At 37.8% G+C, this 60,948-nt stretch overlaps 2 protein-coding genes across 2 annotated transcripts in view; one reads left to right on the plus strand and one right to left on the minus strand.

Annotated features, from left to right (window-relative positions):
* Positions 1-17,705, plus strand: part of LOC137253069 (uncharacterized) — a 20,267-nt gene extending 2,562 nt beyond the window's left edge. Inside the window, exon 2 of the mRNA XM_067789387.1 lies at positions 17,266-17,705. Coding sequence (XP_067645488.1) covers positions 17,266-17,593 — 328 coding nt within the window. The 3' untranslated portion in view covers positions 17,594-17,705. The remainder of the gene's footprint in view (positions 1-17,265) is intronic.
* A 7,033-nt stretch (positions 17,706-24,738) lies between these two features.
* On the minus strand, positions 24,739-49,662 carry Trhn (tryptophan hydroxylase). Its single transcript, XM_067792381.1, has 9 exons — positions 49,291-49,662; positions 48,992-49,201; positions 35,628-35,772; positions 35,188-35,353; positions 35,058-35,108; positions 29,995-30,276; positions 29,808-29,934; positions 27,465-27,697; positions 24,739-27,353 (listed from the first exon to the last, which is right to left on the minus strand). Exons 1-9 carry the CDS (start codon positions 49,405-49,407, stop codon positions 27,050-27,052), a joined length of 1,635 nt encoding a protein of 544 aa, XP_067648482.1. The 5' UTR covers positions 49,408-49,662; the 3' UTR covers positions 24,739-27,049.
* Between the last annotated feature and the right edge of the window lie 11,286 nt (positions 49,663-60,948).

Consider the following 60,948-nt stretch of genomic DNA (forward strand, 5'->3'; position numbering starts at 1 on the left):
GGTTCCTGAGCACCCATCTCAGATCGCTATTTAAAATGAACGATATCGGACTATAACCACGCCCACTTTTTCGATATCGAAAATTTCGAAAAACCGAAAAAGTGAGATAATTCATTACAAAAGACCGATAAAGCGACGAAACTTGGTAGATAAGTTGAACTTATGACGTAAAATAGAAAATTAGTAAAATTTTGGACAATGGGCGTGGCACCGCCCACTTTTAAAAGAAGGTAATTTAAAACTTTTGCAAGCTGTAATTTGGCAGTCGTTGAAGATATCATGATGAAATTTGGCAGGAACGTTACTTTTATTACTATATGTACGCTTAATAAAAATTAGCAAAATCAGAGAAGGACCACGCCCACTTTTAAAAAAAAATTTTTTTTAATGTAAAATTTTAACAAAAAATTTAATATCCTTACAGTATATAAGTAAATTATGTCAAGATTCAACTCCAGTAATGATATGGTGCAACAAAATACAAAAATAAAAGAAAATTTAAAAATGGGCGTGGCTCCGCCCATTTTCATTTAGTTTGTCTAGAATACTTTTAATGCCATAAGTCGAACAAAAATTAACCAATCCTTTTGAAATTTGGTAGGAGCATAGATTTTATGGCGTTAACTGTTTTCTGTAAAAATGGGCGAAATCGGTTGATTTCACGCCCAGTTTTTATACACAGTCGTCGGTCTGTCCTTCCGCATGGCCGTTAACACGATAGCTTGAGCAAAAATCGATATATCTTTACTAAACTCAGTTCACGTACTTATCTGAACTCACTTTATCTTGGTATGAAAAATGAACGAAATCCGACTATGACCACGCCCACTTTTTCGATATCGAAAATTACGAAAAATGAAAAAAATGCCATAATTCTATACCAAATACGAAAAAAGGGATGAAATATGGTAAGGTAATTGGATTGTTTTATTGACGCGAAATATAACTTTAGAAAAAACTTTATAAAATGGTTGTGACACCTACCATATTAAGTAGAAGAAAATGAAAAAGTTCTGCAAGGCGAAATAAAAAACCCTTAAAATCTTGGCAGGTATTACATATATAAATAAACTAGCGGTATCCAACAGATGATGTTCTGGGTCACCCTGGTCCACAAATTGGTCGATATCTGGAAAACGCCTTCACATATACAACTACCACCACTCCCTTTTAAAACTCTCATTAATACCTTTAATTTGATACCCATATCGTACAAACTCATTCTAGAGTCACCCCTGGTCCAACTTTATGGCGATATTTCGAAAACGCGAACACCTATAGAACGAAGGCCCACTCCCTTTTAAAAATACTCATTTTCATTTGATACCCATATCGTACAAACAAAGTCTAGAGTCACCCCTGGTCCAGAAAGGCCCACTCCCTCTTAAAATACTCATTAACACCTTTCGTTTGATGCCCATATTGTGCAAACAAATTCTAGGGTCACCCCTGGTCCACCTTTATGGCGATATCTCGAAACGGCGTCCACCTATGGAACTAAGGATTACTCCCTTTTAAAATGCTCATTAACACCTTTCATTTGATACCCATATCGTACAAACGCATTCTAGAGTCAACCCTGATCCACCTTTATGGCTATATCCCTAAATGGCGTCCACCTATAGAACTATGGCCCACTCCCTCATAAAATACTCTTTAATGCCTTTCATTTGATACACATGTCATACAAACACATTCCAGGGTTTCCCTCGGTTCATTTTCCTACATGGTTATTTTCCCTTATGTTGTCACCATAGCTCTCAACTGAGTATGTAACGTTCGGTTACACCCGAACTTAACCTTCCTTACTTGTTCAATTTAGCATTTACAAATATATGTGCCTACCCATCAATGGATGAAGCGCACGACGTGTATAAAAACTTTCACTGCAATGACATCTAAATCATGCTTGGTAAACAAGGAAGGAGTAATTTTTCTTTACCCACTTACTGACTTCTTCGTTGGGCTTACTGACGTAAATTGGCAACACCAAGGGAATTTAAATCATTTTCGTCCTTCGAGCGAAATAGGGTCTGCACTCTTCCTCTGCTCCCATAGACGGGTTTCGATAAAATACCTTCTTGGTCGGAGCATCACCTTTGGTTCGCTGGACTTTATTTATGCCTGCGTAAAGCTTGTACAACTTATCATTGAAGCTTCTTCGATACACGCTGTCGCCAACGCGTAGAGATCTGTAAATCCTTCGAAGAACATTTCTCAGTGTTTATGCTAACGCATCATATATGTATTAGGACGAGTACGATAGGTGACTTGTAGAGCACGGTCTTCGTGTGCCGAGAAATGACTTTACTTTTCAATTGCCCCCCTAGTCCAAAGTAACAGTTATGGGCAGTAGCGAATCAGGGCTGACTTTGTTATTTGTGTTAATGTAAGTTCCCAAATAAAAGAAGTCTTTTACTATTTCAAAATTGTGGCTGCCAATAGTGGCATGGTTGCCAACATACAAGTGCGCCGACTCCAGTTTGGAGTAAACATAACTTACGGCACGGGTGTTTAGGCCGACATTGGACATTGGGTGTACGCCAGTAACTTAACACGCTTGTTCCAGAGCGGTTGAGTTACGCAGCTCGTATAATTTTCTCTAGTATCGGATTAAAGTTATTGCTTGATTTGAGGTCACCTGTCTGGAATCTCGTTTAGTTTCCAGTGGGTTGAAAAGGTTACTCAACGTCATTTTACCCAAATTCAGATATAGCTGCATATAGGAATGCGGCTTTGAAATCGAAGCGGAGATGAAGTGTTGCAGTTATTTTTTTTTTTGAGTTTTTCCTAGTTTTAGCGCATAGTGAAAATCTGGTCGATGGAAGATTTACTAGGTCTGCAGCTGCACTGATAAGGTCCAACCAGCCGATTTACGGTGGGCTTCAATATTTCACATAATACATCTGACAGGTTCTTGTATGCCATAAGAGAAAGATGATTCCGCCATACTTGGCGCAGATCCTGCAATCTCCCTTCTTGTGGACTATGCAAAGAAAATGTACATAGATTCCAATCGTGGAGCATACACTCATCAGACAATATTTTGCATAGAAGTTGTTGCATGCAGCTCGCCAACTCTTAGCACACGTATTTGCAGGGTCCACATATAACATTTTCCAACGGTAGAGAGAGAACTATGGCCGTCTACAATACCACATACAGCAAGTAACATGTTTCATAAAACGGCGACAGCTACAATTTTCCATTTTGTCTGACAAATTATATGAAAGAAACTCATATCATATCCGACAATTTCTCTGTTTGTAATGTGACAAGATAGACAATGGTCGCTTGGTCTCTCTGGCAAATTATCAGGACAATGACAATACTTAAATGCTATATCCGAAGCAATGGAAATGCAACTTTAGAGAAATAGAGATGTCCGGAAGGAGTGAATATAAAGACCTACAGATGCTGGATAAAAGATATAGTACCCGAAGATTCTGCCATAAAATATTGCGAATGACTGCAGGTACACGAAAATATTAACGGCGATCTGATAACCCACTATACGTGCTCTTAACTTGTGGTGGTAACATTTCCCCATATTGCTAGGTAGCGACTGATATGACAAAACCAATACGCCACTCCCTGTAAAAGGATACACATGCCGCCTCTCGACCATGAATTATTGAAAATATTACTATCCCGACCAAAAAAAAAAAAAAATAAACCGCCGGACTACCGGCTGAGCTGTTAAAACATGGAAGTGAAAGTTTGTTGAAGAGCATGAATCAACTCCTATGCAAATAAAAGTTTTGACGAACGCCTGAGTGCAGAATGAAATTTATGTGTGCTCTTCCTAGTTCATATGAAAGGCGATCTCGTAAACTGCGCCAACTATTGTGGTTTCAGACCAGGTAAATCAGCTATCGACTCGATTTTTATAGCATTCCGAATCCTCGAGAAGATTCACGATACGAGAATCAACACCTATCGCATTTTTTGCAACGAATAATTTTTATCGACACCCGTGCTGGGTTGTACAGGAAGGGAGATATTTTCACTCAGTTTTGTCACAGAGGCAAAGGAAGACTTGAACCCCATTGATGTTCTCAACTTCCCTAGGGTGTTAAGCACCAGTTAATTGTGGTGTAGAAATTAAGTCCATATCCAGGGGGACAAAAATTATTCTCTCAAAGTGCCTCTAAAATGCCGTCGGTCAAGTATATTCCGACGTGCACACAACGAAGAAAATAATAACAAGTAAGGAAGGTTAAGTTCGGGTGTAACCCAACATTACATACTCAGTTGAGAGCTATGGTGACAACATAAGGGAAAATAACCATGTAGGAAAATGAACCGAGGGAAACCATGGAATGTGTTTGTATGACATGTGTATCAAATGAAAGGCATTACAGAGTATTTTATGAGGGAGTGGGCCATAGTTCTATAGGTGGACGCCATTTAGGGATATCGCCATAAAGGTTGATCAGGGTTGAGTATTGAATTTGTTTGTACGATATGGCTATCAAATGAAGGGTGTTAATGAGTATTTTAAAAGGGAGTAATCCTTAGTTCCATAGGTGGACGCCGTTTCGAGATATCGTCATAAAGGTGGACCAGGAGTGACCCTAGAATTTGTTTGTACGATATGGGTATCAAATTACAGGTATTAATGAGGGTTTTAAAAGGGAGTGGTAGTAGTTGTATAGGTGGTCGCTTTTTCGAGATATCGTCATAAAGGTGGAACAGGGGTGACTCTAGAATGTGTTTGTACGATATGGGTATCAAATGAAAGGTGTTAATGAGTATTTTAAAACGGCGTGGGCTTAGTTCTATAGGTGGACGCCTTTTCCAGATATCGTCATAAAGGTGGACCAGGGGTGACCCTAGAATTTGTTTGTACGATATGGGTATCAAATTAAAGGTGTTAATGAGTATTTTAAAACGGCGTGGGCTTAGTTCTATAGGTGGACGCCTTTTCCAGATATCGTCATAAAGGTGGACCAGGGGTGACTCTAGAATGTGTTTGTACGATATGGGTATCAAACGAAAGGTGTTAATGAGTATTTTAAAAGGGAGTGGGCCTTAGTTCTATAGGTGGGCGCCGTTTCGAAATATCGCCATAAAGGTGGACTAGGGGTGACTCTGGAATGTGTTTGTACGATATGGGTATCAAATTAAAGGTATTAATTAAGGTTTTAAAAGGGAGTGGTGGTAGTTGTATAGGTGGTCGCTTTTTCGAGATATCGTCATAAAGGTGGACCAGGGGTGACTCTAGAATGTGTTTGTACGATATGGGTATCAAATTAAAGGTGTTAATGAGTATTTTAAAACGGCGTGGGCTTAGTTCTATAGGTGGACGCCTTTTCCAGATATCGTCATAAAGGTGGACCAGGGGTGACCCTAGAATTTGTTTGTACGATATGGGTATCAAACGAAAGGTGTTAATGAGTATTTTAAAAGGGAGTGGGCCTTAGTTTTATAGGTGGGCGCCGTTTCGAAATATCGCCATAAAGGTGGACCAGGGGTGACTCTAGAATGTGTTTGTACGATATGGGTATCAAATTAAAGGTATTAATGAAGGTTTTAAAAGGGAGTGGTGGTAGTTGTATAGGTTGTGGCCTTTTCGAGATATCGCCATAAAGGTGGACCAGGGGTGACTCTAGAATACGTTTGTACAATATTGATACCCATGAAAGGTGTTAATGAGTATTTTAAAAGGGAGTGGGCCTTAGTTCTATAGGTGGGCGCCGTTTCGAAATATCGCCATAAAGGTGGACTAGGGGTGACTCTGGAATGTGTTTGTACGATATGGGTATCAAATTAAAGGTATTAATTAAGGTTTTAAAAGGGAGTGGTGGTAGTTGTATAGGTGGTCGCTTTTTTCGAGATATCGTCATAAAGGTGGACCAGGGGTGACTCTAGAATGTGTTTGTACGATATGGGTATCAAATTAAAGGTGTTAATGAGTATTTTAAAACGGCGTGGGCTTAGTTCTATAGGTGGACGCCTTTTCCAGATATCGTCATAAAGGTGGACCAGGGGTGACTCTAGAATGTGTTTGTACGATATGGGTATCAAACGAAAGGTGTTAATGAGTATTTTAAAAGGGAGTGGGCCTTAATTCTATAGGTGGGCGCCGTTTCGAAATATCGCCATAAAGGTGGACTAGGGGTGACTCTGGAATGTGTTTGTACGATATGGGTATCAAATTAAAGGTATTAATTAAGGTTTTAAAAGGGAGTGGTGGTAGTTGTATAGGTGGTCGCTTTTTCGAGATATCGTCATAAAGGTGGACCAGGGGTGACTCTAGAATGTGTTTGTACGATATGGGTATCAAATTAAAGGTGTTAATGAGTATTTTAAAACGGCGTGGGCTTAGTTCTATAGGTGGACGCCTTTTCCAGATATCGTCATAAAGGTGGACCAGGGGTGACCCTAGAATTTGTTTGTACGATATGGGTATCAAACGAAAGGTGTTAATGAGTATTTTAAAAGGGAGTGGGCCTTAGTTTTATAGGTGGGCGCCGTTTCGAAATATCGCCATAAAGGTGGACCAGGGGTGACTCTAGAATGTGTTTGTACGATATGGGTATCAAATTAAAGGTATTAATGAAGGTTTTAAAAGGGAGTGGTGGTAGTTGTATAGGTTGTCGCCTTTTCGAGATATCGCCATAAAGGTGGACCAGGGGTGACTCTAGAATACGTTTGCACAATATTGATACCCATGAAAGGTGTTAATGAGTATTTTAAAAGGACGTGGGCCTTAGTTCTATAGGTGGACGCCTTTTCGAGATATCGCCATAAAGGTGGACCAGGGGTGACTCTAGAATGTGTTTGTACGATATTGGTATCAAATTAAAGGTATTAATGAGAGTTTTAAAAGGGAGTGGTGATAGTTGTATACGTGAAGGCGTTTTCCAGATATCGACCAAAATGTGGACCAGGGTGACCCAGAACATCATCTGTTGGATACCGCTAATTTATTTATATTTATAATACCACGAACAATATTCCTGCCAAGATTTCAAAGGTTTTTTATTTCGCCCTGCAGAACTTTTTCATTTTCTTCTACTTAATATGGTAGGTGTCACAACCATTTTACAAAGTTTTTTCTAAAGTTATACTTCGCGTCAATAAACCAATCCAATTACCTTACCATGTTTCATCCTTTTTTCGTATTTGGTATAGAATTATGGCATTTTTTTCATTTTTCGTAATTTTCGATATCGAAAAAGTGGGCGTGGTCATAGTCGGATTTCGTTCATTTTTTATACCAAGACAAAGTGCGTTCACATAAGTACATGAACTAAGTAAGTAGAGTAAAGATATGTCGATTTTTGCTCTAGTTATCGTGTTAACGGCCATTCGGAAGGACAGACGGACGACTGTGTATAAAAACTGGGCGTGGCTTCAACTGATTTCGCCCATTTTCACAGAAAACAGTTAACGTCATAAAATATAATGCCCCTACCAAATTTCAAAAGGATTGGTAAAGTTTTATATCCTAGACGAATTTAATGAAACAGGGCGGAGCCACGCCCATTTTGCAATTTTCTTATATTTTTGTATTTTGTTGCACCATATCATTACTGAAGTTGAATGTTGACATAATTTACTTATATACTGTAAAGATATTAAATTTTTTGTTAAAATTTTACTTTAAAAAAATTTTTTTTTAAAGTGGGCGTGGTCCTTCTCCAATTTTGCTAATTTTTATTAAGCGTACATATATTACTAGCAGTAACGTTCCTGCCAAATTTCATCATGATATCTTCAACGACGGCCAAATTACAGCTTGCAAATTTTTAAATTACCTTCTTTTAAAAGTGGGCGGTGCCACGCCCATTGTCCAAAATTTTACTAATTTTCTATTCTGTGTCATAAGTTCAACTCACCTACCAATTTCATCGCTTTATCTGTCTTTGGTAATGAATTATTGCACTTTTTCGGTTTTTCTAAAATTTCGATATGGAAAAAGTGGGCGTGGTTATAGTCCGATATCGTTCATTTTAAATAGCGATCTGGGATGAGTGCTCAGGAACCTACATACCAAATTTCATCTAGATACCTCAAAATTTGCTCAAGTTATCGTGTTAACGGACGGACATGGCTCAATCAAATATTTTTTCGATCCTGATGATTTTGATATATGGAAGTCTATATCTATCTCGATTCCTTTATACCTGTACAACCAACCGTTATCCAATCAAACTTAATATACTCTGTGAGCTCTGCTCAACTGAGTATAAAAATCAATAACTTTTCAAAATGCACAGTTTACTTTTTTTAAAGACGATGATTTGAAACCAATCAGTTGTAACTTAACTTGTGCGAAAAAGTTTACTCTCATCTTTACATCCTTTAAAATTAGGCCTCGTCAGTGATTACTGATATAGGAAGTGCGGGTTGGATAAGAAAACGATCGAGCATGTTTTTGCTCGTCCACTGCGCTCGTCAGGCTAAGACAACTGCTATAAGGAATGGCACAGCTAGAAGCAACAAGTACTATAGGTCCTAGAAAGCTTCCCGTATTCGCCATAAGGATAGATTAATTTCATAACAAAGTCCTGGCTTCTGATAGGCGTTTTCAGTTTAGTTTTAAAGCAAACTTCGGGTAGCACTATGGACTCATTCAGTTTATGTGAGGTATTAAACTATAAAATCTAAAAAAACACGATCGTTCTTCAGCTGGTTATTTTATCTGGAGGCGTACATCATAATGAATGACTGATGAAATCCCTTCTTCGGATTTGCTTCGTAATATTGAGTATGATTAAGTACATAAATTATTAAAAACACGTACTCGTTAGATCCATAATTTATTATTATTTTTATAAACGGGCCTCCTCTATTCGTGTTATAAAGATGATAGATAATAAGTTATGGATGTAATGAATACGCGTTACCATTAGTTCGCATACGTCATTAATCACATTCACCAGTTCATAGCTATTGTGATTTTACTTTACTGTAGAGAAATAACTTTTTTAATAAAAAAAAAGTCGTTGAGCAAACACTCCAAGTGTTTCTGCCATGAAAAACTTCTCTTCGATAACTCGGATGCCGCCCGGAGTCGGCAAAAAATACGGAACATTGTCCTGTACAAAAAATTTAAGCAGCAGCAAAACGCAAAATTGAAAGGATGCTCCGTCCAAATCCCACCAAAGGTATATCGCGCCAAATATTTTTTTTTTAAGTTTCCGTGAAAATGAAATGGTACATTAATCTTGTCAAGAATCTCAAAACTGTCAGTCGTTAAAGGAAAAGAGAATAAGCACAAAGAAATTATCACTTTGACGAGCTGAGTTGATTTAGCCATGACCGTCTGTCTATCTGTTTGTACCCAAGTTAGTCCCTAAACTTTTGACATAAGTATCTTGAAGAAATTTGGAGAGCTGGTATATTTGGGTGTCTGGTTGATCATTTGTCCGAATAGAGTGGATCGGGCCACTATAGCATATATCCCATACAACCAATTTTTCTTAGAAAGATGGTCTCTGTCATTTATTCCTCCATTAACAGCTATAAGCTTGAAATTTCACGGAATGTTATCTAAATATACACATATTGTTATCTAAATATAATATATATTCCATACAACTTATTGATTAAATTTTATGAATTTTTGAAATTTCAACACATTATTGTTCAGCTCATTTCATGAATGGTATAAGGTCTTCTGCACAGCTGAAGACAGTCGCGTCCTTACTTGTTTTGATAACACAAAACAAACATGAAATTTTGTTAATCCAATTTATTCAGACTTGGATTCGTAGCTGTTAAACAATGCTATCACGTTTATCAGCCAATAAATACTTTTCATGCTTAATTGATTAAGTGCAATTGTACATGTATACACATCTGGGGAATATCTCCATTGGTATGTATACTCAGGAAGCTATGACGTAGCATTGGTATGTTCTATACAATTGATATTTCAAAGTCCACTGGTGAAATACTTGATTTTGAGTATGTGTATGACGAAATATAATGAAAAGAATAAGATAGTAATGAAGTATTAAATTAAGAGTGCACTTAAAGCATATGCCATTTATAATCTTAATATCTCAAACATCGATCGTCAGTACTGTGTCTCCGCCATTATTTTCTTTTATATCATATCCGATAATGTTACTTGCAAATGACAATAAGTAATCTTAATCTCAAGGATGATACCATAAACCAGAAGGTTGAAGTCAATATTACGAAACTGAAACCACTAGGCCATTCTGCTGTTATTTGTTTTCATGCTTAATTCAGTTTTTCTCATTTCTACACTAACAACACAATTGAGACATTTTGTCTCTATATTAATTTGTGTGCCATGTAGATTTGTTTTTGTAAAGTTCTTCTTCGTTGCGAATGAGAAGCTTTGTAAACTCAGGCTCAGTTGTACATATTTATGTATGTTTGTTTAATGGTGTGTTCAGTTTATACTTATATTACGAATTCATGAGCTTAGCACCGGCTTATAATAATTGAATTTAAATTATTATGTTTTTTAAGAGAAACTGAAAATTAATTAATGTCTTTCTGAAATATCAAGTAACAAGCAGAAAAACTGCGGTCTGTATTTCCTTTTGACAGAGATTGCTGGCCTGCAAATAATTAGCGGCCGAGGTTTTACAGCAACGATGCGTCAACAAATCGGAGTTTATAGATTTACCCTAAGGGAAAAAAATCGTTGTCTTAGCGGAACTTGATTTGAAACCCATCTGACTAACCTTAAAAATGTTTAGACAAACATGAAATACTCAGACAGACGTATGATCAAACCCTACACACATTGTTCTTACTTTCTCTATCTCTAACACTTTTCTTCTCTTATTTCCTCTACCCTCTGAATTTTCAAGTTAACCTTAATCGGCTCATTAATTTTCCCTATCCATTCATTCTTCCGTAAATCTTCCCGCACGTCCTCTTTCTCTTCCCGCTCTTTCTCTTATTCAAGACTAAGTCTCACTATTTCCTTAATCTTATCAGTATTCTTTATCTTCCTGTTAACCTCTATCTACTGCTTTGTCTCAAGCCATTATATGTTATTTCTAATTGCTGTTTTTATGTACGGGTCCATTTTTCGCTCTTATTTGGAATCCAAATCTATAAAATTTTGGTTGTAAAGATGGAGATTCGGGTTATTAGCGAGATTTGGGCAATTTTGTTCGTAGTGCTTTTGTTTAGCTATATTTTATTAAAATAATTTGTTAAAAATAAACGATTGTGAGCACACAAAGAAACTATTTGTACTATGGCACTATTGTGAATATTTGCACCCATTACCGGTAGTTGCTACCATGCGCTAGATGGCAGCGCAAGCTGTAAGTTTTAACTGATTGATAGAACAGCTGATTTCTGTTGATATTTGATAAGAGACTTTTATATTGGTTGCGGCTCGTTACTTTTATTCTTTTACTCTCACTCTTCACCATCCTCTTGTTGTTGCAAATTTGCTATCCATAACAAATGTTATCAATGAGTTACAGATCGACGAGTCATGGATTTTTTATCGAAAATTTACTATAGTAAAGTTATCTTTAATTTAACGAAATGTCGATATGTTACCAAAGAGCTATAGGCAAGTAATGAATTTGTTAACAAAAAGTTAAAGTATGCTATCCAAAAGTTATCATCGGTTGGTTATGAAACAGACACCGACCACACTTTACTATAAAATCGATGATAAATCCGGCGATAACAAGCCGATAAGAAACCATAAGGAAGTCGATGATTGGGCGATACAAACTGATAAAAACCCTTTAACTCGACAATAATATTTCGCTGTCGACAATAAGTAGATAATCAAACATTAACTTGTCGGTATCGCTTATTACAGACAAAGCGCCGACAAAGCTCTTCTCCAAAAGCCCGAAATTATTTGATTCTGGTAAAGTTGCCTTAGTTGCAGCTTAGCTTCAACTCTTGAGCGAGCTCTTGTTAATTAAATAAAATAATTTAAAAAAATGTCAAGTTAAACGGTTTTATTGAAAACAATACTTACATGAAGTAATAATAATACTAAAAGCTAGAAAATAATTAGGTAGGTCCTAGGTACTAGCCATCACACTCCTCATCAATCTAGGGCGTTGATCAGACAATTAAATAAAGCGTTGGGCGCGTGAGATTTAACTTAAACATTTTTTTTTCAATTATTTTATTTTCAGGTTTTTAGTCTTTACTTAATTGCCTATTATTTTTCATTCATTTAGTGACTCATTACTACAAGGACTCTTTCCTGACAATTTGCTATAATCTAAGTCCTCAATACATAATCCTTCCAAAGACTTTACTCGACGCTGAGCCATGTATGCTTGTCCCCCCTCCAACTCCAAAATATTTTGATGTCACTTCTACCGGACTGTATGTAATATTTGTTCCAAATATGAGCCAAATCGGACATCGTAGGTCGCTTTATATTCATGTATGTATTATGTGTTCAAAATATGGACCAAATCGGACCACAAATACTATTTGTTTTGAATGTCTCGATCTTTGTGCCACCTGGCGGCAATTTTTTTCATAGGCCGCATTCTATTCTTGTATGTATTATATGTTCCAAATATGAGCCAAATCGGATGACAAATACGATTTTTGTGAATATCTCGATCCTTGCGCCACCTAGCGGCGAGTTTTTTTCTTGTTATTGCATTGTCATCGGGTTCTAAACGAAATTCCAAGTTTCAAGCTTGTAGCTTATCGGGAAGTTACTTAAATTTCAATTACAAAAAAGTGCTGCCTGTCCAACCAGCCTGTCAAGTCAACCTAAATAAAACCATTTAAAAACGTTAGTTTTATAGACGTTCTCGAGTATGTTTATTTTTTTATGACTATTTCTCTTCTGAAAAAAATGTTGCACTTATTCTGCCCTCTTAAAATATTACTTTTGCAGAGCGGCACTATTTTCAGAGAAGAAAACGTCATTAGTTATATTTAATGCGATTTTTAACACGCTTATATTGGCTTCACCTGAATGTATGCTTGTTTGTAACTCTCTGGGCTAGGCGCGCAAAGGAGAGTTAGACCAGTGCGCGGACTTTTAAAAAGAGAATGTTGGTAGACGCAAAATGAAAATAGTGGTAGACGTTGGTAGATTTTTTTGTTTTTTTTCAAGAAAACAATAGCTACAGTTTATATTTGTACAAAACATTTCATAATTTATTGTAAAACAAATAGAGCACATTTCACGGAAATGACACTTTTAAAAAAACATGTAAAGAAAACAAAAAAATACATGTAAATATATATATATATATACATAGCTTATGCCTATATGGTACTTGCTTTTTCCTGTATTTCGAGCGTGAAATACTGACGAAAATTTACGTCTAATTACCACAACAATTTTCCAATGTACCAAATATACTGCCACAAAATAACCGACTTCGGCATGCTATCGTTTACTTAAAAATTTTTTTATTTTCGCTCAAAATCATTTCGTTCACAAAAAAACTAATGCAAATAGCGTGGGAAAATATTTGCGTGCTCATTTACTGCATTTATTTCATAAACAAATTTATTTCTTGTCTGAATTTGTGCACAAATTTTTCAAAATTGGTTAATTTGGTTAGGGTCATCTGTGGCAAGGCCATCAAAGTCGATATGTTAATCGATAATGCAACATTGTTGCGTGTAACAAGTATGATCTCAAATTTTCTGAATTAAAAATTTCATTGTACTAACTGACAAGAACGCGTGCTTAAATTGAAATAAAACTAAGTTTTTTTAAGCGTTTCGCTTGCTTATACCATTAAAGTAAAATAGTTTAATTTGTATAATTAATTTGTTAGTTATTTCTAACAGTCATCTCTTAATGTTATTTGGCTGTGCTCGGCAAATAAATACGTTTACCTAATGATCGCAGTATATGGTTTCCATGCGAACATATTGAAATGTTGGTAGATTTTTGGGCTTTGGTGGTAGAAGTGGTAGAAAATCAAAATGGGTCAAAAAGTTGGTAGATTTACCAATAACGTGGTAAAGTCCGTGCATTGAGTTAGACCCATCTAATGGCAATCATTGAAGCCTCGCGGCAGTGGTTAAATAACTCCCTACAAAACGAGTAGTGATTAATAGCGGAGATACGAACCTCTGTGCTTCAGTGCTGTCCACAGTGCATTGTAGATACTAAACCGGCACCATTTTTGCGTGTTTTTAGTTTTTTCTTTTTTTTTAATTATATTTATAATATTAAATTAATAAGCAAATATTTTAGTCTTGAAAGGCTCTATATTCATGCTGGAGTCAATTTTCAAAGTGTCGTTTAACTAGTAGCATACTTTAAGGGCTACAATTCGTTTTACACACGAAACTTAGAGCAAAACATTGCAAAGCTCAAAAGGATATTAGAAGGAATTACATAAAGTGTTTCTCAAGACCGAAAAATGGCTTATTAATTTTATTTTATTATATATTGGATTTTAAACAACGAATGCATTTACCGAGGCCCTCTCAACATATGCTTCACACTTAGTCCCGATCTTTGGAAATTTTTTCCATCCAGCCTAATGCACATATGTAAATACCTACTTAAACATGTATAGGCTTGCCATACGTTAGGCATTTCGCCTGATACACAGGCTTTAAAGACCTTGTCAGGCAAACAGGCCAACATCGTGTTTTGCCAGGCATTTTGCGTACATTATAATTTGGTATCTTTACTTATGGTGATTTCTTTTCTACACGAAAATGTCGCCTTCACGCCAACTCTCCAAAATGATGTGTTCTGTTGTAAAATCAGTGTAGCCTCAACAGAGGGCATCATTATCATTTCTCAACAACCTAAAAATGGCCAAAAATGTAACATTACTTGCCCTCGCTGCTATTGACGCTGCAGAGAACAGCCCTGTCAATCAGCTGATGAATCACATTGACAAATAAACAGAGTATACTAAAATGAATTTTAATTGAATAAATATAATTTGCGAAAGTTTTTGTTTATTTGGCGCGAAGAAACAGCTGATTACGTAACAGGGTTACAATTTTTGTTATTTTCAAGTCATGCAGGGTGGCACGGAATATTTTTAGTGGCTACAATATCACAGGGCGAAGTGAGATTCTTAAAAATGTTTGCACCTGAAAGTGGCGACATTTTCGTGTAGAAAAGAAATCACCATTAGTTTTCTTATATCTTTCACTAATTTTACATGTACTCAGTAATGTTGTCTAGTATAGACGAAGGAAAGTATATAACTCCTTGCTACCTTTCGTCAAGTGTCATAGCCAATGTCATCACCTGATCGTTAGTAATTTCTTAAAAAATATTAATTGCGGATTGGCTTTTAAATATTTCAATCACCTTTTATGCAGTTTATGTTTTTTTATTTTTGGTTATTTGCCTAAATGAAAGTGCTTATTTAATCTTCATTTCGGAATTTCTTAAAAAGCAAGACGCAACAAATGATGAAATGCAATGTAGAGCTAAGGAATGTCCATTTACATATCAAAGCGCAAAACATCATTTAAGTTTTTATGCATCCGATTGCTCCTCCAAATTAATAAAAAAAGTTGTATGATAAAAAGTTTAGTGCTGGTAAAACTAACTTGGAAGCATTGGCGGCCGGGGTTATTGGCCCCCATATATTTTTAGTAGTCCTAAATGAACTCAAGATGGCAAATTTTTTAACAATTCTGATAGACACTTCGGACAGAAAAGGGTTTGAATTAAATCTTATTTTAGTAACCCTATGAACGAAATATATAGATTGTTCCTACATGGAAGTCCCGCCATTTTTCAGAATGCAATTTTAGTTGTTGAAGCTGATGAAATAAGTGGTTCTGAAATTTTTTATGTTTACAATTTCGGCGTGAGTTTCCTAATTCTGAAGGGATATCTTAAAATATTATGTACCTATTGAACTTCTATGACAAAACAATTAGTTATTTAACTACTTGGCAGAGCAATTTTGAAGGATTATCTAAATTAAGGTGGATTAAAATTGATACAGATTTCAAATGCGAAGACGTTGAAATTAGTATTGGCGTAATATGCATAGTTCGTTCAGAAGTTTAACAGCGACAAAATGTTTGATGAAATTTAACTACTCAATGATATTATAAATACTGAAAAAGGAAGAGAAAAATGGAAACCACTAACCTGTGTAGACAGATGGATACGAATAGCTGAGGTAGCAGAGCTAACTCATATTAAAATAATAAATTTAATGAAAATAATGGAGTTTGCTTTGTGCATTCCAGGGACATCTTCCGCAGTGTAGCGGACATTTTACTTTGCGAAAATATCAATGGTCCGAGGAACGCGTATTTCAGTTTTGGCGGGGTTATTGAATATTCAAATAAACAGTGACGAGGACTGTTCAGTGTTCTACGATAAAATAAAAACCAACATTCAGCTACTAAAACGATTCAGCAGAAAAGTATGAGTAGGATACTAAAAATCAAAAAATTTATTTAAAAAAAATATACGGGTTGTGTCGACTTTTATTCCTTAAACATGAAAAAAATGTTTATTGTTTTTACTTTCTATGTTTTATTTTGCGATACTTTTGAAATGAAATCACTGTACCTATACCACAAGCCAGTACTGGTCTCTTCTGCTTTGTTAATTTAAATAAGTGACCTGCTTTTCTGATGTGATAAGATTACATATATGTATGTATGTACATTAGAGCGGGTCAAATTTGTTTCCCATCAGGAGTATAGCAAAAACATAATAACATTTCCAACAACTTTCATTCAGACAGTTTTTCTTTTTTCGAATTCGTTTTAGTAGAAACAAATTTCTATAAAAAAAACCTATATTTTCAAGTAATAAGCAAAAATTTTCTTCTACTAAAACGAATTTGAAAAAGAACTGTCTGAATGAAGGTTGCTGGAAATGTTCTGAACTGTAAAGAAAAAAATGTCCATAAGAAATTTATTAAAAATAATAATATAGTAGTTAAAGTTCATTTTAGGCAAATTTCTCTACTAAAATTCAATAACACTATAGATATTAATTCTGAACTTTACGTAAAATACCTTTAGAGTAAGCCCAATATGATATTTTTCCTATAATTCTATCAGAAGCTATGAAGATTTGTTGGCCAAACCCTACATTCAAATGCAAAATATCTATTTTGCAAAAGTGGGGACCCCGAAATCGGACTTAGAACTATGGTGTCTTCAGCAATTTTTCTTAGAATCATCAGTCAGGCCTTGAGTTGGAAAAATTATGGCAAGCCTACTCATGTACCATATCGCTAAGTGCACTTAACGACAAGAAATTTATACATATATATTTTTAAAATCATAACTTAAGTAATTTCCAATTACATTTTTTTAATTGCCTTTTTATGACTTTGTTTACTTTCCTTGCAGATATTTTAAACTGATGTACATTGTTGCTGGAATTTTAATGAGCAATGAAAAAGTCTGTGAATCTGTCGACAAAATGCAAATCACGCCGCGTGTCGAAGTCCGACAGATCCTACAACCGAAGCGAGTTTATAAAGGTGTGGAAAATGTATCGAGAAATTGGCTCCGTAGTTCTTATTGTTTTATAGTTAGTCGTATCAAACATCGAATATCGCCATTATTGAGCATTTTCAATGTATGGACGATTCCCAATTACTTAATTGCCTGTTCGACAAATTTTTTAAGCAAACAATTTATTGGGAGCGATTGTGATATGATATATAATAAATAAATTTAGTAAGTGATAGTTAATTAACATTTAATTAATGATATGACATACTTAAATTGAAATGATGGTATGAAGCCAAATAAAATTCAGTGCGCATGCGCAGCGATAAATAAAATGTAATTAGTTAGTTGTCCTATATAAGTCTGAGCCATACGATTTAGCATAACTGCTTTAGAATATTTTTGTTTTATATAAAAAATTGTTTATGCCCGTGGGTTTTACACCACGTTTTTGTAAAAATTATGCAAAATAAATAACAAAAAAAATTTTTAACTTCTTTTAAGGATGTGTATTTGCCATTTTTAAGTGCTGCTGAACAGCATAGGTTATACGATATTTTTTGTAGTATAATTTGTAGTGTACTGAAAAGGTCATGGGTGAAACATGAGTTGGTAAAATTGACTCCTGCTATAACTAATGACTGTGCCTGAGATTTATTTGATAGGAACAGGAAATTGCAGGCGTTTAAAATGGAAAGGCATATCTGCCGATATCAATGGAATCATTGGTACTAAACTTTGTTGTTTTCGAAATTTCCCGATAAAATTTATTGCTTCAATGGCATTCGCGGCCGCCGTGGTGTGATGGTATCGCGCTCAGCCTACCACACCAAAGATGCTCGGTTCACGTCCCGGGCAAAGCAACATCACAATTTTAGAAACAAGTTTTTTCAATAAAGAAGAATATTTTTCTAAGCGGGCTCGTTCCTCTGTAGTGTTTTGCAAGCACTCCGAATGTATATCTGCCATGAAAAGCTCTCAGTGAAAACTCCTCTGAGTCGGCATAAAATAAGTAGGTCTTGTCCAGCCAAGGAAAATTAAAAAATTGGAGGAGAAGTTCAGCCTAAAAGCTCTTCGGAGGTTATCGCGCCATACATTTAGTTTTATTTTTTAATGGCATTCAATGTTATGTTTGTTTTTACTGGTCTGTAAATAATTAATTATCATATTAATTTTTTATCTTCAACGACATTGGGAAAAATTTGTGAAGAAAAGCCCTGTCCCACTGCGTAACCGCGGAGCATCCAAATTACGAAGCATTATTATTATGGACTCTTTTTTAAGAACCAATAGATGAGGAGGAAATTGTTATGGTTTCCAGCAGTTAAGAAACTCATAGCTTGGTATGCTTCCACGAATGTGTCAATAGATTAATAAGTTGTTTTGGTCCCTGGTAGGTTTTCTTGGATTATGGCATTAATGATATTAACATCGGCACTTTGCCAAGATGCCAAAATTTGAATTTTAGATTCACTATTTGGAAATACATTAGTTAATATAGCTTCAGGTAATGTCATAAGTTCGCAAAAATTTGGAGGAAAGGAATGTAATTAGGTAGTAAATAAATAGGAATTTTGCCATTACCATGATTTCAAGAAGTTTTTAGCATAAGCTTCTGTCCATATGTGCTCTTATAATTGTAGAGAGTGTTAATTTGGCCATAGCTATGACGATATTAAGCACGCATTCACTTCATCTGCAGATGCCGCTTTCGGAATAACTGGCAGAATTCGCCGGAAATCTCCTGCAAGTAAGAGCAAAGCACCACCCATTCGATGTTCATTACCACTCCAGTACTTAAGGGTTCGATCTAAAGCATTCAGCGCCTATTTATGGGCCAAGATGCACATATCCTACACGATAAGCTTAGTTGTCTTTAGAACCTTATTTGGCCTGACCTTTTGTTTGTACAAAAGGAATAACAGCCAATAATAGAACTTTAGGTGTCAAAATAACCTAAGTTTGTACGGATGGCACAGTTCTGAAAAATCCGATTTGTGGGAAAGATGCCACGCCTCCTTTCACCAATTCCACATTTTACTGGTGCTCTTAGGACGTCATATAGATCCTTACGAATATTCATTGTTCTACCATTACTACATTCAGAGAAATGCAACTTGAAAAATTCCATTAGTATTTGAGATGCCCCGCCCCTTCTTCTTCATCCCACATATTCTAGGTGGTGTTAGGGATTGACCTTATATAACTTATTACTCAATTTCAATGTTCTAGCATGAATACTTCCAGAGTTAGGCAGTATTAAAGATTTCATTTATATGGGAGGTGCCAAGCCCCTTTTATAATTCGAAATTATTTTTAGCCTACGACCATCCATGGAAAGTTTCTAGTGGGTGTTTCAAATTTCGACGCCACCCAATCTATATATATAGATGAACACATAAGTTTTTTTTCTACTTACCCTCATTTATAAAGAATTTTAAAAGCAGTAAAAAGTTGATTAGTTACATAGTGTAATTTAATTTTAATATTGCAAAATCTTTACATAAAGACGGAAATTTTTTTAATAAATTTTGCTATACATACATAGATCCACATATTTTCAGCTTTATTATTATTTTTTAATATTCAAATAAAATATTTTTGGTTATAATAGGGGAATTCTTTTATCACAGGGTTGCAAAAGATCCCACAGCAGGAAACTGAGATAAATGTAAATCAACAGCAATCTAACAAACAACCTGCATTGAACCCGCTTACACTATTTCGAAATCGGAGCTGACAAGCGCAATACAAAGCTTTAAAGCTTCATAGCTTCCGCAATCCAATAGATAACTTCAACTACCCGAGGGTAATCCTGTTACAAATATGAATGTATCATACACACATTTAGCAAGTTGGTATGTGTTGGCCACAAGTTCCTTATGGAACTCGGGGTGGCCTAGAAGATTCAATATCATCAAAATAAATCCCGAGATGGTCGTACTTATTGTTAGATTTAGAGGTCGTTACCTTTTGGCGTAACCGCGAAATAAAAGTATTCGTAGAAGTAAATTCAAAGATGTTTATTATTATTAAAGTCTCATCGACTTGAGTGATCGTAACAACTAACTAGAAAAACTGTCTCATTACAATAGGAAAAAATTATATGATAAAGAGATAGAACAAAGACGTATAACAGCTATTCGAGTTGCCAGATTATTTCAACATTTCCTCTCAACACGAATATCTGTTTTAGCGAATTCGGAATAAAATTCAAATGTGCATATGTATTATGAAAGACCCATAAGCTTCACAAATTTAATGTGTTTATCCTTTGATAGATTTTTAGTGAGTACGTCTGCAATCATGTCACCAGATGCTATGTAAGCTAATTTGACAGTGCCCTTAGATATTTCATCACGTACATGATGAAAGCGTATGTCTATGTGTTTAGTACGCGGTCGGTATACTGGATTTTTCGCTAGCTGTTGAGTGCTTAAGTTGTCGCATTTTATTAAGATATGCTCATTTGCCGCATATTGTCCAATTTCCTCTAAAAGGCGTTTAAGGTAAATTCCTTCTTTTACTGCTGTAGACAGTGCATAGTATTCCGCTTCGGTTGTGCTTACTGCTACCGCACTCTGCTTCTTACTTTCCCAAGAAATTGCACCACCACTCATTAAAAACACGTATCCAGAGTACGATTTTCTATCTTTGATGTCACCACCCCAATCTGCGTCAGAGTAGCCTTCTATTTCTTTTATATTGCCATCGTATTTCAACTTCAGATCGATATTTTTTGCCAGGTAGCGTAATATATGTTTCGCGCCAACTTCGTGCTTACGGGTTGGGTTTGAATTGTATTGTGCCAATTTACTTACAGAATGTTGTATATCAGGGCGTGTAGATATTGCCAAATATAGTAACTCACCAATCAACTGCTGGTATGATTTCTGTTCGATCTGTGTGTCAGATTCGTCTACATCACCCACCTTATACCCTGGATCCAAAGGAGTTGATACAGGACGGCAATTGACCATATCGTATTGTTTTAATAGATTGCGTATATATTTAGACTGACATACTGTTATCGCACCAGTACTTCCACACCTGTCGATCTCCCAACCAAGGAAATATGAAATCGGTCCCTTATCAACGAGCTTAAACTCTTTTGCGAGGTCGGCTTTAAACATGTTTATGTCTTCTAAACTTTGGCTACCTACAATTAAATCGTCTACATAGACTGCAACGACACATAAATTTCCGCCAATGTAGCGTATGTATAGACACTGCTCGTTTTTGCTAGGCAAAAACCCCATTTTATTGAGGACGGCATCAAGCGTGAAGTTCCACTCACGTCCTGACTGTTAGAGCCCGTAGATTGCTTTGTGTAGCCGCAATACTCGATCTGAATATTTTTCATCTACAAAACCTTCAGGTTGTTGCATGTAACACTCTTCATTTAGAGAACTATTAAGGTAGGCTGCTGTGATATCCAACTGGTGAAGATGCATTTTATTTGCAGCTGCAAGCGCAAGCAACATTCTTATTGTTGCATATCTTATGACTGGCGAGAATGTTTCTTTATAATTAATCCCATATTTTTGGCTACATCCTTTCGCCACTAATCGGGCCTTAAAACGTTCGATGTTTCCATTTTTATCTGATTTTAAATCAAATACCCATTTACATGCGATTGGTTTTTGGTTTGGTGGTAATTCAGTTAGTGACCAAGTTTTGTTCATAATCAACGAGTCAATCTCTTGTTTCATGGCTGCTTTCCACTCTTGCTCATATTCTTTACCGTCAATATCTTTCACGCTCTCGGGTATGGTGATTTTATTAGATAAAAAATTAACGCTGTTGGGTATTTTTCGGGGTCGACCGGGCCTGCCTGTGCGAATAATTTTCGGACGTCCACGCTTTGGTTGGCATACTTCATCAGAACTTGGCTTTCTGCTTAAACTCTGTTCATCTCTTTCTGCTACATTTGTTTCTATTAAATGTGTGGATACGGTATTTTCTGCCACCTCATTATCAAGGTTTTCGTACGATTCAAGTTGTCTTAAAATTTCACCGTCCGGCGTAGATTTACCCATTAGCATATCTTCTTGAAATTTGACATCTCTTCTAATAATAATCTTCTTCGCTTCTATGTCATACAACCGATACGCTTTTGACTCTTGTGAGTAGCCCACCATAATACAATTCCTTCCTTTAGCACGGAATTTACGATTTTCCGATTTATCCAACGCAATCGCTAAACACCCGAACACTCTGAGGTGTTGTATATTAGGCTTTTTCCGACACCATATTTCGTTTGGAGTTATATCACCAATTCATTTAGATGATATGCGATTTCGGAGGTACACCGCGGTTGCTACTGCCTCCGCCCAAAATTTCTCACTGAGATTGGCTTGCACTAACATCGACCTTGCCATTTCAACCAATGTACGGTTGGCTCTCTCCGATACTCCGTTCTGTTGTGGGCTATAAGGAGTACTCAATTGGCGTGTAATACCATTTTCCTCCAGGTACTTATTAAAGGCATTGTTAATAAATTCGCCTCCATTATCACTTCTCAAAGAGCGTATCAACTTCCCTGTTTGACGCTCTACCATGTTTTTAAATGCTTTGAACTTATCAAGTACTTCTTCCTTCGATTTTATGAAGTAAACAAACATTTTTCTAGACCTATCGCCAATGAAGCTAAGAAAATATCGTGAGCCACCAATTGATTGAACGTTGAAGGGGCCACATACGTCGGTGTGTATCAAGCCCAATATATTGTCAGCTTTACTTTCAGATTGTTGTGGGAACGGTTGCGTGTGAATTTTGCTGCGCATGCATGTAACACACGAATTATTTTCCTTAAAATGTGCTTTTTCTAATCCGCGCACTAATTGTTTTGTTTTCATTTGATGCAAACATCCGAAATTTCCATGTCCAAGCCTCAAATGCCACATATTTTCTTGCAATACACACGAATACGCCGACTGCATTGTACTCTCAAACACAAACAAATCATTTTTGATATTTGCTTTCAAGGTTATACCATTGCAATGTTTATCTTTTACAACAACACCCTGGTCTGAAAATGTCACCTTCGCGCCGTTTTTAACACACTTTATAACTGAGAAAAAGTTATGTTGGAATGTGGGAGCATACAAGACATTTTTGAGCAGTAATTTGCCATTTGCCGTTGTCAATTTCACATCTCCCTTTCCTACTGCTGTGACGATTTGATTTCCAGGAATCGACACCATTTCCTCTACTTTTTCCATTGAAACAAAAAAATCTTTGTTGTTACACATATGTGATGTGGCACCACTATCCACAATCCACTCAGACCGGTTTTCGCAATTGTAGTAGTTGTTGATATTTGTGATTGCTGTGTTAGCTTGTGCATAATATGAGCTTTCCTTCGATTCTTTTTGTTCTTTTGGTTTTTTCGATTTACAGTTGTAAGCATAGTGCCCGCGTTTATGACAATGGTAGCATTTAACATTATTTTTCGCCTTACAGTTTCCATGCAAAGTGGAAGTAGAATCATTAGGGTTCTTATTTTTGTCCATTCGATGTTGAGCTCTATTATTGTTGTTGTTCTGAGCAGAAAATGCATGCTGAATGCTTTCTTTATTGTTTCGATTATTTCTTCGCTCGTATTCTTCTAGAAGTTTCACTTTTAATACGCTGTATTCCGGTAGTTCATCTCTTGTTTCCATGGTAATCACGAAGCTTTCAAAATGGTTTGGCAGACTCGATAGAAGTATGATGACCAACATCTCATTGTTTATGGCAATTCCGACCTCTGCTAATTTCTCAACAATGTCTTGAAATGAGTTTAAAAATTGTAGCATATTACCGTCATCCGACAAACGGAGATTCAACAGACTTTTATATAGGGTAACTTTTCTAGCAGGACCTTTGGGTTTATAGATGGACTCCAATTTTTCCCACGCTTCCTTGGATTGCTTGCAATTTTTAATGTGGTTCAGTTGTGTTGGTTTGACTGACAAAACCATTGTAGCGAGCGCTTTCTCATCTAACGTATACCACTCTTCAGCATTGTCATCAGTCCGTGCTAGTTTACCAGACACGACTTTCCACTGATCCGAATGAATTAGCACTCCACGCATTTGCACGCACCATGAGTCATAATTATGCTCATCGAGCTTTTCAATAGCGTATAGCCCATTTGTCATATCTGGGAGTTCACTTATAATATGCTCACGTGACACTTGTTCGGATTTTATCGACTCTGGTTGCAGTAAAGTGTCTTCAAACACGTCGTCATCCGTCGAACTTGATCCCTCAGCTATCTCTTGTTCTTCTACTTTACTTTGGCTTCGCGTCTTAGGTCCACCTGGGCCCATAACCTTTTGTTAGATTTAGAGGTCGTTACCTTTTGGCGTAACCGCGAAATAAAAGTATTCGTAGAAGTAAATTCAAAGATGTTTATTATTATTAAAGTCTCATCGACTTGAGTGATCGTAACAACTAACTAGAAAAACTGTCTCATTACAATAGGAAAAAATTATATGATAAAGAGATAGAACAAAGACGTATAACAGCTATTCGAGTTGCCAGATTATTTCAACACTTATACCTTAATGGCGGTTGCTACTGAAACGAACCCGATCTATATCCATAAAAGGACGATAATGTCACACAAAACCTTCGCACAGTGTCTTTATCCCTAAAGGAAGATGAGAAAGACTTTGAAATCGTCATTTCTTCACGAGCTGCTGTATTGTAAATGAAGGGTCCGGCTATACAAAGGAAATTTGGTGAAACATAGTTAAAACACATATTGAAATTAGTTAACAATTTAATTCCGGACGTCGACAGGTTGCTATATTGTGAAAGTTTTATAAATTTTCTAAATTTTGGATCAGTGCGTGTCCCTGAAATGTCAAATAAATAAACTCAAATACAGTGTACACTAACTCTCAGCACCCCTGCGTACCATCTCTTCAGGATTCGCTTCCATCCTCTCATGCAGTATGAGACGTTTTACTCTTGGTCCTATGTTGTGTTGCCTCCTGGGAATATGGCCTCCAGGTTGACGTCGATTATTCTAGGTATATACTTAGTATACTCAGCAATCCATTACTTTACAGATTTTCAGCAACCAATCGAGTCGCCTTCCTTTATCCATGCAACTCCTTAGTAACGCCTTGAACGCTTGCTTTGGGAAATACTATCACTGCTTCAAGACGTTGGCCATATCGATAAAAATAAATGTAAGGCGCAATAAAATCCGAAGAGATTTTAGGCCGACCTTCTCTTCCAATTTGCGTCGTAATCCTGTTAATTTTTGCTTCAAATTGGCGGGACGGGACCTGCATGTGTTATGCCTACTCCGTATCTGCAAAGGAGATGAGTTTTCACTAAAAAGTTTTTCAAAGCAGAAAAACTCTCGGAGTGCTTGCCAAATCACTCAGAATCACATCACAAAAACTTTTTCTAATTGAAAAAAGTTGTTTCTAAAATATTTATGTTGCTTTGCCCGGGGCGTGAACCCCAGAAAAAACACAGTTTCAGGAAATATTTAGGAGATAAACTTCAAAAGTGAGCTCACTTTCTTGGAGCAGATTTGAGGCTTACCGCACAACTTCCGCAACCGCTGTCCTGGTCAGCGCAGAAGCAAAAAGAGATGTTGCTACCATTAAGGCACAAGAACAATCGATCCAACGCTGCAAGGCACAAATTACGAAAGGCTGAAAACCTGAACGGGCCTATGCAAGGAAATATGGGCGACTTACAGCGGAGAAGCGTAGAAAACACACGGCATCCCCTGGCAGAGTCGTCGAGGGGAGCAGTTTCCAAGAAATGTAGCAGCAATTTGGATCCTAAAAATTTCCAATATTCTACAACAGGTCAGTCTTATTTTATTTTTTGTACATCGGCCCTCGTACTTAACCGTAACCCCGTTAAGTAATTTTCTTTTTTTGTTACGTGCAGACTTAAAAGCTGCATGTTGCCCTTTTTTCATGTTATAGCTATGTAACAGCATGTTGTTATTGTTGTAGCGATAAAGGAGCTTCCCTAAGGTTTTGTGGAGCATTATCGATGTTGAGGGTCATTTGCCGGATAAAGATACGGTACGTTCAGGTAACAAGCACCACTAAGGTGCAAGCCCGACCATCTCGGGAACGCTTTGATATGAAACAGGATGCACCTCGGGTAGGAAAAGTTGACAATTGGTTTGGAGAAGCTATAAATAGCGCTGGTATATTCTAGTCCCCTAACTCGCTGGGGGTGTGATTTGAGTTCATTTTAAGTTTACGTTTGTGTATAAAACAAATTCGGTTAACACTCTAGATACATTTTGTTATTGTAAGACCTTTATTGACCGACCACTTCAACCTAACCAAAGTTTATTAAACTATCCGAGCCCTAAAGTATATACATATATGAAAAATCTGGCACGGCCTGCAAGAGATAAATGAAGATACCAACCAGCTGTCATAGACTCGAAAATATGTAGCTCACTGCTGGTTGAATACGCAGACTAGTCCCCTGTCGATTTCCTTTTGGTACACATATAGAAATTCGAGATTATAAGAAATTTGTATCTTAGCACAGTGGTTCTTTTGCATCACGACTGACAAAAGAATTCGGCTGGTATTTGAAAATTTCCCTAACTTGTTCTAAGTATTAGTCATGTGCATAGTCCATAAAAACATTGCCATATCGTTCCAAGTTATTCATTATATTTAAACCCTTAAAACTTCTACTCTCCCAGAGAATGCTGCGAGTTATCTGAATTATCTGGACTTATCGAACTGCATGGTGTTCTATCACCACCCCCACCACGTACACTCAATGTTGTCTGCAACATATTTGCAATGCTATCCACATCCAATTGTTCATCATTTGCCGAAATTTTACGCATAGCTTGACAGACCAAACTCAAGTCGCCTTTTAACTCACTAACGAAAGCTGTGATCTTTTGTGCATTTGAGAGTACTTCCACTTCTTGAGTATAAGGATTGTAACGTACGCCGAAAGGACGTTGTATGCTGTCAGCGAAATTTCTAAAATTTTTAGAGATACAAAATTGTAATTAAATCTTTTGATATAAGTAGAAGTGAGACAGAAATATCTTGATTCAGCTGGAGGTACATATTTATCTCATCTGCTCTTACCTCATCTGCTCTTTAGCCTCTTCAAATGAGTCCGTATAGTAGTAAGCATTTTGATAAGATGTTATAATGCATTCCTCTTGACAAGTTATGTCCGGATCAAATTTTTTGATTTTATCACTAGCGGTTATAGCATGTTGTAGCTCTGCTACAGAGCTTAGAAGACCAGCACCATATACCTTGAATGAATTGTCCTGTTGCTTGCACAATCCGAATTCAACCGTGAAAAAGTATAACTGAATAGAGAGAGAATGAAGAAATGTTTAGGGTTCAATTTGAGATAAGGTTGAAAATAGATCTATTTAGAAGATTTACAATAAAAACTGGATTTATAAGTACTTAATAAAAACAGGATCCTTCCTTAAGAAAATTGGGAGGCCTTTGACCGAGTGATAACAGAAAATATCTTCATCCAGGAGCTGTGGCTGAGTAGTAACGGAGGGAAAATTGCTGAATTGATAACGGGCAAATACTAGCGGTGTGAAACCCCCAGCGGGTTAGGGGGTTAGAATATAACCGCGGTAGGTATGCCTCTCGTAAGAGGCGACTAAAATACCAGATATATTCAAGGAGTTGTGTAGCGCAACCACTTCAGGTTGTCAGCCCAATATATAGATTTTCCAAACTCAACCTCACCTATCCGTAACGAAACCTGTTACATTAACAACCGATGCTCTGGCGATCCCCAACTCCCCATGGATCTAGGGGGTGGGAGGGCGGTATGGCCTAGAAGGTCGCATGTGGTCATAACAATTCGTTCCCGAGATGGTCGGGCTTGGTACCGGAACGTACCGGATCTGCATCCGGCGAAGGACCATCAACATCGATAACACTCCCCAAGAACTTCGTTGAGTTTCCTTATCGCAACAACAACAACAACAACTAACGGTGTGACCACGAGCACCCGCGAGCATGGAGACTGTAATCTGAAGGTGATTTCAGCATATATTCCAGTAAGAATAAAACTGGGTTGACACGTGCAATTTCGGACGACGTTACCGCCCAAGCAAGGATGAAAAGAGTCGTCCTGATTACTGGGGAGCTCGCATACCAATACGATAGGTAAGTCTTTATTTACTTCTATTGTAGAGGACGGGTTATGTAATCTAATCTAACAGAGGTAACTAGACTTGCGCTAAGGGAGAAGGTATTGGGCCTAATCCTGGATAGTAAGGAGGTGATAGGTTAGAATGTTCTTAACAATCCCTCCTTTTCTGAGCATGGGAATATTCCGTTTTCGGCGTATGAAATTTGCTATGCTAAAATTTCTTTTAGAAATCTTTAAAGGGCCAACTTTGACCTACATATATTGGAGGAAGCTGTAAGAGCCATTGGCTAAGACGACTACTGTGATTTCGGACTCAAACTGCATAAGGCGCTATGGTGGAGAATTTCACTTCGGTGTCCAATAGAGCCTTTCAACAGTACTGTACTAGGAAATCTTAAAGTGGGAAAGGGCAGGTCTCAAGGTCGGCGGAATCAATTGATGACCTTAGAGCCAGGAGTAGTAAACCAGTAAGTAAGGTCAGAACTAAAAAAGTGACAGTCAAGGGGAGTTTATGGATAAGCTTCTGCGGAAACGTGGAAAGCTGGGAAAACTCTCTAAAGAAAGCTCTCGACCTTGGTAGGGCGCCACTCAAAATTATTATAGATCCATGATTTACACTAACTGACTTAAACCTAGCTACATACCAAAGTCTTGGAACATAGTCAAAGTTACACTCATTCCAAAGCCGACATAAGCAATCAAGAATCTTCAAAGACTTGATGCAATCAGTGTTCCGCCAATTCTCCCAAAAATGTTCGTGCTCTTGATATTAGCCCATACTGATACCCGGGCAACTGTCACACGCGTCTTTTTGCACGCACAAGTACAACTGGACCATACTTAGAAAGCTGTACAGGAATCAAAGTAACGTTGGTCTTCTGTGATCTGGTCGTATACAGATGAACCTAGGGACAGCTAAGCAGGCGTTGTTCAGATACTACCTTTTACGAAGTAGCGAGATCCTTGTGGCCGGAAGTGAGTAGTAGGCGGTCTTTCGCAATGATTTTATTCACCAAGACTAATCTCTCTATGGTTATTGGTGTTCTACTGCTGCTGCAGCTGTGTGTGAAGGATGATAAGATGGAATCAGCGAGGATCTGAAGATCGGTCTTATTCAAAATTACAATTCTCTAGGTAGTTGTAGCTTGCGTCACCGTTATCGTATCATATGTCATCACAAATTGTGACTCATAACGGACTTTCATACCGCCTAAGCCAGCACTCAGTCTAACTTAACCTAGTATACATATTTTGGTAGCTCCCTCATCGAAGCCAATTTTTGAGTAATGCATACGAACCGTTGCCAATTTTTCAATATCGGCATCCGCAGCTCCCAACGATGCCAAGCCGATTTCCTGTGAGAACTGAGCAAAGCTGGGATTAGCTAACAATGGCATATGTCCCAAGAGTTCATGGCAACAATCACTGAAAGAGAGAGTAGTTGAAAACAGAAAACGTATTTCTCATTATACAAAAACTACTCACGGCTCCGGCGTATAGAATGGATCAGAGGAATGTCTTATGTACTGCGTGCAGTGGAATACCCGGAATGCCAGACCGGACAAAAAGTCACGAGGTGATAAATAACCAGCCACAGGACGTAATTGAAAGCCTGTCTTACGCTTTAAGTAAGTACTAACATCCTCCAATTGCGGCACATTATCCTCACGATAGCCACAATACTTAACAAGCTCCGGCCAATTTTCCATATATTCCTTGACTGCGTACTTGACATAGAGACGATGAAGTTCACGGAAAACAGTGCCCCTGGAAAATAAAAAGTTGTAGGGTTTATGAGTGTAACATTTATGTTAACTAGGATAGTCCTTATAAATTAACTAAACGATTTTTTCCAGTCGCACCCCATTGGACGGTTCCGATTTCTGACGTTTAAGGGGTGTCGCACAGAGGTTAAAGATTTTAATATATTGAGCCTTCATAAGATAAAATCTATGTACAACACACCTTAACCGTTTCCAACGCTCCTTTTGACCCATGTGTTACATCCCTTAACCATCTCCAATTGGAACGAAAATGTATATGTATGTGATATTTCTGACCTAGGTATTGCCATCTGAAGGGGTGATATTAGAAAAAATTGTTTATTTGACTTATAGTGAGTGATCACCCTAATGTTTTCATGCATGTACATAAGTATGTATACGCAATAAAAACATACAAGATTGAAAAAAAGAAACATCTGAAAGAGAATGTCAGACTGAGGCAACTCAGTAATGTTCTCATATGTAAGGTTGTGGTCATGTGATGCTAGAGTGATGAAGGGTGATCATGTTTTAACTTCAATGCTAGCGTGACAACTTCAACACGAGCTATGACTTTTTCATCCTCCTTAAGGCAGTATGGATTTCAGCATCTACCTCTTTATCGAAGTCAAGCTTCGTTATAAAATCTCGCACACAATTTCCGGGACGAATATCGGCATTATGAATAAATGATAATACTAGAAATCCAGAAATACCCGGGACCCACCGAGATGAAGGAAGCTAAACCTGGATAAGTAACATGTAAACGAGCTCTGTTTTTAAAACTTAAGGGTGGAGGCAACAATATAACGCCATACCTCTAGCGATTTCGTTGCCTAGTAACGGGCTTTGTCTTGAAATGTTACTTGCAAGCAGGGGCTGAAACTGTTATTCCTTTTATAATATAATTCCTTGCAAAATTATTAATTTTGGACTTTAAATATATTTGGATCAAGATAAAAATTATTTTCGGATTTTTATTTTTTGGGTCCGATAGAACTAGTTAAACTCGGATTTTTAAAAATAAAAGTCCGGAAATAAAAGTTAAATCCGGACTTTCATTTTTTAAGGCCAAAATAAAAGTCCGGCTTGATAACAAAGAAACGGCTTATCCGAATCAAAAAATAAAAATACAGATTTCACTTTTATATGTGGACTTTTATGGAAAAAGTTCGAAAAATAAAAAGGATGCATGATTCGACATGATATTGCTATAGGGATACCAGGGAACTCAAACATTTTCATCTAGCACAATTTTTTGACCAGGACTTTTTCGACTCCGAAAAAAAAATTATTATTATTTTCCGTCCCTGCTTGCAAGTTCTAGAAAATCAATGTGACGACCTCGAGATTGGGTATTTGAAATGAAAGCAGAGCTACTAACCCAGTTTCGTTTAGGAAATTGCACGACAAATTATGGAGCGCAAATACTGGTCATGGCAACGACAACTTTTGTGATGATATCCATAGTCTGACTGCGCTGGAAGATTTAGGAGAACAAATTAGTGGTCTTTAAAAGGCGGAACCTCGAACCCGACACCACAGAGCTAAGAGAACTAAGTATCTAAAATTGACATTATAGCAGAACCAAACCCAGAATGTAAAAGTGCGGAGCGACTATTTAAAAAACCCCGAATGTGAGCCAAACCCCAATTGGCATTTATTGACAATGAACACAATTTTGCTTGTATGACTATAGGTTAAGCTAGTAGGCAAATAACCCTTAACGGAACAAACCCAATGCAAATAATCCAAGATTAATCGTCATTGCACCGGTTGGCATAGAGGAGGAGTGGTATTTTGGTTCAAGTTTTACTTGCTGCACTGTGTTTAATTATTTCATTTCATTTCATTTCATTTATTAGAAATTACATTAGTACAGTAAGATAATATATCTTTTATAGTACAACAAACAGTGTCATGGATATGTATTTAACAAGATTGAATAAAATTTTGGAATAAAAAGGATACAAGTATTACTAAAGTTAACCTAAGTTAACGAGAAATAACGATGACCTGTATGAGCTTTACGCATATATGAAGAAAGTGCAGCGAATAGAAGCCCAAAGGCTATGCCATGTTATACCAATGGACGAAGACGATCCGGCAAAGAAAGTTTTCTAATCCATACAACAGTTTGGAAATAGAGGGATGTGGAGACCTCCACTGAATTGGTAGAAACTGGTGGAGGAAGACTTTACCTCTTTGGTGCTCACAATTGGCGTAAATTATCGTGAAACAGGGATATCTGGCGTGACTTGTTACAAAACGGCCAAATCGCATAGGACGACTAGTATTAAGTTTTAGAGTCTTAAGCTATTATGCTCGCGAATCGGACTTTCGCATCTCTTATATACACCACAGACATCGGGAAAAAATGTCTTCAACCTTCGAGGAAGTTATAATTCTCAAATTGAAATTCAGCATTTTCCTCTTCTTTTTCTGCTTTGCTACTTCTTGATTAGTGCTTAACAATACAAAAGGGATAGGCCGGCCAACAAATAGTGCCAGAGACTTTATCGCTGCGATACCTGGCGATATATGGAATCGCCAGGAAAACTCTAAGTGCTTTAAACCTGATCTTCCCAATGGAGTGGGCATGTCCTCATTTTCAACACGATATATAAATAACAAATTTATATCAATACTAGCAGATCCGTCAGACGTTGTTCTGCCCTAAATTTGGTCTATCTGCATACATTTTAATAAGCTTTTTCCGTCTATCTCTGCCCTCCCCCCCTCTTCACTTTTGCCTAATCCTTTCATTCACTCCTCCCTCCGTCTTTTTCGCTTCATCTGTCTCTATCTTCGTCTCACTCTATCTCTTTCTCAGTCTCCTTCTCCTTACCTCTCTTCTCTCAAGTTTTTCCCATTCTTCTTCATCCCTTCTTGCCAGTCCCAGAGGGTGGTATGTATTTTGTTCAGTTGCATTCCGAGTACCAGTCACACTCCGAGTCTCAGTCCCAGTCCTAGTCCTAATCCCAGTCCCAGCCCGTCTCTGGTCTACTTCACGCAAAAAAGGATCGCAAATACTAATATAGGCAAATCTATATACCAAATTTCAGGCAAATCGAATAGGACGTATGTAAATATGTATATGGGTATTATTAATTCATGTCTTTATTTCGGCTTCGCATACATATTTATCAGTTTTGCCAGGTTGATGCGACTAAATCAAATATCACAATGAAAATTACTTTAAAGCTCTCAGCAACAGCTTTCATTTGATATCCATATTACACACACATTCTAGAGGTATCCGGGTCCACGTTTTGGCCTATATTTCGAGACCCTAGTCACACAGCGGTATAAAAATTATTCTGTACTAAAGCACACATCAACAGCTTCAATTTGATACCCATAATGTAAAAACACATGCTAGTGTTACCCTGATTCACGTTTTAGCCTATATCTCGAGACCCTAGTCATAAATAGGTATGAAAACTACCCGCGTCCACGTTTTCGTCTATATCTCGAGACTCTAGTCACCCACGGGTACGAAAAATACACCGTATCAAAGTTCTCATACACAGCATTTGATGCCCATATTGTACATACATATCCCAGGATTACCCAGGTCCACGTTTTGATCTCAAGACCCTAGCTAGAACGAGATAAAAAGTATCCTATGTCTGTCTCCTGGTTCCAACCTACCTCTCCACCAATCAGTCAAACCGGTTCATCCGTTCTTGAGTTATAAAAGTATAACTAGCTCCACTTTGTTTTATATATGTACATATAATTGTGACTGTCAAATAATAGACAAATAATTTTCAATAAAATAATATTGAGACTCTCAAGTTAGATCAAACTACACACGGAGTGCAAAACAAATTCAAAATCGGTTCAGTAGTTTAGGAGTCCATCGCGGACAAACAAAGTGGCACGTGATTTTTATATATAAAGATATTCAAGGCATTATAACTTAAAAAACATTTGCGGTGAAATCTCACTTGGGCGGACACTCACCGCCACTCAACTCTTAGCCGCCCAAGAGAGGTGTCCGCTCAATATTACGTTGCTCAAAAATATGTATGCCTGCGCTTCGTTGGAGATATTAAAGTCCCAGTAGAGGTGGAAGATGCAGGTAGGGAAATGAGTCCTAGAAAACGTCTAGTATTTGCCAGTAGGATGCCATTATTTTACAGCATACCTTCTAGTTCACAATGGTTTGCTTGTCGTATAAACTCCTGGTAACATTATGAACACATTCAGTTCATGTGAGGTCCTTACAAACCGGACAGTTCAACCTAACTTAACTTAAGGCAATTCGGAAGCCGGATACTAAGTACTCAGCTCTTTATAACAAAAATTTTGACGTTTGCGAGGAATGCACGTCTGTTCAAGAGATTTGTAACGAAAATAGACCTCAAGGTCGTCTCAGTAGAAGCAATTCGTCCAATTTTTTAGCGTACAACTGGCCACGTCCGTCCCCCTAATTCGAGAATCACATTTGAGAAAAAGTTGAGAGCTATCTTTTTCCAGCTTGAAACACAACTTTTTTTCCACGCCTACTAAAAAATGCTTTGTTGTTGAGAGAATTATGAACCTCAAGTTTAGGGACTGTTGCTTAGCAACGATTTCGTGAAGCATGTAACTTCGCGACCTAAACTTTAATGTGACTCAAATGTTTATTGGGTAGACCCAAGCCAAAGTCTGTGTGTGTTTGTATCTCCTTAAAAATCTGTGTTGGTATCTGGATGTTAGTGCTATATTTTTGATGTATACATATTAATTGATTCATCTAAAAACTTTTATGTCTTCAATTACAATATCAACACTTACCAAGTTTTTATCTCTTCTTGTGTGTAGGTCACACGCGGTATTGGATGGCCACTATCGATTTTCAAAGAAAGATGGATAGCGTCATAAAAATCTTAAGTTTGAATGAATTTATTTCTGTCCTTACACTTACTGTTTATAGTTATTAGCAATGCCTGTGAATGTCTCACGTCGCTTGCGATAAATCGGATCTTTAAAGCCCGGATGATCTGCATCTAACTCTGAGCCATACATCAGTACATTTTGTGCCTTATCCAAATCTCCAATTTTGCGTGGAAACCAAACCATTTCACCAAAGTCTTTTGGTAGTATGCAGAGATATTTTTAGTTTAAAAGCAGATTTCGATATAATTTTAATTATCATCTAAGTACTTTACATATATATATATTTTGAATAAAATATGTGGAAATGCATTCTTTAAGGCCCAAACATATAAGATTTTGGATGCAGCACCGTATATAGTTACAACATGAAAAGTATATTTGTCGTTCTCCATGCAAATACATACAATCTACTCATCTGTTAGCGTCCGATGCTGCATCAAACATCTTAAGTGTTGGGCCTAAACCTACCAAAGCTGGAACATGCTGATAAGGACGGTGCTCGTGACATTGGTTTTACTGTTGTGTAGTTTACCGATTGCACCTCACGATTCAACATTTGCAGAACTTTATCTAAACGACGAGCATCACATTCCACATCGACGAGTACATCAGCCTTTAGATACGAGGGAGAAATATGTTACATACATATATTCAAATTAAGGTAGAAAAAAGATGTTGTGAATTATATAACCTATTAAATGATAGCGTCTTGAATATACGTAGCTTTCTATTGTGGCAAATATTAGCATCACTATGTTGTTAGTAAATAATCAAAACAACAAAAACAGCAAGCAGCCACACTTATGTACATGTACACATTAAAGCAAGCAGCCACACTTATGCACAAGGCAACGAAGAATATTCCATACACATAACCAGCAGCTTGAAGCAGATAGATTATTTCACATACATATATTTAGCCGGCAGCTAAGAGCAGAATGTGTTACTCACACATACACACGCATATGGCTACAAGAAAAACATAAACTACAGATATATATCTATGCCATTCTGCCTCGGTGACCAAAATTCGTGGCTATTGGATGATTTACTGCCAGAGGGTATACCCGGCTGTATTTAAACGCAATCTTTCCATTATCTTGTAGGGATAATAGAGTCATAAGTGAGAGCGTGCAAAAGCGTTACAAACGACGCTTCGAACTTTGTGAGCAAAAAATAGGCAGAAAATCAATGCTGTACGTTTTGAAACAGTAGGTGAAACCTATCAAAAACGAAAAGTGGACCAGGGTACGGATCAGAGGAATTAAGCGAGCTCTTCCACAGTACCGCCCAGCATTGAAAATTATCTAGTGCTTATGAGCAGTGGTCGGAGCAACAAACCTTGAGCGTGAGCCCGAGAGTGGGTAAAAATAGGCCGAACGCACTTCAAGAGTTTTTCCGCGAGAAACATTTGGTACAGCAACCAGTATAAGGAGAAAAAGCATTCAAATGGCAGAATGAATGAATCGCGTATAACTACCGAAACGGCACTAACTCGATTGTTTTCTGCGACTTGTAATGCTTTCAACGAAAAAAACGTTTTTTTTTAACTGTGAGCTGTTTGAGATAACTCGAGGTTAGCCCGGACTTTGGGCGCTATTACGAAGATGAGAAGCAAAATGAAAGCTAAAACGAACAAAGATATGTCGCCACCTTCCAGGAAGAAGCAGACTTCTCATGCCTTTAACGTCCCATTGAGGCCCGCTTCCCTAAGGGAATTCCCTCTCATAATGAGCTAGCTGTATAGCGGCATGCTAAATCCTTTCCACGGCGACAAAGCGGAACGGTGTGCCCGCTCTTGCAAGCTTGTCAGTCATTGCCCGGTATATCCCAGAGTAAAGGCACAAATACTAGACTGGGGGAAATTTGCTCAGCAATCTCATTAATGTATTTGCGGCAATTCTCTACTGTCTGGGACCTACAGGAAACCATTCATATTCATATCAGAATAAATACAGATTTTGTTAAAACCATGAATAGCCTTTCTCAGGTGATCAACAGCATTGTTAAGTTCAGGCGACAGTCGCTGCAAAGATCGGGTGAGCTAAAGAATAGATTCCACCACAGTTGAGGTTCAAATATACTGCTACTCACCTCATTATCCAGTTTGAAGCCGTCAGTATTATTCTGAAGCCCATCGCCAGGTCCGGCGGCCCCTTCAACTAATAATCCGGTCCAATTGTCCGACGAAGGCGAATCCCGATTCTTAAGAATGGCTGAATGGCCATCCACATTTTCTAGTCGGAAAGCTCTCGCAGCCGCAGAGCAGAAAAGGCCACGCATTGATTGGCCATTAGATGTATTGGCTGGAGGCTACAGCATCTCCGCAGAGTAGAGAACTTCTTTGTAACTTCTGGAATACCCGTACGTTTGATTAAGTATCTAAGATCGTCCACCAGACCAAAGCCTCATTTAAAAAGATTGCCCTAGTCACAGCAGCGTAGAGCCATAGGATTATAACCGATATTATTCCCCACCTTCGCGCAACAGCTCCCTGCAGCTGTACAGTGCCACCATTGCTTCTTCACACGATCCTGAGGTTTTCCCTTCATGATAGTTTTCTATCCAAAACTACTCCTAGGTATTTAGCAGAGTCCCCCATGAGGACTTTCCCAGTATAGGTTAGGTTAGGTTAAACTGGCCGGTCCATGAGGACCTCACATAGACTGAATAAGTCCGTAGTGTTACCAGAAGTTTGTTTTAACGACCAAACTGAAAAACCCTATCAAAAACCAGGACCTATGTTATGTTACAAAATAACACCGCCCTCTTGGCAAATACTAGAGAGCTTCCTAGGATTTAAGTCACTTGCTGCTTCTAGATCTGACAGCTGTATCACTCCTAATAGTTGGAGTCTTAGCCTGGCAAGCGGAAGGCAAGATCACAGAACGTGCTCGCTCGTTTCCTCCTCCAGCCCGCACTTCCTACATCCGCTATCACTGACCAAGCCCAATTTAAAGGCATGTGACGCCAGAAGGCAGTGTCCAGTCAGAATACCCGTCATGAGTCTACAGTCCTATCTTTTTAATGATAGAAGCAACTTTGTTAGTCTAAGATTGTAAGACCTGCACATAATCTTCGACACTTTACAGCCCCGCGCTTGAACCCACGCCTTTCCTTCTTGGTCGACATGTGCACCTCTCGCCTTCGCTTAATTTCGCCGAGTCTAATTGCGACGTCTACGGAGTAAGCTTCAAGGGATGCGCCCTTTTTAGCTAGTTGCTCTGCTTTTTCATTCCCATCTATTCCTATATGCCCTGGGACCCAATTTAGATATATGCTTCTCCCTGTCCCGATTCTCTCCAGGGACTGCTTACACTCTAACACGCATTTAGATGCTGTGCTATGTGAGATTGTTGCCTTAATTGATGCTCGACTGTCAATATAAAAGTTAACACGATTACAGCTTGGGCTATTTTCTTCCAGGGTTTCTACTGCTTTGTTTACGGCTACTATATCCGCTTGGAAAACGCTACAGTAATCCGGCAGCCTGTAAGATCTGTTTATTTCCGGATCAGCACAGTATACCGCAGACCCTACTCCTTCTACTACTTTAGAAACATCTGTGTACACATGTACCTCGTCCGCTATTTGAGCACCCTTGCGCCAACCGTCCACCTCTATTGTGGCCTTAAGATCGCCCTCGAAGCGCAGATAGAGAATCAGGTAGTATGTTCGTCTTGTGATTGATGACGCTATACTAATATGGCCGTATGGTCGGCGCTCAGCTGCCCCGAGGCACCGAGCCTGGTTGCAGTTGTTAACGCTATGTTCTTTGCTACCAGGTATACAGGTGGCATGTGCAGAATGGCATACAGTGCAGCTGTCGGGGTTGTTTTCAGGGCTCCCGTAATGCTAAGCATTAATAGTCTGCATACCCCCTCTTATTTTTTGAGGTAGGTTGCTTTTTGTGTGGCTTTCCACCAAACAAGAACTCCATAGTATAGGATAGGGCTTACAATCGCTGTAAAAACCCAATGAGAAAGAGAGGGCGATAAGCCACACGTACACCCCAGCATTCTTTTACATGCATAAAGTACCGTTGAAGCCTTCTTCACCCTCTCCTCCACGTAGGGCTTCCATGGCAGCTTACTATCTAGGATGATTCCTAGATACTTTGCGCAAGGTTTCTCCTGTAGAGTCCCCCCTCCTAACTTAGGCCTGATCCAATTTGGGACCTTGTACCTCTTTGTAAACAAGACCATATCCATCTTGTCCGCGTTGACTTTCAACCCGACATTTGATGCCCAGGTATGGATATCACGAAGCGCCCGATCGATCAAAGAGCTAATCTTTGGAAGGCACTTTCCACTTATGACAATTGCAACGTCATCCGCGTAAGCCGTAAGTTTTACGGGTCCCTCATCAAATCGCCTGAGCAGTTGGTTGATGACCAGCGTCCACAGCAGAGGTGATAGCACCCCTCCCTGCGGCGTTCCCCTGTCTACTGATTTCGTGGCCTCGTACAATCCCCATTGTGATGTAATCTTCCTGCAATTTAAAATGCAGCCGATCCATCTGGTTAAGGCTGGATGTACTTTAATGTAATTAAGACCATCCATAATCGCCCATTTAGAAACATTATTGAAAGCCCCGGCAATGTCTAAGAAGACTCCTAGAGCATATTCCTTATATTCCACGGCTTTCTCTACGCTTATTACCACCCTATGCAATGCGGTGTTTACCGACTTGCCTTTGGTGTGCGCATGTTGTGTTGTGGACAGCAGCTTTTCATCCACGTTGGACTTTATGTACACATCTATCACCTCTCAAAGGTTTTGAGAAGAAATGGTGTTAAGCTAATGGGTCTATAATCTTTGGGATATCGGTCACGGGCGATCTTCCCCGCCTTTGGTAGGAGAGCTACACGAGCAGTTCTCCAAGAGTGCAGTACATGATTCAGTCTTATGCACCCATCGAATATTATTTTAAGCCATTCCACGACCGCCCTACTTGAAACTTGTAGCATGGCCGGGAATATACCATCTGGGCCCGGCGATTTAAACTTAGAAAACGTCTTCACTGCCCGTTCGATCTTGGTATATATCACCAAGCCCGGCCCTACCCGCTCCGTGATCGAAGTGTGAGTGCTGTCTGCTGGCTCTTCTAAACCATTTCCCGATGGAAAACCTCAAGGGTTAGGAGGAGTTCGCTCGACGCCACTTTACTGTGTTGGAGGTTTATCTGTAGGACTCGCAGCACCATTGGGCTGTTTGTCCCCCTCCAGCACCTTCATCGTGACGTCGTCGTCCTCCCCTTGTCCTTTGGGTTTTGAGTGTTCAAAGCCCCCTTCAGCCTCTTGTAACTGTTGTGCCGGGTGTTCCTCTGTGCGACTCACAGCACCATCTGGCTGTTGGTCCTCTTCTAACACATTCGTGGTGACGTCGGCTACCTCCACCTGCCTTTTTTCCCTTAGGCTTTTGAGGTCCTTTTCGACTTCGCCCACTTCCAGCGTGTTAGGATTTTTATCCTCGGGCTTCTTTTCCTGAGTCGCATATAAATTTTGCCTGTACCAAAGGACATTTTTCCAAACTGCGTGTACCATATATCCTCCGCCTGCTTGTTTATTTGGAAGATGTAGAACTGACCTTCCTCCGTAGGCCGAGATACAGTAAGTACCTTCCAATCTTGTGTCGGTATGTTCGGATTCTGATTCTGCAGAAGTCGCAGTGTATCCTCCGACTTCATCATGCATGGTATCCATACCTTAACTTTTGGTACAGTGGGGATTTGCGCGTTATCCACCACCTCAAACCGCGCGTTCGTGCCCTCCAGCCACCGCAAACTCGCGATGTTGTCGCACGCTATCATCTTCACACCATTATACCATCCCCCCGAATCAAAGGTAAGGAGCTTACTTGGTTGTTCCCGCATCATCTTAAGCATTAAGCTAATAAGCTCCCTTCCTACAGATCTCATCCTTTCACTAGTCATCTGTCCGAAAGGACTGCTGCGATCAACCAGCGCCACAGTCAGTGACTGCTTTGCCACATCACTCATCTTCTCGGGCGTCTTAGTGCTAACTCCCTTTGGCACCTCCGAGAAAGCCGGAGTCTTAGTTTTAACTCCCTTTAGCACCTCCGAGAAAGCCGGAGTCTCAGCGTTATCTCCCTTTGACTTATCTCCTACTTCCGTAGTTGGAACTTCCCTGTGACTCGCAGCTTTCGAGGTAGTTGCTACCTCGCTATTGAGGCCCATCTGTCTTACAACTTTGGGCCTACTTGTCTTGTCTATGCGACTGCCCTGCCTCGCGACTCTGGGACTGGGTCCTTTCTGCCTCTTGAAAGCAGGCTTTTCGCCTTCCGCCGAATGTTGCCTCTTCATTCTGTCATTCGACGCTTCTTCCTCCTCGTACCGGCTGCAGAACCCAGGGTTTCTAGCAGCAAACCTTTTGAACTGCCCTCGACCTACTTCTACCGCCTCAGGGGCCATTCCAAGCGCTCGATCTCCACTTCTGTTGGGTCGACCACTGCTCCCAGGCGTTGCACAATTCTTAGTGCTGCACGGTACTGCGAGAGAGCTCTTTTACTTCCTCTGCTCCGTACCCTTCTCTACTCTTCTACTCCGTTTTCATTTGTGTGCTTTTTCATTGAATCAGCACTACTCTCGCTCCCCGAGTCCGACGCATCGCTTAATGCGTATTCGTCGTCCTTGGCTTGCGACTCAGTCCTCCTCTTATCATCCTATTTATTACAATTAGGTAATGAGTTGTTCATCTTGGTCGTACGACCACCTGCCCGACAAGACGGGCTCAGCGGCCCAGTATTATATACGGGGAAATAACCGTCAGCCACAGCAGCGTCCCTTATTGTGGTAAGGCCATCAATACTTCCCGAGGTGGCCCGGTATCGGGAAGGCTCCGTTCGAATACAGCCGAATTTATCCATTGATTGCAAATCGTCCAACAGGCACGGTCCGCATAACACACTGGATTAGTAAGTTACAAAATTAATGTTTGCATTGTATGAACTAGGTTGAAGCCCTTAAAGAGTTAAACGTTTTTTTTTTTTTTTTTGAATTTCTACGATTTTTTTCGTATGAGCTGAAATATTTTCATTCTCACAGCAAACAATTTCTTAATTAAAGTGCGCTAAATAGGGGGCTTATTTAAAATACATTTTTTATTATTGGCCTTAACTTTTTGAATGGTACAGCCGCGCCTACCACACCGAAGGTCCTGAGTTCATGCCCCGGGTAAAGCAACATCGAAAACTTAAACGAAGGTTTTTCTAAGCGGGTTCGCCCCTCGGCAGTGTTTTGACAAACACACCGAGTGAGTTTCTGTCATAAAAAGGTTCTCAGAGAAAACTTATCTGCCTTGTAGGTGCCGTTCGAAGTCGACTTAAAACATGTAGGTCCCATCCTGCCGATTTGTAAGAAAATTAAAGCGAACACAAAGCAAATTGGAAAAGAAGCTCGCCTTCAAATCTTTTCGGAATTTTTCTCGCCAAGTAATTATAATTTTCTGTTGTTTATTTACTTGAAGTCTCCGATTATTTGAAGGAAAAGAGAAGGCAGGACTGGGACGTTTGCAGATATTTCGCAAGAAAACTTTAAAAATTAATCTTGCAACTAGTCAGTGTTTAAAAAATAGCCAACATACTTTACACTTGTGCTAAATTACAGGACGAGCAGCCTACCTGATTACCTATCTGCGCTTCGAAGGAGATCTTAAAGCCACAATTGAGGTGGATAGTTGGGGCAAGGGTGCTCAAATAGCGGACGAGTCGATGCATGTGCACAACCCCAGCGGGTTGGGGGGTCAGAATATTCCCACGGTAGGCATGCCTGTCGTAAGAGGCGACTAAAATACCAGATTCAAGGGGCTGTGTAGCGCAACCCTTCAGGTTGCCAGCGCAATATATGGCTTCTCCAAACCCAATTGTCAACCTCACCTATCCGCGGCGTATTCTGTTTCACTAACAGACGAGGCTCTGGCGACCCCAAGCTCCTCATGGAACTTGGGGGTGGGGAGGGAGGGGATGGCCTGAAGGTTTAATGTGGCCACATAAATCGTTCCCGAGATGGTCGGGCTAGAACCTTAATGGTGCTGTGGTACCGGAGCGTACCGGATCTGTATCCAGAAAAGGACCATTACATCGATAACATTCCCAAAACCTTCGGGGAGCAGCCTTATCGCTACAACAACAACAACAACATACATGTGCACACAGATGGTTCCAAGGTAGTGGAAGGAGTAGGGCCTACGGTTTACTGTGCTGATCCGGAAATAACAGATTCTACAAGCTGCCAGATCACTGTGAGAATAGCTTAAACTGCAGACGTGTTAACTTTTATATTTACAGCCAAGCAGCAATTGAGGCAATTATCTCGCATAGCACAGCATCTAAAGTTGTGTTAGAGTGCAAGCAGAAAAGAATCGAGACAGGGAGAAGCATACATCTATATTGGGACCCAGACCATTTGGGAACAGATGGGAATGAAAAAGCAGATGAAATAGCTAAAGAGGGTGCATCCATTGAAGCTTGCTCCCTAGATATCCCGATTAGATTGGGCGAAATCAAGAGAAGGCGAGACGTGCACATGATCAACCAAGCGAGAAAGGCGTGGGTTCAAGCGTGGGGCTGTAAAGTGTCGAAGATTATGTGTAGGTGTTACAACCCTAGACTAACAAAGTTGCTTCTATCATTAAAAAAAGAGGACTGTAGACTCATGACGGCTATTCTGACTGGACATGCCTTTAAATTGGGCTAAGTTAGTGTTAAGAAGTGCGGGTTGGAGAAGAAATCCATCGAGCATGTTTTTTGCTCGTGCCCTGCGGTTGCTAGGCTAAGACTCCAGCTATTAGGAGTGATACAGCTGTCATATCTAGAAGCAGCAGGTGGCTTAGGCCCCAGAAAGCTTTTAGTATTTGCCAAGAGAACGGAGTTATTTTATAACATAGGTCTGGTTGATAGGGGTTTTCAGTTTAGGCGTTAATATAAACTTCTGGTAACACTACAGACTCATTCAGTCTATAGCAGGACCTCATCGACCGACCAGTTCAATCTAACCTAACCTACACTTGTGCTCATACAATTACGCCATCAAGTATTTCAAAGGCATGAATAAAAAAAAGCTACAGTCACTAATACGGAAATTTTTTCGGACTTCCATTGATAACACTGTCTGACAGTGCAAAAAAAATTATTTTCGAAATATACCACAAGTTGTAGGTCAATTTGAGAATACAAAAATTGAATACTTAGAACATGAAAATCTCCTCAAAGGAGAGAACTATCGAGCCTTATTTTTAAATTTTTATTTGTTTATATAAATTTTTTGTGCTCAAAAGTCAAGGAAATGAGAAAATTTTTTAAAAATCGACTTTTCTACACCTTTTAAAAAACGAAAACCGGGTCAAAGTCATGGTGGGGATATACCAAAACTACTTAAACTGTGGCTACGAAAATTTAAACAAATTCAAAACAAAAAAAACTCCATAAACATGAAGAAAAGTTTGTGTATGCAATTTTGAAGACCATACAACATTAGTATAACAAAGTGTTTCGTTGAATTTTAATGAATTTCTTTATAACAATGACACATTTCATCATTAAAGATCAAAGAGAAATTTCAGATACTTCAACATTGCACTTTTTTATTTTAAAATTTAATGGACTTCAAAACTGCGTGCATAAAGCTTTCCGAAGTATTTTGGTTAGCTAAGGTGGTAGCTGCGCTGGTAGGGGAAGCTCACTTGACAGCATGAACGTCCGTTGTGATACCACATAAAATAACGGTGACGTATAGCTACTTATAGAATCGTTGCGTAGCAACGTTATAGTTTCTAATGAGACTGATCTCAACCTTGAATAATTCCTGCGTGAGTCAAGACCGAAGTACTTTCGCCTAGTTCTGGAAAAGCTGGGTATTCAAGTATAAAGTGACTCGATGACTCCACCTCATCATCCTCCATGCAGCTGCAGCAATCATTTCAGCAGATCTCCTGCCATCCACTTTATGCCAGAAGGATATTGGTACCCTGCAGGAGGTGGTGTCCCGCTCAACACTTGCTTTGCTGACTCGAGGCCCATATATGGAGGAGCAAACCACAGGTGGCCAGCAGAATCTTGAAACCCATACATCCGTCTTCATCCTGTTTAATTATACCGAGATCCGCTTGACAATTGCCCGGGATATCACTATGAGTCGGGAGCCATATAATCTAAGTCATAAAATAGGTCCATTCAGTCGCAAGCGAGGTCAGGCTCTCCGAGATCACCCTCGATCGCACTATAGTTGAACTCAAGGCCTTGATAGTCGCTTGGCTATCAGATTAGATGTTAAATTCCCTAACCAAAGTAGCACTGAATAACATTTTATTCATTGCATCCTTAATCGCAGCAATTTTCCCTTGGAAAACGCTGCAGTGATCAGCCAACTGCAACTAGCGACTTGATTTTAGCTCTTAGCAAAAGACCAAATCCCCCCCCCCCCACCTCTTCCACCAACCTCTTCTGCAGCTTCGACTCATCCATTAAAAAGCTAACTATGTGCCAAGTTTCAGGTCGGTAGGTAACCGGGAAGTTGGTTAAAAATGGATTGAAAGATTCACAAATTAAAAGTTGTTTTGTTACTATCTCTCACCGGAAAGTTACTCAAAAATCGATCGCAAGATTCCCCTCGTTTTTCAAGGATGTGTAGTTATCTCACTTAGCGTGCCATCTAGCGGAATTTTGTTTTCTGTTAATTATATTGTCACCGGGTCTCTAACTATGTGCTAAGTTACAAGTCTCTAGGTAACCGGGAAGTTAGTTAAAAATGGATTGAAAGATTCCCAAATTAAAATTAATCTTCCTAATACCTCGATCCATGCGCCACCTAGCGAATTTTTTTTGATAAAATATTGCATTGTCACCGGGTTCTGACCCACGTTCCAAGTTTCAAGTCTCCAGCTCAGCTGCAGTTACTCAAAAATCGATCGCAAGATTCCCCTCGTTTTTCAGGGATTTGTAGTTATTTCACTTAGCGCGCCACCTAGCGGAATTTTATTTTCTGTGTATTGTGGCAACAAGCCTCGAACTGTGTGCTAAGTTTCAAGTCTCTAGTTCACTGGGAAGTTAGTTAAAAATGGATTGAAAGATTCCCAAATCAAAGCATTGCAATGTCTCTCAGATCTGAACTATGTTCTAAGTATCAAGTGTCTAGCTCAACGGGAAGTTACCGAAAAAGACTTTTCCGTGGGTCAAAAATTCGTATGGAATGAGGGGACAAACATGAAAGCGACTTAATATAAAGGTATAAATAAGGGTATACAAAATCTATGACCTTTTCACAAATAAAATCTTTAATTTTTATATTTTCAACAGGTTTAAAGTTTTGGGTTCGTTTTTAAACCAAACGTGTATGCAAGATTATATTTTTAGCTCGATTTTTGAAACTTTTTTGGTTTTGTTTTAAAATAGTTTTAAGATCTTAGACTTATTGTTGAAATAAGTTTTAAACTGAAACTAAAAAAATTTCAAAACATTGCAGTAAATTGAGAAGTTTCCAGTTTAGTACAAAAAAGTTTTAAAAATTGCTTAAACCGATGATTGCTTTAAAATTTAGTCTCAAATTTCTAACTGTGTGTATAAATAAACCAAAATTCAAAGTACAAAAACATCTTAGAATGGGTCGATGAGAGCTGCAAAAGGCCGCCCTGAAATTTAAGCTTACGTTGAGAAAGTCTCGAATTTTTTTTTTTTATTCTTGCAACAAAGTGTTACTTATTTTTTGACCACCAATTTTTAAAATTTGCCATTATTTCGATTTTGAGACACCCTAAATTGCCTTCTTATGTTTTTTGAGCTCCTAAAATCGTATTTATATATTTTTGTTCAAAACTATGGAAAACCGACTATGTGAAAAAGGACATTAGGAGAAACTATAAATTGTCTCAGTATCAAAATAATGAAATCTTCTCAGCATCAAATAAAGAAAACATCTGATATCAAACCAAGACCTCTCAACATAACGGACGGGGGACTGGGTTAAGCCTTGAATTTTTACAGAGTTATATTTTAATTTGAAATAATATTTGACATGTAAAAAGTGGGAGTGACTGCATACCTTTTACCAGTGGCGTAACAATAGGGTGGCGGGGCAGGCAAAATGCCACTGGGAAAAGTGTATTTTTATAAGTTCTGCTTAAAATCCAAAGTGAGACAACTAAAGACCATAATACAGTTTCAAATTAATCGTTAAATATTTCAACCAAACTAAACAAAAAGATGTTGATTCATTTTGAGAGATGTAAACGTTACACGTAAGAGAGGTTATTGATATGTAAAATTTGTTTGAAAAAATTCAACAAATTTATAATTTGTTTGAGCATAGTATCAAAAGATGGAATATTTTATCAAGTTTTATATATATAAAGAAAATTAGTCTTCAACTTCAATAACATTAAAAACATTAAACCCTACTAGATGGGCAGGATGTTATGATTTCGTTTTTGCTTTAAAAGTTCGGTTTCTTTAAGTCAAAAATGCGCTTACGAAAACATTCTGTTAAACTGCAAATCAGATGAAAGAAATAAAGCTGTTTCACTCAAAAGGAAGATCTAAAACTAAGATCCGCAAAGTTTGTTCAAAGTGAACATATTTTATCAAGTATTAGACATCAATATAAACCAACTGAAATAGCGTTTCATTCGAATGAATGAAATTGTTTCAAATTCCAGTGTTTTGCAGGTTTCCATTTTAAGAGTTTTAAAGTTCTCTGATCTATATAAAAAAGGCCTAGAATTTGTCGAGATATATAAAAAAAGAGACAGAGAAAGACAAATAAATAGAAAAATCGACGTGTATCAGAGACCTTGCTGATTCATTAATAATAAAAAATCGTTTATGTACTGCATCACCGTTCTTTCTTACAATTCCTGTGACTACAGCTAGTGCTCAAAGATCATTTTCAAAACTAAAATATATAAAAGCCTTCTTTAGAAACTCTATGAGACAAGTTACATAACATGTCTTGAGCACTAGCTGGCTTTCCTGTCTATTGAAAATTCTGTAGCCCGATGTTTAAACTTTTATGATGATAGGCACTTTTACGGAACAGAAATCTCGAAAAAAAACATTTTTCTTAATAAATATCTTATTGAAATTAAATTGTTATTTTTATTTCATTGTAAGTGCATTCAGGACTCCGCATTGAGCTAGCATGAACTACAGTCCCTTCTCTCTGGCCTAAGAGATGTTGCCTATATATTGCCATTATGGGGACATATACAACGTGTAATTGAGTACGCTGAAAAATTTATTAAAATTAAACTGAGGACAACGTGATGATTTTTATTGATAGGGTCCCATCAAAGGGTTTGCCATGGGCCCCCAGAAGGTATAGCCTTTTACACCCATTTTTAGCAGGAGTTTTTGTCGTGGATTTGAGGATGACTCCTCGGACGGGTAGGCTGGCGGATGGATCGATTAATGGATGAGCAATTCCATTTTTTTTTTGCTTGACTTTAATCGTGTATGTTGATTTCAAAATTGAAATCATGGAATGAATTTTAATGGAATGCAACAGAAAACAGGGAAAAATGGCAACCTGAAGACCTTTATAAAAGTATTTCTTCCGTTTTGACTATGATCATTTTTTAAACTTTATCGGCCTGTGCTGATTAAATTTATATGCTTCTTACTAAATATTTGTATAAAAATCCCTAAAACAGAATAAAATTACGGCCAAATCAAACTTGTTTGATATAGTAGAAGGGAAATATTTTAAGAGATTCACCATCAGAACAAATAACTTTTTTTTAAACATCATATTTTTTGCCCTTTAGTAAATTTATATTTCCAACTAATTAAACTACAAACTTACAGCAACGAAAAACCACTTACCTGATTTAAGCCCTTCTCCAAAGGCGATAGTTCCAAATGCAGCACATTAACACCCAATTCTTGAAAAACTTGCAGAGCTCTAGCCAAATTTCCAACTTGATTCTTCAATGTAAAGATTATAGAAACACGATCTATCGGCGAACATTGACGATTCAAATCGCTCAATTCAAGACTACCTTTTTCACTGCCACTTTCCGAAAGTGATTTATCCTAAATTGTATACAAAAAAATATTTTTTTATGAGAACACTTTACGAAGGTTTTTTTTTTTTGTTTTTTTTTTTTTAATAAACCGCTTACAAGACTGCAATGTTCTTTCCGTAACGTGTGCAACGGACTGCCTTGCTTGACAGCCCATTCCTGTTCACCGCTGCGATATAGCCAAAGGCCCAATAAACTTTTGCCTGAAGCGCTCATTGCAGAAAATTTTTATGAATGGTATTGTTTTCAAATTTCGTTATTGGTTGTATGAAATTTAAACAAAAGTGTTTTTTGTTTTCGTTTCAATAATATTTGTGCAATTTTATAAAATCCAAATTTTAAATTTTTACCTAATTTTTTTTATTTTTTTGCACAGATTTTATTTTTTTTTTTCTTTAAAAACTTTGGGCTTTCACAACAACTGGTGTTCAAGGTGGATACGTGCGCTTTGCGAACAACTCGTCGGGCCGATTTCCGAAAGGATACTGCAAGATCCAATGCTGCGTAACACGCTTTTATAGCCTACATCTAGGCGTCGTGCAATGACAAACCACCTCTGCCAACTTTCACTTGAACAATTGACTGCCAACTGTTTTGTATTAATATTTGCTCCTTTATTCAACTTTCTATCTAAGTACATATGTAAGTATGTGCGTTCCATCTGTATCATCAAAATATTCAGCTTATCTTAGTATGAGTGTCTAAATTGATTCACAAGTATATAAAAGCTGCAACTGATATTTGCACTACGCGTTTGTCGTACATTCTCGCCTCATTTTCTTCTGCACCCGCTTCGTTTGTGTTTGAAATCTCAAACTGTAGCAACAAGTGAGTGTTTATCTATTAGGTTGTATGTATGTATGTGCAAGATAACCCAACGAAAAATGTGCACCTTATGATAACCTTATGATTGCTTTATCAAAAGTAGCCTTGTACCGAATAACTGGAATCTGGATAACAGGTAAAATTTCACAGCTACATGAATCACTGTGAAACAGTGAAGGGTGCTAAGATCAACGGCCAAAAGGTCAAATGACGTTGTGACCACTTCAAATGGCCATAAGATCAATTGGCCTTATGACCACTTCAAATGGTCAATTGACTTAAAGACCTTTCTTATATTGAGTTTATGGCCATTTCAAAATATTGTTTTTGACCTTGTGACCTTTGCAGTTATCATATACTACAGCATTTTAGGTTCAGCACAAAAACACAAAACTCCACAGAACGGTTGCATTTCAAAACACCGACAATTCATAATCTCGACATTTTTCAGCAATCCGGACAGCATAATATCCCGTCTAGGCAAAATCCCGACAACTGTAAGTCCCGAAAGCACACAATCCAGACAAATTTACTAAAATTTCGTTATTACACATTACGCCTACGCAGAAGGATGCCCTGCGCAGGGCTAATGGTTATTTTATTTTTTATTTTTTTGAACCGTGAGGACACCGACGCAGAAAGATGTTCTTCGCAGAAATTCTCTAGATTGCATAGCCGGTGTTGTATTGGCTCAAATAGGTTTTCTGCGTAAAAATACTCTGGATCGCGTAGCTGATTTTTGATCGGTTAGAGCTACGGACGCACTGAGCTGGATTGCACTAACATAATAATGTGTTATTCTCCAATTTTCAGGTTGTCGGGATTATAAATGGTCAGGATTTGGTTTGGTCGAGATTATGAATTGTCGGGATTTGGTCGCGTCTGGATTATGAACTGTCGGGATTTGGTCGGTATGGGATAGCGTGCTTCGGGATTTTGTTTTTCGAGATTTTGTAAGTCGGGATTATGCTATACACCCATGCTAGACACCTAGTTGAATATATTTTTCTAATTTCAAAGAAAACTCACAGGCCCAGCTTTTAATACGATTTTTCACATAAATAAAACTGGAATATAAAAAAAGCGCCGCAGTCGAATATTTGTTTTATAAGTCCCTCCTATCCCAGAAAGGACGTCATTGAGCCAGATTTAATCCGATTTTTGAAAAAAATGGGACAAAAATATCGAAAAAGCAGCTCCGTAAAAGTGAGATTAAAAAATTTACATTGGACTGTAAAAAATTTACCAAAAACAATAAAAAGTGGCTGTAATTCAACAGATATTTTAACACTTTTATATGTGGAGTTGCTAAATTGACCGTATGGCCACTTGAGAGAAAAAGAGTTGACTTTATTACCATTTTGGAAAAGCCAAATGGTCCTGATGTAGCTTTGACATTGTAACCCAGTGAAACTTGATTTTGTGACCATTTCATATGGTCGAAACTTCAATTGGCTTTGTGGCCATTTGAAGTGGTCATAAGGTCAATTGACGTTTTGGCCGTTGACCTTATGTCACTCCTCACGTGAGAGCTCCACTACGATATTCGGTTTATTAAATTCACTTACATATTTTTTTGCTAGAAATTGACAAGTTGGCACACTTATGTAAGTTTACGCATTTATCCGTTCACACACACATATTCGTGCGCCCACACATGAACACGCACAAGTACATAGCACGCATTGAAGCCTTGATTACTTTTTTCTTTTTTTGTTTGCTGGGTTTTGCTATTTTTGATTGGCCAAATCATCAAATTGTCAGGAGAGCATAGTCGCTTAGCGACAAAGGCGATATGCTATGAGTAAGTTTTCGAAATGATATTATTGACTAAAGGAAGATGACGCAAAATTGTTTGACTAAACCATGAGTTTGCGAAAAATATATCGGGTCTCGCCTCATTTCAATTGCAATGAAAGAAAACTTTGTCGTTGCAATCTTTTGTTAACTTTAATAGTTTTAACTCTGTGAACAAAAAATCATTTCAAGTGTGCAAAATGCTTTCTATGCGATAACCTGTACGTGTATGCATATTAGAGGTTTACGCCGATCACTTTATCGGCGGCGGCGTAGGACTATTATATACCAGGGACGGCGGCTTGGGCGGCACGCCGGCATACGCCGGTATTCTTACTTTAAAAGGCTTGATTTTTCTATTTAAAAAAATAATATTTAGGAAAGGTTTTGTTTGTATGTATTTAAGGAGATCAACGGTTTGGCCATTTCGGAAAGATCCGGGGTTTTTGCTTCAAAATCTCGAAGACCATTCACAAATTTTCAGCAGTAGCTCCTTGCTGAGGGTTTGTCCCTCGTTCACTTACTCCAGAGAGGTTTCGAACCTAACCACAGTCTTTTAAATTGGTACTGCTGCGTCTGCTGAAAAGAAATAGAGATACATAAAATGGTGACACTTTTGTCTGTATATCTCGTGCAAAGCGTAGTTTCACCTGGGGTTAACTCCTAATAATCGTCGCGAACACAATTTCCTTAAATCATTTGTGGCTCCTTGGTGGTCACGCACAAAGGCGACTTACGGTTGCTATTAATGGTCTATTAAAACTCATGACTCTCGTGGCACATTGTTGTTTTCCGGCCTTATGATATAAAAGCTCAATATGAATGCCGCGTAGCTTCAGTTTTCAGACTAGTTCGACTGTCCACTACGTTAGGGTAGTAGCACACACGGTCATTAGTTCGACTGTCTTGGGAAAGCTTTTGCTTCACCACTTTGACTTTTCTTGTGAAAGACAAAGCCTCACCTGGTAAATATGTATATGTGCCTATGTATTCACATTTGTAAAAGGAGCCGTAACGTGTAGGTGATATTTAAACTTGGGCTATAATCAATGTGATTCACTCCAAGGGACTAGTTTTGGATAGGGCCGCCAACTTTAGGAAATGCCGAATGGGAGACTTGGGTGTTGAGGGATGAAGTGTGAAAATCAAAATTAACATTTCAGACGCCATTTTATAGTTTCGCAAATAACCAATAGATGTTTGAATGTAAGCCGAAGTGATTTTTCAAACCCCTCTCATGCGTACATATATTCTTGACTTAAGTATGAGGTAAGAATCATTTCAAAGGAGTGTTTATGCTCCTAGAACCTACTAAAGGATTTTGCATCACTGATTTCGCTTATTCTTTCAGCCAATCGCAATATAAAATTTTATTAAAAATCAGCACCTTTTTTGGGTATTTTGCTGTTTTTTTAAATAACTTTTGAACAGTTAGAAAGAGTTAAATTTCGCAATTAGTTTCTTATAACTGGCAGTGATGCGCATCCGTTGATAGTACTTTCGACCCTATCCGACCAATTTTTGACAGTCTAAAATGACTAGAAAATATAGTAACGCGCCGGACGCCACCGCCGTTGTTATTGTTGAAATTCGGCGGCGAAGTGCGAAAACCGACAAAAATCGGCGCGGCGTTTATTGGCGGCGTATATTTCTAACGCATAGACACATACGTATGTATTCCAGCCCACATATATTTTGAAACTAGGGCTTATTGTATGCTGGTTTTTGTAATTACAATTTTTCTAATTGTATGTATGATAAATTAAAGCTTGAAAATTTGATTAAGTATTAAAGGAAGCTGTGCTGCGTGTTGAAATTTCGTCGTGGTGGTCAACCGCCTATCAAATAACAATCAATTAAAATGAAAACTTTGGATTTTTAAATCAACCTTCACTGAATCGACAGTTTACGCCAAATTCCGCTTGAGAGACAGCTGAGCACGTGTTGTGTTCGTATCCTGTCTCAGTGTCGTGCGCCGGCGAGGTCAAGGCGAAAGCTACTAGGGCGGTAGAGTTGCCAGAATTCTAGGGAGGTATTAAGCTAGGTCCTAGAAAACTTCCATTATTTTCCAAGAGGACAGAATTATTTTACAACATAAAAACTGGGAAGTTAACACCATGGACAGCTTCAGTTTATGTGGACTATTTATTGATCGGATAGTTCAATCTAACATAACCTAACTGAACTTCGGCATGTTAGAGGTGCGGTCCGGATGTTATCTCTAATAGCTCTATAAACGTTGTAGAAAATTGTGTTCTGTAGACAGCGCCCCAATGGCTACTTGCTACACAGATTTCTCTGGCTATTTCAGAAAGCGAAGTTTGCAGGATATTTTCAAAAAGTTCTAGTTCTTCGCTATATAAGTTACTTCTTAATCTCTTACTTGGGCTGTGAACGTATTAACAAACGTGATTTAAGAGCATTTAAATCAATACAATGTCAAGGGGCAAAGTGAGGCACCGGTGCCTGGCTGGTCGATGTTCTCGTGATGACCAAAGCTAACAACGTCATCCTACAGAAAACACTGTGGGTGAGTCAAATATTGAGGCTATTACAAGGGAAGCACGAAATCCAGCCAAATTGTTGATTTTGTGGTGGAAAAGCAGATTCGATACCAAGAACTGTTCTTCACGGCTGTGAATAAGCGCTTTCAATGGATCCGCATAAACTCGAGGTTATTCAATAGAAAATTTTGCAAATAGCTGTTGCGGCGAATGAACAAAGACTCTACGGAGCACCATGAATGGCAGGAGGTTTCAAGAATGGGACAAATTCCTACAGGATTTAAGTTATGTGTCCCCTCTATAACTACTAGCTAGGTAGGGAAAGGGGAGAGGGGGTGGATAAGTATATCGCATTATGACGCCTATTACGAAACAACTGGTTACCTAGTTCAATATGATGGCGAAGATTTAGTGAAAAGCATGCATCAACATTAAGGAAAATATGGTAGGATGAACACATGCTGTAGATTGGAATTGAGGTGGATTGGACGGAGCAATTCGCGAACTCAGTTAATCATCGCGGAATAAGCCCACTTAATATAGCATATAAGGTTCAATATAGCGTATTTCGAAAGAAACTGAAGTCCAAAGTCGACGAACTAATTCAAACCTGCATCAGAATTTCACAATATCGCAAATTCCGGAAGAGGCTAATGATAAGCGAATCGACGTCACCATCCTATTGTTAACTTCAAAGTAGCATTTAACAATGTAAAATGGGATTGCCTATTTTCTACTTTGTCTGAATTTGAGATCTCTGCAATGGTTATACGTCTTTGACAAAGGACATTGAGTAATACCATCAACTCTATAGAAATTAGTGAGGACAACTCTGAGCCACCCCAATCCAAACGACGCTTCAGAGCGAACAATTGCTCGAGTATGGTGATGATATTCACATCATTGCCGCCGTACTTTCTGTCGTCAAAGCAAAAATCAGGACGTTCGCGTCTTGATAGCCGCATTACCAGTCATGAGTATACGATGCATAAGATGTAAAATAATTTCGTCTATATAGGAAACGACAGTGATTGGCCACGAAGTCTCTATGTCACCGTATAAATGGTAATGGCTTAGATGCTTTTGCATATAAATTCGAATCTGACTGTGAAGCACTGTCAGGTCATTTTATGCTAATGGATGAAAACGTTCAGGCTCATAGAGTATTCCTATCGACACCGAAGTGGGAGACCTCCATTGAGTTGGGAGGGATATGTGGAGGAAGATATGATCTTTCTTGGTGCTCCGAATAGTTATCGCGAAACTGTTAGTGTTTGCGTGACTTTTTACGTATAGGTCAAACTGACTCAGGCTGTTAATCAACAAGTATTGAATGGATGAAGTACATTTCCAAGCAGCCACATCAACGCTTGTCTTAACACACTTAACTCTTTATGCCATTTCCATTTCCTACCTCACTAAATACAGGCAATAAATCGTCGATAATATATGCACACATCCATATACACTTATACTTATGCATGTATGTATGTATTTAGTAAAAGTGCTTTTATTTGTTAAATGACTGAAGATGTTTACTTTTCTAAGATCTCCGTAAAAATGCTTCGCCATCAAGTTCAACAACAAAGTAGAATGAAAGCGAATGTTGAAAGGAAATATCCTTTCGTTCAGACACTTTTAGTATGACGAAACCATCGGCGTCCAAATGACTATAAACGCGTGTGTTGGTTTGTGTGAAATCAATTGTGTGAGAGTGCTTGAAGATGTGGAAATAAAACTATCTACTGAGCTACTTACTATTAAAATATGCGCTCATGAAACTCGTTGGCATTTTAAATGGTGATGTAGGTGTATGAAAAGCGTTCACTATTAACAGACGGACTTAATAAATGGCCGACTAAATGTTACCACTGACAGTTGCCACTTACCTTCTTATCAATGAACACATGCAGACATACATACATATATACATCTCCAGCAGGGAGCAAAAAAATATCAGTGGAAATATTTTTTTTTTTTCGTCTTGTTATACAAATAAACCTTTCCTAACGGAGACCTCTATTAGCGAACACCTTCCTTGGCCGGACAATTTTTCATGCAGCAAGCTTTAAGTAAAATTTTTAGAACAAATTCCCTTCCCTTAGACGGGCACTCTCTTCGCCGTACCTCTTATCGGGGTATATTGAGACCAGTTTTCATGACAAATCAATCTAAACATCTCCTCAACGAACCACACTCTAAACCGAAAATCGTAAATTTACTACCAAAATGGTAGGCAACACTTTAACCACTATATATGTGTAATATTACACATCTTGATTTTTACAAATTTCTTGTTGAATTTTACGCAAAAAATGTGTAATACTTTAGACACAATATGCCTAAAATTGTACTCACCAGTTGGTTATATTTACACCCTAAGAGCGCGATTTTAAACACTAAGGGCCCAATTTTTTGTAAATAAAAGGCCAGGTCTTTTTTAATTTAATTTTTAACTTAAATATTTATTTATTCACATTTGTTTATTCATTAAGTTATTAAGATATTTTTTTACATAGAAGAAAACTAAAATTATAAAAAAGTATTAATTTTTTAATTCATTAATTTCATAAATATTTATTTATTAAATAATAATTAATTAATATATTAATAATTTCATCAAAATCTGATGGAGTTGGGTTCAATGCATATCGGTTTAGATATGAAATTCATCATAGAAAAAAACTACAATAAAAAACTTAAATATGTTAATTAATGCATTAATTTCATACATTTTTTTAATACTATATAAATATTTCTTGAGTTATTAAGATATTTTTTTTTAATTTAATTTACAGTTGCATCGATTTTTCTCATAAGTGTATTTATTTTTGCTATATTATTAATGTGTTTTATTTTCCCACGTATTTAGGACGGATAAAATTTTAAAAATTAACGCGTCAAAAATTCACACGTTTGCGAAATATTTTTGGGATATTCTAAATTGAATATATAATAATAGCAAAATAGGTGCAAAACCAAGTCAAGCAAATCTCCCTTTGTTTCTTTAAAGGTAACCTTCCTTTCAAAAAATATATGATATATTTTGAAGTACGTCTTCTGGATATGTATTTAGAAAATAATGAAATTAATAAAACATTACACAAAAATTAAAACTAAAATAACAAGATCATTAATACAAAATAGTAAAATTGTTATTTTATATATTCTTAAATAAATAACTTAAATGAACGAAACATTATACAATTTTTAATAAAGTTTTGAGGATTTCTTGTAGTGCCCTGGAAAGGGTTAAAATACGTTCGTTGGCTCTTTTATTCCTTTTTCAACTTTTTCTATTGTTGTCCCAAATTGAAATAATGTACAAAATAATTATAAAGTTACTAAAGAGTTGAAAAAGTGAAAGTGGGTATAAATATTAAAAAATATGTATATACATTATGTATGTATGTACCTTATAAAATTTAAAAAGAAGCTCGTCGTTCTCCTTGAAATATTTAGCAATAGCCGTGAAAATAAATTGAGTGCAAAGCTCTTTAAACAAAAACTCTCCGCAGGTTTCAGAAATATTATATTTGCATTTTAACTGTGTTAACATATTTTTAAAGCTATTAACGCGGGTAGAACTAGGACTATTTGGCAACTCCTGGAAACTAATCGTATTTAACGATAGTTCCTCATTATTTTCGCCCACATCTTTTTCCACCGAATAGTCACTCTTTTGGCTATCTTTCCGGAAAAAATGTGATAGAAATGAGGACGTATTACTAAATGGTTTCAAGCAAGAAATTGCTGGACAGTTGACATTTCTGCTATAAGCAAAATATTTTAAAATATGTGCAAGAAGCCATCGAGCAATTGAATTTGTGGTGACACCTTCAACCACGGCATCTTTAGCAGAATGCTTTTTTGAAAAATGGAATGCATAGACATTGTAGCTTGAAAACTTGTTATTGCATTTTGGAAACAAACATTCAAACAAATTTGAAGTCAGTTCCATATGCGCATATAAATGCAAATGATAACTCTTTAATTTGCAGAACTGCTTTGCACACACTTTACACACAAACTTTTCCAATATACCTATTTGTAAAGCTTTTTCACTTATATATGGGGTATTCCATCCAATTTCGACCAATTTTGAACCCGACCCCTTTAGAATTGGCTGAAAGCTTTTCTTCTTTTTCTAGCTTACGAAAGACGTTTTTCAGAATTTTTTCGAATTTTTGCATCCAACTCAAAAAAAGTTATGAATTTAAAAAAAAACACCGTTTTTGTTTTCAAAATGCTATAACTTTTTCAAAAATTGACGGTTTGGGATCTTTTTTTTTAAATTTGTTTTTAAATGTACTTTTCGGAAAAAATACAAAAAAATTTTTAAAGTTTTTTTTTGTAATTTTTCAGTTTTTCGAAATTTTTCGAATTTCGCCATTTTTTTTCTCATAAAAACCTTCAATCAATTCTGCAATCATCCCCACTAATCCCGGAGTGGGCCGATTATTTATTTTTTTTTTTATTTAATTCCAAAAAAGACCGTTTTTTTTTTTAATTCATAACTTATTTTGAGTTGGAAAACGGCGTTTTTTTTAAATGCTATAACTTTTTCAAAAATTGACCGTTTGGGATCTTTTTATACTCAGTTGAGCAGAGCTCACAGAGTATATTAAGTTTGATTGGATAACGGTTGGTTGTACATATATAAAGGAATCGAGATAGATATAGACTTCCATATATCAAAATAATCAGGATCGAAAAAAAATTTGATTGAGCCATGTCCGTCCGCCCGTCCGTCCGTTAACACGATAACTTGAGTAAATTTTGAGGTATCTTGATGAAATTTGGTATGTAGGTTCCAACACTCATCTCAGATCGCTATTTAAAATGAACGATATCGGACTATAACCACGCCTACTTTTTCGATATCGAAAATTTCGAAAAACCGAAAAAGTGCGATAATTCATTATAAAAGACAGGTAAAGCGACGAAACTTGGTAGATGAGTTGAACTTATGACGCAGAATAGAAAATTAGTAAAATTTTGGACAATGGGCGTGGCACCGCCCACTTTTAAAAGAAGGTAATTTAAAACTTTTGCAAGCTGTAATTTGGTAGTCGTTGAAGATATCATGATGAAATTTGGCAGGAACGTTGCTCCTATTACTATATGTACGCTTAATAAAAATTAGCAAAATCGGAGAAGGACCACGCCCACTTTTAAAAAAAATTTTTTTTAAAGTAAAATTTTAACAAAAAATTTAATATCTTTACAGTATATAAGTAAATTATGTCAACATTCAACTCCAGTAATGACGTGGTGCAACACAATACAAAAATAAAAGAAAATTTCAAAATGTGCGTGGCTCCGCCCTTTTTCATTTGTCTAGGATACTTTTAACGCCATAAGTCGAACAAAAATCAACCAATCCTTTTGAAATTTGGTAGGGACATAGATTTTATGACGTTAAATGTTTTCTGTGAAAATGGGCGGAATCGGTTGATGCCACGCCCAGTTTTTATACACAGTCGTCCGTCTGTCCTTCCGCATGGCCGTTAACACGATAACTTGAGCAAAAATCGACATATCTTTAATGAACTTAGTTCACGTGCTTACTTGAACTCACTTTATCTTGGTATGAAAAATGAACGAAATCCGACTATGACCACGCCCTCTTTTCGATATCGAAAATTACGAAAAATGAAAAAAATGCCATAATTCTATACCAAATACGAAAAAAGGGATGAAACATGGTAAGGTAATTGGATTGTTTTATTGAAGTGAAATATAACTTTAGAAAAAACTTTATAAAATGATTGTCACACTTATCATATTATGTAGAAGAAAATGAAAAAGTTCTGCAGGGCGAAATAAAAAACCCTTAAAATCTTGGCAGGTATTACATATATAAATAAATTAGCGGTATCCCACAGATAATGTTCTGGGTCACCCTGGTCCACATTTTGGTCGATATCTGGAAAACGCCTTCACATATACAAATACCACCACTCTCTTTTAAAACCCTCATTAATACCTTTAATTTGATACCCATATCGTACAAACACATTCTAGAGTCACCCCTGGTCCACCTTTGTGGCGATATTTCGAAACGGCGTCCACCTATAGAACTAAGGCCCACTCCCTTTTAAAATACACATTAACACCTTTCGTTTGATGCCCATATTGTACAAACAAATTCTAGGGTCACCCCTGGTCCACCTTTATGGCGATATCTCGAAACGGCGTCCACCTATGGAACTAAGGATTACTCCCTTTTAAAATACTCATTAACGCCTTTCTTTTGATACCCATATTGTACAAACAAATTCTAGAGTCACCCCTGGTCCACCTTTATGGCGATATCTCGAAGCGGCGTCCACCTATGGAACTAAGGATTACTCCCTTTTAAAATACTCATTAACACCTTTCATTTGATACCCATATCGTACAAACGCATTCTAGAGTCACCCCTAGTCCACCTTTATGGCGATATCTCGAAAAGGCGACCACCTATACAACAACCACCACTCCCTTTTAAAACCATCATTAATACCTTTAATTTGATACCTATATCGTACAAACACATTTTAGAGTCACCCCTGGTCCACTTTTATGACGATATTTCGAAACGGCATCCACCTATGGAACTAAGGATTACTCCCTTTTAAAGTACTCA

Source organism: Eurosta solidaginis, chromosome 5, assembly GCF_040869045.1.
Source record: "Eurosta solidaginis isolate ZX-2024a chromosome 5, ASM4086904v1, whole genome shotgun sequence".
NCBI lineage: Eukaryota > Metazoa > Arthropoda > Insecta > Diptera > Tephritidae > Eurosta > Eurosta solidaginis.

What these genes read in the sequence shown, in the direction of transcription:
- Trhn (XM_067792381.1), bottom strand. Translation starts at nt 49,407, where the DNA reads ATGAGCGCTTCAGGCAAAAGTTTATTGGGCCTTTGGCTATATCGCAGC. An exon ending in GGAAAGAACATTGCAGTCTT is followed by an intron (nt 49,202 to 49,290) that starts GTAAGCGGTTTA and finishes TATACAATTTAG; the next exon opens with GATAAATCACTTTCGGAAAG. An exon ending in CCATTCTATACGCCGGAGCC is followed by an intron (nt 29,935 to 29,994) that starts GTGAGTAGTTTT and finishes TCTCTCTTTCAG; the next exon opens with TGATTGTTGCCATGAACTCT.